Raw genomic sequence first — 72,089 nt, forward strand, 5'->3', positions numbered from 1 at the left:
ATTGCCAAACCTTATTTCTTTCAAATTGATTGAGTTCTTCTTGCATTGCCAATAGCCAAGACTCATAATTTTCAGCTTCATGAATATTTTTAGGTTCAAGTTGTGAGACAAAGGCGACAAAATTGGATGTATTGCTCATTTGAGATCTAGTCCTTACTCTTTTGGATGGATCCCCAATAATTTGATTGATCGGATGATGAGACACATGCTTCCAAGTCTTAGGAAGAGTATCCTCATGATATTGACTTTCTTTTGGATCATCTTTGGTGAGATCTTTTAGAGATGAATCATTTAACTCAAGATTCTTAAGATCCTTTTCGATCTCAATCGCATCCTCATTTTCATCCGAAGAGCATCTAAGAGAGGGTAGAGGTGATTCATCAAATACAACATGTATAGATTCAACAACTACAAGTGTTCTTTTGTTAAATACTCTAAATGCTTTGCTGCGAGATGAATACCCTAAGAATATCCTTTCATCCAATTTAGGTTCAAATTTCCCTAAGTTATCTTTATCGTTTAACACAAAGCATTTGCACCCAAACACCTTAAAATAACCAATGTTTGGCTTTCTTTTGTTCCAAAGTTCATAAGGAGTTTTGTTGAGAAGTTTTCTAATAATGACTCTATTTATGACATAGCATATGGTACTAATGGCTTCGGTCCATAGAGTTCTAGGAGATTTATGTTCATTTAACATAGTCCTAGCCATTTTTTGGAGAGACCTATTTTTCCTTTCAACAACTCCGTTTCGTTGAGGAGATCTAGAAGCCGAAAGATTATGATAATAACCATTATTATCACAAAAGCTTTCAACATCTTGGTTTTCAAACTCTTTTCCTCTATCACTCCTAATGGTCTTAATCTTACACTCTTGTTCGTTCTCAACTCTTTTGCAAAATTTAGCAAAAACTGAATGGGTTTCATTTTTGTGTGTAAGGAAAAACACCCAAGTGAATCTAGAGTAATCATCAACAATGACAAATGCATAGAGTTTTCCACCAAGACTTGCAATTCTCTCCGAACCAAATAGATTTATATGAATCAACTCAAGTGGTCTTGAAGTAGTTAAGTCCTTTTTCCTTTTAAATGATGATTTAATTTGCTTCCCTATTTGGCATGCACTACAAATTTTATCCTTTAAAAAATTAGTCTTTGGGAGGCCTTTGACTAATTCATTTTTAGATAATTTCGAGATCAAATCCATGCTAGCATGACCCAACCTTCTATGCTATAACCAACTATTTTCATTTGAAGAAACAAAGCACTTAACATCTTGATTATGTAATTTACACAAAAGCAGAGTATATACATTACCATTTCTAAGAGCATGAGATACTTCATCATTATTCCTTTTAACAATGCATTTATCCGATTGAAACAACACATGATATCCTTTATCACATAGTTGGCTAATGCTAAACAAGTTATGTTTTAAGCCTTTAACAAGTAAGACATCATCAATAGATAAGGAAGAGGATATACCAATAGATCCGATCCCGATAACCTTGCCTTTTGAATTATCTCCAAATGTAACACTTCCTCCTTTGTGAGACTTGATAGAGAGAAATTTTGATCGATCTCCCGTCATGTGTCTTGAGCAATCACTATCAAGGAACTATTTGTCCTTGAATGAGTATGGAGACTTCAAGCAAACCTACAAAAGGAATTTGAGTAATTTTCTTTTGGAACCCACAATTTCTTGGGTCCATGAGAGTTAGGAAGAGGCTTATATGTTCTTTTAATAACCCAAATTTCTTTTGTCATACATGGCCTAATAGGACAATGATTGATCTTATGTCCTAACTTCTTACAATAGTTGTATTTTGGACTAAAAGAGGAATTTTTAACAAAGTAATTGTTCAAAGGTTTTCTCTTTTTCAATAAACAAGAATCTTTGTTATGAGGATCAAAACCAAGCCCATCTTTAGCATAAGCATTTCTTTGCTTTCCAAGTATGAGGTTCAAATTTTCTCTACCTTTTGTAAATTTGGCTAAGGTTTCAACTTGATCCTCAATAATGACTTTCAATGATTCATTTTCAGCAATTAACTCAATTGAGGCCACTTCTTTAGCTAATTCTTTTTCCTTTTTCAAAGTTTCATTTTCAAGTTGAGATTTTTCAAAGTTTTGAGAAATGAAAAGTTTTTCTCTTCTAAGGCTAGCACATTTTTGAACCATTTTACCTAATTCATCATGTAATTCTGTAAAAGCATCTAGCAAATAGTTATATGCATCAACCAATTCATCATAAGAAGTTTCTAAGTCAAATGAGTAATGATTAGAGTTTACCTCATCTTCATTGGCCATGAGACAAAGATTGACCAATTTGTTGAGTTCATCGTCACTTTCGGATCCATTTGAATCATCATCCTCCCATGTAACTCTCATGGCTTTGCCTTTCTTTTTCCTTTCCTTCTCATTTTTGTAGGCATAGCAATCGGATTTAAAATGCCCCGGTTTTCCACAATGAAAGCATGTAGGTGCTTCTCTTTTTCCTTGTTCACTAGATGAGCCACTTCTTTTAAAATTGTTGCTCTTTTGAAACTTCTTCATTTGAAGGACTCTTCTCACGGTTTTGGTAATGAGGGCAATTTCTTCTTCTTCTTTATCATTAGGAGCCTTATCAATTGTGACTTCTTTGGTAGTAGCTTGAAGAGCAATGTCCTTCTTTTGAGTCTTTTTTTCTTCATCTCTATCATTCATTTCAAGTTCATATGCCATCAATGAACCAATGAGTTCATCTATGGGAAGTGTGTTGAGATTCTTGGCTTCTTGGATGGCGGTCTTCTTTGCTTCCCAATTCTTAGGTAATGACCTAAGAATTTTTCTCACGTTCTCGGATGATGTGTATGACTTTCCAAGAGCCTTCAAAGGATTCACAATGTTAGTAAAACGAGAGTACATTTCACTAATAGTTTCTTTGCCATTCATGGTAAAAAGTTCATATTTATGTATAAGCATATTCATTTTGGATTCCTTAACATGACTACTACCTACATAAGTAACTTCAAGTTTATCCTAAATTTCTTTAGCCATTTCGCAATCCGAAATTCTATTGAATTCGTCTTTGCTTAAGGCACAATAGAGATTTGTAATGGCTTTGACATTGCATTGTACAAGCCTACGGTCATTTAGGGTCCATTCAATATCAGGTGTTGGAACATTTTCACCATTTACTACCTTGGTTGGAACATGGTCTCCTTGTTCGGTGGCTTTCCAAACATCTATATCTATTCTTCTTAGGAATGCTCTCATTTTGATTTTCCAATAATTGTAGTCACTTCCATCAAACCATGGAGGTCTATTGTTAGATTGACCTTCTTGGTGAAACATTGTATTTGCCATGATCTTTCTCTAAGATGGTTAAATCTTTTTCTAGAGATTAGGCTCTGATACCAATTGTTAGTCACTAATTGACTCGCCGCCGGGGGGGGGGGGGTGAATAGAGTCAATGGCCAATGTTTGTAATTTAAAAATTTATCTTCAACAACATAGAATGCAATACACAATAAAAATATTCAAGCAATATAAGTGCAATCAAAGAGGATAGAGATAGAGAATTGCAAACAGTGACTCGGCGATTTAGCGAGGTTCGGAAGCTCCTACTCCTCGGCTCAAAGTCCTCCCTTGAGACTTTCCAAAATCACTAAAGCTCCTCCTTAATGGTGGAGAACAAACCGTTAATTGAAGCACAACTATGCTTCTCTTCCTTGCTTGGAGAACACCTTTCTCCTAAGCTTTGGTTTTGGGTCACACCAACCCTTACAAGATGGTAGAGATATGAAAATGAGGATTACAATATTGTTTCTCTCTCTCTCTCTCTCTCTCTAGAAGATATTACAAGAATAATTCTCACACTAGGGTGAGTAGATGAAATAAATGAAGCTCTAGTCTCTCAACTGATATGAGAGAGAAAATGAGAAGTAAATGCTCAGATCAGAATGTCAGGCTCTTTGAATGCTCTTGAATGATAATCTTGAATTCTCTCATAAAGAAGTTCGTTTGTTTGTAGACTATCTATCTGTATTTGAAGAGATTTCGAGTTCAATAGAGCTGTTGTAGGTGGTTGGAAGCATTAAATGAAATTCTAGCCGTTTGAATTTTGAATCTACAGAGCTGTGACCAAACCGGTCGACGTGTGTCATAAACCGGTCGACATATCCTTTATCAAGCCGGTCGACATATGCTACTTACCGGTCGACATATATGTTGATTTCCTGAGATTTTCGTACTGCCTAGATACCGGTCGACGTATATGAGCACTTCATTAAATTTTGCTTCTGTATAGATACCGGTCGACGTATGTGTCAAACCGGTCGACGTATGTGAGCTGTTCTTTGAGTTTTGCCTCTACAGAGATACCGGTCGATGTATGGCACAAACCAGTCGACGTATATTGCTGATAATGCTGTTTTGAGCTCCTTTTTGTTGTACTTTGTCAATCACCATAATTTGACATTTTAAACTTTGTTAAGTGCACCTTGTATGAGTGTTTATATCCTCTTATCTTTGCATCCTCTTGTTGCTTTAGTTGACCATATTCTTTGTAGAATGTTTGCAGCCTTTTGACGTTTCAAAAATGTGCATCTGATTCCATATAATGACATGAAAATCATTTCTTTTCTTCAATAAATAAACATTCATTTTTCCTTGCATTTAAACTCAGTTGAAATATTAGAATATAAAACATCTTTAACTGATTTGTTATCATCAAAACAAATGGATTAGGGCTTTTGATCAACAATATATATATATATATATATATATATATGGTGAGGGGTAGTAAAGGAATATAAGAAGGGCAATTCCGGAATAAAGGCTTTAAAATGGTCATGTGCATGGCACATAACCAATTGGCGTCCAATTTCCACCATAATTCTCACCGAAGGTGGCTTAATTGCACATTTTTATATCTAATATGGATTTATATAAATATATTTAACTAAATGGGTGTAATTCACACAAATTTAAAATTACATGGGTGTTTTTCAGACTTTTCCCCTTTAATTTATGCAATACAATTTTTAAATATATAAAAATATTATACTCCATGCGTCTCAATTTAAGTGTCGTTTATGGGGGAGTAGCAATTTTTAAGAGGACATGTGGGACATGCATTGTCTCTGTAAAGTTATTAACTTGTCCTTTTATTTTTTTGAATATTCAAGTTTTAAATTTTAAACTTTAAGGATATATATGAAAAGATGTGCAATATTTTATTTAAAAAGTGAAAGATTACAATTATTTTGTGACAGAGAAAAAAAAAAACATAGATGACACAAAGTATTTTTTTTTCTTGAAGTCTTTTTATCATTGAATTTTTTCTAGCAAGGTTTTAAGGAGATATATTCCGTGTAGACTCCAATGATAGTGTTGCAGGATCCACGTCACTATTATACTCCATGAATTTTTTTTTTTTCTCAATTTTTAATTTACCAAAAAGAAAAAACCTGTGGCTCTATGCAAATATTTGCCTCGACGATAGCGCGAGTCCTGAGTTGTGACCAGTTCCTGACATCAACGGAGTGATAACGTGGTTGATCTCCGCCACCTGGCTCTGGGTCAACTATCAAACATCTTCCGTCTTATCAAATAATTCTTCTACTCTAGAATGATTTGCTGAGGGAGACATTAAACCAATTATTTATTTATTCTGAAGCAAATTATAGGTAAGGAAAGAGATAAGAGAGAGTTATAGAGAGATAAGAGAGTTATAGACTGTCCGAGAGAGGAGTTGAAGATACAGATTTCTACAGACAGAAGAGAAATTCTTCTGCAGATATAAAGAAAGGAGGCTGAAAGAGAAATTTCTGTGGAACAGAAGTTACAGAACAGAGATTTCTGCATATATATATATATATATATTATATGTAGAGAGAGAGAGGATAATAAGAGATTTTGAGAGGAAGAAAAACAGCTATCAGCAGCGAGAGAGAGATTTTCGTCAACATATAAAAACCAAACCTAGGGTTTCGAAATTCTGGTTTGTTTACGGCTTTGATTCTGCGACTGAAATGACAACGCCATTATCTGGGCGAGATGGAGGAGGAGGAGGCGTAGCTGTATTGTCTAGCGCTTTAAATCCCGTCGATTCATCATCATCTAAAGCATGTTTCGATGGTTCTGAGCAAAAATCTCCAATCCTTTTCTTTCTGTTTTTCCACAAAGCTATACGTTCAGAGCTAGATACGCTTCACCGATCTGCCATGGCGTTTGTGATTGGCCAAAGAGTCGACATACAGCCATTGTTTGACCGGTATCACTTTCTTAGATCAATTTACAAGCATCACTCCAACGCCGAGGATGAGGTCTGCCTTTAACATCTTCAATCTTTCTTTTCCTTGAACTGTAAATGTTCAATTCCCTAAAATTTGATTATCTTTTTCTAAAATACAGTAATTCGTAATTACTTATCAAAAAAAAATTACAGTAATTCGTATTTGACTTTGGTTTTTTTTTTTTTTTTTTTTAAACTTTTTTCTTTACTTCCAGTTGTGCTGTATTTGATTTAACCAATGACTTTGGATTTATAAGGTAGATTGTGCTGTTAGCTTTGAATGTTATTTTACTGATATATACACACACACCTTGTTACTTTATTGCTGTAGCCATTTTGTCTCTAAATAACCAAAGAAATGAAGCATAAAAAATTTCCATTACGGCCCTCCAATTTCACTTGAAGGCTTGGTTTTAATGATGTAGGAACGATTTAAAAAAATTAAATCTAAGAAAGAATGGAAAAAGAGAATTCTTGTAGCCAACCCCATTAAAACCAAGTCTTTAAGTGAAAGTATGGGATAAAGGCAAGGATGATGAAGACGTCGATGATTTAATGATGTAATCTGCCTTCAAAATCATAGGTGTTTTAGTGGGTCTGGTAGCAAATACCAAGCCAGTCAGTTTAGAGAAGAGAAGAATGGTGCTCCCTCAGCGTCTCTGCCCATGCCTAATACTGATGTGACAACACCCCCTTCCTTTCCCCTTCCTTTTCCAAGAGATCATCCATCAAAATCATACTTGACTATCCCTATGGGTGATGGCTCCTAGAAATCAGAAGTTAACTACTATAGGGATGAAAGAACGACGCTCAATAGTTTATACATTGTCACTTTGAATTAGAATATTTTACTAGGTCCATTTTTTGTGATACATGCTTTTGTTGCAACTGGAAGAGACAAGAGAGAGACTCCCAAATCCATGATACATTGTTCTTGGATAAAATCATTATATACTTGAAAGAAAAGATAAAACTCATAATTAGACGCGACGAACAAACTGCTAACATTGTTCAGCTTACCTACTTAGTTTGGATAAACCATTGCTGATAAGCATTATATGGCCAAGTGGAAACTTGTGTTTACAGATTCTGTTTGCAGAAGGGAATGACTGTTATTTCCCAACTTTTGATGCAAATGCAAAGTCATGTCATGTGAAGGTGTCAATCCAGTGGATATACATGATGGTAATCCACCACATAATATTCAGTTATTCACAACTAAATAGATCAAGCTTCCCGCCGTCATGATTTTATGATTTTGTCATCTAAGTTTGATTAATTTAATTAGTCATGTGAAAAGAATCCACTTGTGATTTGATGATGTTTATGATCAACATTCAATGTGCTGATTTCTTCTTCCTACCATATTTTAATTCCACTGTTAACATAACCACTAAATTTGTGATTATCTTTTTGGTATGGAGAGGTGAAACAAGTTATCTTATAGTTGTTGGAGTATGGCTGAAGTCTGAACTATGTAGAAGGGGTGGGTGAAGCAATTAAAACATAAGGGGAATGGTTTTAGGATTCATAAAATCATGGTTTAAAGTCTTGAATTTAGATTCGGTAAAATAAAGGCTTGTTTGGTTCAATTATTTGAAACAGTTTTGAAGAACTCCAAAAACATAAAAACAATTTTTAAAGAACTATAAAAGAAAGTTTTCTGAGTTCAGGCCTTTCTTTTTCATAAATTTGTTTCTAGGAAACTGACAACCAAATGAAATCTTGAGATGTTCCCTATTTTTTAGATTACAGTTATAAAACTTAATCAAATAGAGACCACTAAGCTTTGAATAGTACCGGTGAATATTCACTTGCAGCAAACATTGCCTTCAGAAGAATATAATAATAGAGAAAATGTGAGAAATTACATGAGAAAAAGAGTAAGAGAGACACCCCACTCCATGAAGATTTGCTTCAGGTTTATGCCCATAAAGTAGTTTGGGAGTTCCATTCCCACTCAAACCAGAAAGTAGCCGTAGAATTATATTATTGGCCTGTTTCTTATATTTTTGATAGTCATAGAATTTGTCTTTTTGATAAGTAAGATTTCATTAAAAGTGCTCAAGAGGGGAGCACACCCAACGATATTCAAAAGGAACAGATTTTTTTTCTTTTTTTCTTTTAAGTTAAAGCAAACACACACACACACACCCATTACCACATCATGCCTACAATGGGACTCGAACTCTCAACCTCCCATTTGGGAAGGAGAGATCATACCATATGGGCTAGAGGCCCAGTGGTTAAACTTTTTAAAATTGGTTTACTCCATATTGCAAGTAATACTTAAAGCTCCTTTAAAAAAAGTTTCTAAGCTACTAATAAGCTGGATTACTTTTACAACTAAGAAAAAGTCTTTTAAGCAAGATTTTCTCCACAAATTTTTGCATTTGATGTAGTGAGATTCCATTTATCTTAGTTAGAGTCCCAAAGACCTTACTGTGATTATAAGGTTATCTTCTCTTTCTTCTTCCTTTTTTCTTCTTTAATTTAATTTTCAGCACAGTGTGCATGATTAAAATCCTCAACCAAAGCACTCTAATATATTCAACCAAACCCGAACCTTTTGATCATAAACCCTTAGCATTCTAGTCCTAACTTCTAATACCCCTTGATTATTTATTGAGGTTCGGAAATTCCAGCAAGCTTTTCCTTCTAATACCCCTTGATTATTTATTGGTGTGAATAGAACTCTTTCAAAGTGTGCGCAGTAAATATAAAGTTGGATAGATTGCTTCTCAATAATATGGATGAGCTTGTGTGCAATAAATTCTTTGTTTGAGTGCTTTTTTTTTGTGTCTCTAAGACTACTGATGGAGCAGTGGCAGGAGCTTCTTTTATATTGGTGGATTTGATTCTTTCTACTTGAGTTGCAGCCGCCACAACCAACTAGCAGAATACGAAGAACCAGAGCAAAGAAAAAGAAAAGATGAGATTCCTTTTTGACCTCGGAAGGGGCATAGGACCTTAATGACGCCCGGTCTTCCTGATTGAGATGTTTAACTGCCCATTCCTAAAGCATAGAACCCACTTACTTCTCCCAAGCACAGTAAGGGAAGCTCCAGCTTACTCTGAAGAACCTACTCCAGCTAACATGGAATGAGAAAATAGCACTTTCTTGAGTGTCAGCTTGCATGTTTTATAACCTTTGGTCAGTTGATTTCTTTTCTCTCTTTGCCCAAGGTAAGGTGGTAGTTGTGGGCGAAAGGACGAGTACTTTAATAATGATTCTAAGGGGTCTTTACTTAATAAGTATTTTGTTTTGACTCGCCTGGAAAAGATTAGACACCTTAATCATTAGTATTTCTCTAAGCTTGTTTTTACTTTTTTGAAGTAATCTTAAAACCCATTCAAATTAGAGTTGTTTGTATCTTAAACCTCTTCAATTCTACCTTCTCAATCATAGCCCCTCAAACTAAAGCCTAATCAACTAAAGCTCCATCTAGCATCAGAATTTATCCCGTCTAACATCAGTTATTTCAGACCTTACACCGAGCTATTCTGTCAATTATTGTCATTGGATGGCATAACAGAACTTGCATTTACTATATATATATATATTTTTCCCTCAAGTAATACTTTTTATTTTTATTTTTTATAAGTAAGTTATCTTAATACTTTTTAAATAAAAAATCATGAAACTGGTATTGCAAGGGGAAATGCGTATTTTAAAATTTTAATTTGTTGCTGTCAAAAAAAAAAAAAAAAAAAAAAAATTTGTGTTACTCTTAACGGAGGGGTTATGACAAATCTTAGTGGTGGTCAATTTGTCTGACAGGGGAGGTCAATTTAATTTTTCAAAGAGGAGGGAAGTCTGTATATAATTATGACAAATCTTAGTGGAGGTCACTATAATTTACCACAATGATTTTATTTTTCTTCATTTAAGAACCATATGTCAAATAGAATGTTTTCGAGGAGATGGATTGAGTTATGCATTTCTTCTGTGAGATGTTCGGTTCTGGTAAACAGGTCTCCTTTTGGTTTCTTTGGTAGCTTGTAGGGTTTGAGTCAGGGGGATCACTATCTTCCTTCTTGTTCATCATTGTTTTTTTTTATAAGTAAAATTGTATTAGAAAGCGTTCAAAAGGGGAACGCATCCCAAGAGAAGTACAATAAACAAGAATGAAACAAATACAAGAAAAAAGTCTTATGGCCCCAAAGACCCCAAAAAATCCATGATATCCTCAACAGAAGAACAATCTCTCCCCGTACCCCAACTAAAAAGAGAACAAATGATCGAGTATTTTAACACCCCTATGGGTAACTCCTCCCATCAAAGGATCTTCTATTACGTTCTTTCCACAGGCACCACCAAATACAAAGAGGAGTCGCCCTCTAGAAATCACAAGCACAAAACCCCACCCTTTGCCCCTTCCAGATATCCATAATACCCCTAGTGGTCCGAGGCATAACCCATTGGACGCCAAAAAGACTCAACATAAGACTCCAACAGTTATGGGCCACTGGGCAATGCAAGAGAAGATGGTCCACAGGCTCTCCATCGACCATACACAAACAACAACACCGATTAACAATGATATGACGTCTCTTCCTTAAATTGTCCAGAGTCAAAATCTTACCCCAAACAGCAGTCCAAGCAAAGAAAGCCACCCTAAGGGGAGCCTTCGACTGCCAAATTGTTTTCCACGGATAAGAATAAGTCTGAAAGCCGGAAATATAGAAGAAGAAAGACGGACCTGAAAAATCCCTTTTGAAGAAGGCACCCAAGTCAAGAGGTCCGCCCCAGTACCATCCACCTTCTGTCGATACAAAAGATCCAACAAACCAACAATATCATCTAGCTCTAAATCCTGAAAGGCACACCAGAACTGTACATCCCAAGAAAACCTACCGCTATCAAGGTGATAACAGTCGGCAACCAAAGCATGACGATCCACAGCAATCCTATACAACCTTGGAAACCGTCTACACAATGGACGTTCATCGCACCAAAGATCCTCCCAAAACCGGACATTTCGACCTTCCCGAACCCTGAATCTAATATGCTTAGAAAACTCATCCCAACCCTTCCTAATGGAATGCCACACACCCACACCGATAGTAGATCTAACCGGTCTAGCAGACCATCCCCCTCTCTCCTCCCCAAACTGACAAGCAATAAGCTTCCTCCATAGTCTATGTCTTTCACTTCCAAATCTCCAAAGCCACTTACCAAGAAGAGTCCTATTGAAAGGCGCCAATCTCCGAATCCCAAGACCTCTCGCCTTAAGAGGCCTGCAAACCTGCTCCCACCTAACAAGATGATATTTAAACTCCTTCCCCCTACTGCCCCAAAGAAAATTATGTTGAATCATCTCGAGTCTCCTGACAACGGAAGAGGGAATCTAGAACAGAGAAAGAAAATAAGTTGGAAGACTGGACAGAACACTTTTTAGCAATGTCACCTTTCCTCCCTTCAAAAGATATTGTTTTTTCCACCCAGCCAATCTTCTCTTGAAGCACTCAATAACCGGGTCCCAACTACCCGCCCTTCTAGAAGAGACACCCAAAGGCATACCCAAATAAGAAATAGGGAAGGAGTTCGTCCTACAACCAAGAACAGCTGCAAGAGAAGCCACCTCCTGAACCTCCCCCACAGGAACAATCACACTCTTACCTACATTAATTTTCAAGCCAAAAATAGCCTGAAAACAAATCAAAACACATCTCAAATATCTTAATTGGGACACCTCTGCCTCACAAAAAACCAAAGTGTCATCTGCAAGCAGCAAGTGAGAAATCTCCAATTGATGAACTACCTCTGAACCAATCTTGAAACCCCGTAAAAATCCCAAGTTCACAGCCCTCCTCATTAGCCTACTAAAAGCCTCCATAACAATAATAAACAAAAAAGGGGAGAGGGGGTCCACTTGCCTCAACCCACGAGAACTGCCAAAAAAACCCGGATGGAGAACCATTAACCAAAACTGAAAATCTGACAGACGAAATGCAAGTAGCAATCCAAATCCTCCATCTCTCTCCGAACCCCATCCTCTCCAGCAAATAGAACAAGAAATTCCAGCAAACATGATCATAAGCTTTCTCAATATTTGAGGTGCTGGCTCATAGAATGAGAGAAGTTATGGATGGGATTATTTCAGATTCCCAGAATGCCTTTGTTGGAGGACGGCAAATTCTTGATTCAGTTCTTATTGCTGGTGAATGTGTGGATTCAAGGTTGCGTAGTGGTGTTCCTGGAGTTCTTTGCAAACTTGAAATTGAGAAAGCTTATGATCATGTCAATTGGAATTTCCTTCTCTACTTGCTTAAAAGAATGGGGTTTGGAAGTAGATGGATGACATGGATTGAGACCTGTCTTTCGTCTGTCAAGTTCTCAATTCTTGTGAGTGGTTCTCCAGCTGGCTTTTTCGGGTGTTCTCGAGGTTTAAGACAAGGTGATCCATTGTCATCTTTTCTTTTTCTAATTGTTATGGAGGGTTTAAGCAGGCTCATGCGACGGGCAGAGAATCTTGGTCTTATCAAGGGATTCCGGGTGGGAAGAGATATTGACAATTAGGTGGAGATTTCACATCTACTTTTTGCAGATGACACTCTGGTTTTCTGTGATGCTGATGTGTCTCAACTTAGATACTTGAGATGCATTATGGCTTGCTTTTAGGCAGTTTCCGGGTTAAAGGTGAATGTGGCCAAGAGTGTGCTTGTCCCGGTCGGGAATGTTGAGGATATCTTTTCTTTAACTGCAGTTCTTGGGTGCAGGGTGAACTCCTTTCCCATCCCTTATTTGGGATTGCCCCTAGGGGTTTCTTCCAGGTTAGTGGGGAGTTGGGATTCTGTGCTTGATAGGTATGCAAAGAGGTTGGCTGGTTGGAAGAAGCAATATTTATCTAAGGGGGGTAAAGTAACTCTTATCAAGAGCATTTTATCAAGCCTTCCCACTTATTTGCTTTCTTTGTTCCAAATTCCATGCTCCGTTGCTGATAGAATCGAACAAATTCAAAGGAATTTCCTTTGGGGAGGTAGGGGAGATGAGTTCAAGTATCAGCTTGTTAGATGGGAGCAAGTTTGCAAGCCTATAAAGTTGGGGGGTCTTGGTATTAGATGATTGATCCCTTTTGATAAAGCTCTTTTGGGTAAGTGGTTGTGGAGATACGGGAAGGAAAGAAATCGTCCTTGGCGCAGATTAGTGTCTTGCAGGTATGGGGAAGATGTTGGTGGTTGGACTACACGTCCGGTTTCTATTGCGGGAGGAGTTGGGGCGTGGAAATCCATTCGACAAGGATGCGATGCCTTTTCCTCTCATATCAGATTCAGAGTTCGGGATGGTAGTTGCGTCCGCTTTTGGGATGATCTTTGGTGTGGGAACCAGCCTTTATGTCGTACATTTCCCAGGTTATATAGTATTACAGTTGATAAACATGCCATAGTTGCTAACTGTTATCATCTTGATAATACTGGGATTACGTGGAATGTTCATTTTCGGCGTTCATTTCAGGATTGGGAGTTGGAAGAGGTGAGCATTTTCTTGGATCAATTGTATCGGCAAGAAGGAATTGGTAGGGGTTTTGACAGTTTGAATTGGATTCCCTCTCTCACGGGCGTTTTACAGTTAGGTCCTTGTTTTTCTGTCTGTCTAATTTTGCATCCTATGATTTTCCTTGGAAGACTATTTAGTGCTCCATGGTCCCTACTAGGGTGGCATTCTTTGTATGGACTGCTGTTTGGGGAAAGATTCTGACGATCGATAATCTGAGGAAAAGGGGAAATTTTCTTGTTAATTGGTGCTGTTTATGTAAGCAGAATGGGGAGTCAGTCGATCATCTCCTGATGCATTGCTCTGTAGCGCGCGATTGCTGGAATCTCATTCTTGGCCTATTTGGCATGTGTTGGGTAATGCCACGTTCTACTAGGGAGCTAATTCACACTTGGAGAGGTTGTTGTGTGAGTAGGAGCGTTCGTGCTTATTGGAGATCTGTACCACATTGTATTTGGTGGTGTATCTGGAAGGAGAGAAATAGTAGAATGTTTGAAGGGAAGGAGTCGTCTACAGCGACACTGAAACTTTTTATCATTCACTCTCTGTTTTGTTATGTGAACAGAAGTTCGTGTTCCTCTTCTGTTGATTTAATTTCTTTTCTGGATTCTTTGGGGCCTTGAACCCCGGTTCCTTTGTCCACGGGACGCATTCCCCTATTGAACGCCCTTTTTAATTTATTATTACCTATAAAAAAAAAAAAAAAGCTTTCTCAATATTTAACTTACACAGAACACCGGAAAGCCCGCTATGAGTCCTAAAATCCACACATTCACTGGCAATAAGTACGGAATCCAGAATTTGTCTACCCCCAATAAACGCATTCTGAGACTTTGAAATAACTCCATCCAGAACCCCCCTCAACCTCGATACCAGGACTTTAGCTATAAGCTTATATAAACACTCAATGAAGCTAATAGGTCTAATAGACTGATGGGGAGGGCTGTGAATTTGGGTTTCATTAGGGGCTTCAGGGTGGGCAGAGATGTGGCTCATCAGTTGTAGATTTCCCACTTGCTGTTCGCGGATGATACTTTGGTTTTCTGCGACACTGATGTGTCCAAGTTAAGATATTTGAGGTGTGTTTTGGTTTGCTTTCAGGGAGTCTTTGGTCTGAAAGTAAATGTTGGGGTGAGTTCTTTGGTGGTACTGTAGGAGGTCCAGAACATTGCTTCTCTAGCTTCGGTCCTTAGTTGTGCGGTAGGCACATTCTCCATTTGTTATCTAGTCTTGCCCGTGGGATCTCCCTCTAGGAGAGTGGGGGGTTGGGATCTCGCAATTGAGCGGTTTGAGGGAAGATTTGCAAGGTGGAAGAAGCAGTATATCTCAAAGGGCGGGAAAGTTACACTTATGAAAAGTACCTTGTCGAGTCTTCCAACATATTTCCTTTCTCTCTTTCAGATTCCCTCCTTGGTGGCTGAAAAGATAGAGAGACTTCAACGGAACTTCCTATGGGGTGGCGTGGGAGAGGAGTTCAAGTATCATCTTGTTTGCTGGGAGTAGGTGCGTAGAGCCCTTTAATAGGGTTCTCCTTGTTAAGTGGTGGTGGAGATTTGGCAGTGAGCGACACAGATTATGGAGGAGAGTTATTTCGTGTTGCTATGGAGAGGAGAGAGGCGGGTGGTGTTGTTGTCCAATTTCTTATGCCGGAGGTGTTGGCATTTGGAAATTCATTAGAAAGGGTTGGGATGAATTTTCTAAGCGTTTTAGATTCAAAGTTTGAGATGGTAGGAGTATCTGCTTGTGGGAGGATTTTCGGTGTGGAGACCGTCCTTTGGCTTGTTCCTTTCCTAGGCTTTTTAGGATTACCGACTGTTATCGTCTTGATAATGGGAGGATTACTTGGGATGTGCGATTTTTGCGACATTTTTAGGATTGGAAGCGGGTGTTGTTTCAGCTTTCTTGGAGCTCTTATACAGCCTGGATGGTGGAGGTTCGGATTCTCTCATTTAGGTTCCCTCTTCCAAGGGAAGATTTGATGTCCGATCTCTTTTTTATTGCCTCCAAGGCTTTTCAGGGACTGACTTCCCCTGGTAGGCGGTGTGATGTTTGAAGGCACCTCTCAAAGTGGCCTTTTTTGGATGGACAGCAGTTTGGGGCAAAATCTTGACGCTTGATAACCTGAGAATGAGAAGACAGGTTACTGTGAATTGGTGCTGTATGTGCAAACAGAATGGAGAGTTGATCACCTTTTATTGCATTGCCCCGTGGCTCACGATTGTTGGATTCTTATTTTTGGCTTGTTCGGTGTTCAATGGATTATACCTAGGTCTACAAGAGGATTGATTGATGCTTGGAGAGGTTGCCATGTGGGCCCCCACGACCAAGTTTTTTTGAGTGGCCCCCTCTTGTGTTTGGTGGTGCATTTGGAAGGAACGGAATAGGAGATCCTTTGACGGATAGGAATCTCCTTCTGGGGTTTTAAAGTATTCGACTGTTTGCTCTCTTTTTTGTTAGGTTATGGGGAGAAATTGTAAATCTTTAGAGGAGATGGTTGATTTTTTTGGGCTCTTTGAGCTTTTCGTGCCTTTTGTCTTTTGCCCTTGTGTAGTTCCTTTGGATACACTCCCCTTTTGAGCGCTTTCTAATTCATTCTTACTTCTCAAAAAAAAAAAAAAAAAAAAAGAGAAAAAAAGAAAGAAAGATAGGTGCATGCTCTTTAAGCTTCGAAGTCCTATCCTGATATTCTGGTTTTTTCAATTTTTTTTTTGATACTATAAATTAAAATCTCATTTGAGCACTTAAATAACATTCAACCCAATTTAATAATGGTTGTTCCATTTACAATGCCCTCATATTTGGTTAGATTAATTAGGAAACTATTCGAACTCCCACTCTCTACCACTTGATAGTCTCATTTATGGTTTCTCAAATCCCTCTCTACACTCGAGCACTCTTACCAGACCGGCTAATTTTCCAGTCTCTTCAATCCCGAGTTTGATAATAATCATATGCCTCTCGATTAATCATTCACGCAGTTTTTCTATTTTTTATTTTAATCTCCTAGTCTCCCACTCTCTTTCTAACTCACTATGTTATGGGGCATTGACTGGTGCAAATGCTTGGACTGTCAAGCATGAAAGCTTTGGTTTGAATCCTAGAGCAGCCACTTTTTTAATAATGCCAGAGTTTAGGTTTACATCTAGTCCACCCATGCTAAACACCCTTGATAAACGGGGCAAGAACTAATAATAAATCTTGACTATCTAATATACTGAGTTTATTAAGAAAATATTTTAAATAATCAGCCTAGCAACATCTTTTAGCTTATTTGAGTTTATGAATTTATAGGCATAATTCATTTACAGAACATAGCGACCAATTTATTTATTTAGTTGTTATTATGGAAATTGTCTAACTCCTTTCACCCAAAGCTAAAGCCTAGTTGTACATGCCCTACCCATTCCATTCTTCAATATGAATTTTCCTATTGTTATCCTTACCATTGTTCAAAATATTTTGATATTTTAAAATTGTCATTGGTGAGCACTCTCTTTTTTTTATTAGGAGTTCTATTTTTCCTTCCTTTTTAACGGTGTGTACCAAAATGGTCCCTAGTTTACTTATTTAATTTTTTTTTTTATAATCATTACAGAAAAAAATACTTTTTCATAAGAAATAAGGAAATGTTCTAATGTGTATAATAGTATTTTGATTAATAGTTTAATTGTTATTAACAGCTCTATACTTTCTCCCTCTCAAGTGACACATACCAATTATACACATTATTAAATGACTTTTATTTTTGAGATGATAAAAGTTGAATCTTTAACTTCACTCTTCTCTATAAGAAGCTATGCTTGAATATTTATCATTGTATCATGCAATAGCATTGGATATATATATATATATATATTATATTATATTACATGATTGAATATCAAATAAACAAAATTATATGTGGACAATTGGACAAACATAAAAAGCCAAATCCAAAAAACTGTGGAAGACAAGAAATGAAGGCAAAAATGAATGGAAAAGTGACGAGTGCTTGCGAAAAAGTAGCCGACCATTAGGACTCATTTGGATTTAGATAATTATACACAAATTTTTAAGTTTAAATTGTGCTTTACCTTAAAATATGCTCTTTTTGAAGGTAGTACACAGGGAATAGTGGAACACTTGTAGGATGAAAGTTAATTAAATTATGTGGAAAGGGGAAATCTAATCCATCATTTATTTGGATTAAGGTTTTATTTATAACCAACTTTTGATTTTCTGTTGAAAACAAAAAAAGGAAAAAAGAAAAGGTATTCTGGTTATATATATATATATATATAACGCTTTTGCGTACCTACTTCATCTTGGATATAGATTAGCATTGTATCCTTCTTATATAGACAAAATTGCCTTTATGCTTCTTTTTGTTTACTCATTTTAAGTGAGGTAGCACTGTAACCTTAAATCTTCTTGTTCCATTCCCTTCTGCCAATCTTGTGGCCTGCTGCAATTTCTCTTGCCATATTTACTGCCTGTCACTTTTAGTGCTACAATCAACCGATGACATCCTCATGCTTGCCAATTTTGCAGCAACCATCACACCACGAACTATACCATTCACCACTAAGTGGCATTTTCATACTCATAAATTTCTACCATTATCAACAAACCAACCACATCCACTTACTGTAAAATTTAAGACACTCTGGACTACTTACTGTAAAACCTTAGAATAGTCCTTATCAGCAGCTATATGTTGCTGTAGTCAGTTATTCAGGGAAGTGGCTGTGGAGAGAGAGACGGGGGCTGGCCATTGTACTCTAAATAAATTTTCCACTGAACTGCTGCAGTGTACTTCACTAAGGGTTTTGTTGCATTCTCTTATCTTTTTAATCTATATTTACTAATTGTCCTTGATATTAATAAGTTGGTGTTAAATCTTTTGCTCACTGAAAGCTGGGTATGGTACCAAGGGCTTTGTGGCCTAGTGGTATCTCCTCTACCTCCCAAAGTGGATGGTGAGGGTTTGAGTCCCCAAAGGGACAAAGTGGGGGTGTGTGTGTTTCTTGTCAATAAAAAAAAAAAGAAAAAAAGAAGCCTGGGTATGTTGCTCTCCTACTTTAAATGTGAAGTTGGATAACTTTACCGATATATATAGTAGAAGGGGTTGCAATCTTGTAGTGAGTGCAAATGGAAGAGAAAAATGTGAATACATGGGGAGAGATTTGAGAATTGTTGTCAAATTTTTGGAGACGTGTCATAGTTTCGAAGATTTTTCATTCCTTTTATCGAAATATCTATGATATTCATTAAAGGATAGTTTAGTCGCTCAATTTGAGAGACAAGTTGGGGACGGAGCAATTTTCCTGCTTAATATAATACTATAGATTTATAATGATTATATTTCGATGATAAAAGAATATGTGTTAAGGCCTGTTTTAGATCCATTAAGATTAGGTCATTATCATTTATGACATTTATAAAAAGATTAATCTTAAGAAGCATAAAGTCTTTTGTTACTATAAATGACACATCCTTCTACTATTGATTCTTTTGTTTTATAAAACAAATTTTCAATCCTATCCGTTGCACGGGTTTACCTCTAGTACACTTGGAAAAGTTGCACGGGTTTACCTCTAGTACACTTGGAAAATAAACCTATTAAAATTTCGCGCATGAGTTAGAAATGAGTTGATCCTGTAAAGTATTAGGAACTAGTTTGTTCATCTTTGAAAGATTTGGACTTAAATGGGCCACAAGAGAATTCTTTGGGACAAATTAATAATTGTGAGATACGATTGGTTATGTAATTGTGGTTACTTATATGCTTTTTGTGCAACATATTTAGCTGGAGACATAAGAGGATCGTAATCATTGTTTTGATAAAGGTATTTGATGGAATTACGAATGGTGTTGGTGTTATATATATGTGTGTATATTTTGTAGGAGAAGGCATCAAATGTATAGCGGGCAGTTGCCTGTTTCTTAATTCTAATTCGTTTTAGATCCAACTGATTCATCACATATTTTGGTTATGATCACTTATCCAAAAAAAAGAAGAAGAAAATGTTTGGGTTATGAATTTATGATCCCTTGGACTAAAGGAGAAAGCGCTAGTGTTGAAGATCATCTATGAGAGACGACTAGTGTCATAAAAGAAAAAAAGTAGGCAGGGTAGGTATTTAATTAAGAGTATTTATATATTTATCCCTATATTTTGTAGGACAAGGCATCAAATATAGCGGGCTGTTGCCTATTTATTAATTCTAATTCATTTTAGATCCAACTGATCTCAAATGTTTGGGTTATGAAGAAGAAGAAGAAAGAAATTGTTTGGGTTATGATCTGTCGGACTAAAGGAGAAAGCGCAAATGTTGAAGATCATCTATGGGAGACAACTAGTTTCATAAAAGAAAAAATAGGCATGGTAGGTATTTCATTAAGATACAGCACATCAATTTTATATAAATATGCATAATTAATGATTGGATACGCGCAGCACCTGAATAGGGTACTTCTAGAAAGGCAATTTAGTAATGTTAGTTCTGTTTACGCAAGGTGTTGGAGGGAGTGGAGTGGAAATAGACTTTGAATTTTGGTGTACTTTTCGATAAGTTGGTGCTTGTAAAAGAGCAAAGCTTAAACAACTGAAGCATTTGAATTTAACTTCTGCTAATTTGTTTTCTTCTATGCCTCATTATAAAAATTGCAACAATCACATGCTTCTGGACAAATCACACTATAAAAAATTACTTATAAATTAAGATAGGCACATTGGTTTTGAGAAATAATGTAGATGCTGTGCCTAAAAGTGGGCATCACAGAACAATCTTCTCTTTTAATGATCAAAAAGGCGAAAAACAAACACACTGCACCAGCTTCTCTATATGGAAAAAGAAGTGGCTAACCAATCAAAATAGTAATGGCGACAAAGTTATTGTGCATATCATATGCCATAAGTAAAACACAAGTTAACACATTCAATAAATGACTCGTTATGTGGCAGAATTATCAGCATATACCACCATTTGAGAAGTCTCTTCACAACACATAGTGGATGCAGAAACATTATCAACATACACCACCATTTGAGATGTCTCTTCACAACACATAGTGGATGCAGAAACATTATCAATATACACCACCATTTGAGATGTCTCTTCACAACACATAGTGGATGCAGAAACATTATCAACTTACACCACCATTTTTTATTTTATTTTATTTTATTTTTGATAAGTGAACATACACCACCATTTGAGATGTCTCTTCACAGCACATAGTGGATGCAGAAACATTATGACACCTGTTATCGTCCTTTTCAAATATGCACTACCATTTCATTTATGTGCATCCATTAGCAATTCTGAAACTTCAATTTTAGCTCCTTTTCAATTGTTCAAGTAGTCTCTTTTTCCTCAATATAAAGGTTTGATTTGATATTTATTGACACCTGCCTTAATCAGAAACTTACTTTTTGTTTGCCTCACCTGAAAAGGGAAAATTAATCCCCTAAATCAAGGGATGAACCCCGCCAACTCTAAAGCATGTCATCGAACTTTTAATTTGTATAATGCATGTGAGGTAGCTTTAGGAATCATGATTATTTCACATTCTGAACAGATGACAGGCATTTCTAACACCACTGAGACACCCAAACAACTATGCACCAAGTGCTGCATGCAGTATTTGGCCTGGCCTGATAAATATTGATGATCGACTTTGCTGGATTTTCCCTAGTCCAAAATGACAAGTTGATTGCATTTCTTTCAACTTGAAATGCTAATGAACACGCATATTTGAGGAGATTTCCTTAAAGCTGTAACGATTTGGTGGAGGTGTCTCATTCTAGAGAGGTAGAAGCGATGTCTCTGGGGCCTAGAATGCATTGTATTGGGCACATATGTGTGCATTTGATACATTGCCATGTAGGAGCAACAACCTCCTGAATCACAGTGAGAAGGAGACCAAGTGTTGGATAAATTCTAGGCAAATAAAAAGTAAGGTGCAATAAGGTATATGACAAATATGCAAACAAAGCTGCAAACAAAAGACGCGATAAAGGAAAACAATGATAGCAAATGTAGTAATGTATTTATTACTATCTGTATGATTGAAATCTAATTATAATTTGTGATAAAGTTACCTTATTGCTAGAACTCTTGAGATGGTCTTTAGGGAGTGAATCCATTCTTCAGAAGACAATGTAGGAATGTATGTTTAATGCTATCTTTGCCACCCTGTTTCCAGAGGGCTTCCTTTTGGCTACATCCAGTTATTGTTATATGAAATATTTCTATTGCAGGTTATCTTTCCAACTCTTGATATACGTGTGAAGAATGTGGCACAAACGTACTCATTAGAGCACATGGGTGAAAGTGATCTTTTTGATCATCTATTTGAGCTGCTAAATTCTAACATGCATAATGATGAAAGCTTCCTGAGAGAGTTAGCATCTTGTACTGGAGCCCTTCAAACATCAGTTAGTCAGCACATGTCGAAGGAAGAGGAGCAGGTATCAAATCATTTTATTTGGATGTTCTTTGCATTCTTGTTTTGTGATCTTTGGAATATCTCCCAAGCATTTTTTTCTCACTACTATGTACCTGAAACAACGAACAACTAGATTCAAGAAAAATCAAGAACATAAAGTCATGTTATATTCTTTGGAAGATATGGGGATTATACATTAAAACAGATACAAGAATCATTTGTGCCTGAGTTATGATTGCTATATTAGAACAAATTGATATTTTATTTCATAGTTTCTCTAGATTATGACGGCTGTACTCCCTTCCAGCTTCTTTATCATCAGCTTGTCTTAGACCCAGGTTGTGTGTTGTCAGCTTAATTATTTATCACTGATAACTTGTCCAACATTGAACTTGCTTTTACTTCTGCTTCAGAACTTGTTGAAATTGCAATTCTCATTAAAAGAAAATTTTCTGTTATGATGAGTTTTTAAAACTTTGTAATTGTTGATACAGTTTTATAGAATACTTATTTTTAAGTTATTCTTGAATGTTGTCAAGTCTCATTCTCTTCATTTTTGTGGAATGATTTACAAGTCTTCAAATTTCTTATTGTTAAATCTTAATATAGCAACAACAAAGCAATTTTGTTTCTATGTGTAATGATGAAATATGAAAAATAGTTGCATGATATTCTTGCAACCACAACCAAATTTCTAATTCTCCTCCACTTTTGTGTTCTGAGGTCTCCAAATTTCTTGTTCTTCTAATCTTAATCGTGGTTTGGAGGCGTGGACGAGAAAGCAATGTAACGGGGGTAACAGTACAGAATTGGTTGCCGCAGTTGTGAATTTTTGTTGATCTTGCAGATGGCCCCAAGGAGTAGGAGAACTGTCTGTGTGTACAAGGGAGGGAGGAGCGTCACTTGTTCTCTTTTCTCTCTATCTTGCAGTGGTTCTCTGTATTATAGCTTGGATCAGTGCGTCTTTTGAGGAAATTCATTGAGAATTGAAACTTACAACATTTCTTAGTTTTTTTTTTTTTTTTTTGGTGTTTCCAACCTTTTAGTAATTTTTCTATATGTGAACCTTATTTGAGTTGTCTTCTTGGTGGGTTATAAATAGAGTAAAACTTGCATCTGATTGTCTTTCAGCATGAAAGATCAGAAAAATCCGAACATTAGTGGGAAAACATGTTCATCTCTCACAAGGGTTCCTTACTAGCATGTACACTTTTGTTGGTAGTACGTACTTGAATGGTAATGGACAATAACACGCATGAGGTTGCAGTTATGCATGCATGAAGCCATGTGAATCATTATATTGTTTGAAGACTTTCAGTAGAACATAATTTCTACATTGAAACTGTGGTCATAATATATTTATCATACACATGTAAGTTTGATTACCTGGACACATGTTGAACATGTCCCAGGTGTGTTTAGTGTATCATGATGAATCTATCTGCCATATTTACATTCTAAGAAGCACAAAAACGGATACGGGATACAGATACGACACGACATGGACACGGATACGACACGACGCGGACATGGACACAACGACACTGCAAATCCTAAAAAAATAGGACGGATATGGTGGGGACATGATGAATAATAAATATTTTATATATTTATATATATATGATGTTGTACTTTAAGAAAGATGGTTAAGAAAGAGGAAAAAAAAAAAAAAAAAACAAAGAAACAAAGAGGATTATGTGGTTAGAAAAAGAATTAGGGCTTAATTAAAATAAAGATAAGAATGCATAGAAGAGAAATTTCATGGAAACAAGCGGAAAAAGGGAAAAAGGACAGAAAAAAGAATTTTGTTGCGAAAGGAAAAAAAAGAAGTATCTAATTTCTGTGAAGAAGAAGAAGAAGAAAGAAAAGGGGGGGGGGGGGGGGGGGAGCATCGAATGAATGACAACGAAACTTGGTTTGTGGGAGAATAAGAGGGCCGAAGTTGTTCATGCAAGAGTTTGAACTAAAATATAAGTTTAAATATCTGATTATATTAATTTAAAATTGTTTTATAAAACAACTTTTAATTAATTTTGTGATGACCACCATATTATTGAAAGTTATTAGACAACTCCTCATATTTACACTTTGTTGAGATTAGGGCTAGAATAGAAGAGGCGGCGGCGGAGCCATTGTTGGGAATTCAGTGTCCACTATGTGTATATTTACAAGTGTACAAATAACGAAAGGACTAAATACCCCTTTGGGGTAGGTAAATTACAAGAGTGACCTAATTCAATTATTCTAACACTCCCTCCTCAAGCTAGAGAATATACATCATATAATCCTAGCTTCGAACAAATATCCTTCAACCTATTATGACTGAAAGCCTTGGTGAATATATTTGCGAATTGATCTTCAGACTTCACAAATGGAGTAGAGATGTTCCCACTCAATATTTTGTCTTGAATAAAGTTACAGTCAACTTCAATATGCTTTGTCCTCTCATGAAACATTAGATTAGAGGCAATATGGATAACTACTCTATTATAACAGAACAACGGAAGAGGAATCTGAACTTCTAGACCAAGTTCTTTAAGAAAATGTTGTAGCCATGTCAAGTCACTAGATGTATGAGCCATTACCCGTTACTCAGCTTCAGCGCTAGATTGTGCAACCACTATTTGCTTCTTACTCTTCCACGTAGCCAAATTACCTCCGAAGAAGTGCAGAATCCTGTAGTGGATTTTCTATCGGAAGGAGAGCCAGTCCAATCAGCAACTGTAAAACCTTCCACCCTAAGGTGACCATTGGATTTATACAACAACCCGAGGCCTGGGCTCGCTTGAGATATCAGATAATTCGAACAACAACATTCCAATGTGGCATCCTAGGAGCTCTCATGAAATTAGGGATGGCAAAATTTGACACGACCTGCTAACACGACTCGAACACAACACGAGTTAAGTGGGTTTGGGTTGACCTTAAACGGGTTTGGGTCGTAAATGGGTTGACACGATTAACCTGTTTAGTTAATCGTGTCGTGTTTGGGTTAAGGGGTTCAACTCGTGTAACTCGTTTAACTATACGTGTCATAAACAAATTTATATTCAAGTTCCAAAACAACTATCTAAACTCGTGTCTTATAATTTATTCTTTTGTAAATTAGAGATTCTTTAGTAATATGGTTGGATGGAAACTTATATTTTTCTAGTATTTATTGTTTGATCGAGTATTATTAATAATTTAAATAATATAATGATTTGTTTTAGTAAATAGGTTATTAAACGGGTTACACGTGTAACTTGTTTAATAAACAGGTCGGGCTAGTGTTGAGGGTTCCTGACACGATTATTAAACGAATCGTGTTCGGATTGAGCTGTTTAGTATAATAGTCTTAGAATGACATGACACGATTATGACCCGCGAACACGAATTGCCACCCCTACATGAAATGGCTCACTACAGTAACCGCATATGAGATATCAAGCCGAATAATATTGAGATAAATTAGTTTCCCAACTAGTCGTCCGTATTTGCCGGGGTCATCAAACAAATCACCTTCATTAGCCAAGAGTTTTGTGTTCGGATCCATAGGAACATCAATTGCACGACCACCTAACAGACCTTTTTCTTCAAATAAGTCCAACACATATTTTTTCTGGGACAAATTGATACCCTTCTTCGATCTAGCAACTTCAATTCTCAATAAATATCTGAGTTTACCCAAGTCTTTAGTATGAAACCGATGTTACAGATACTCCTTCAACTTAGCAATGCCCGTAGAGACATCACCTGTAATAACAATGTCATCCACATACACTACAAGGAAAATGAAATGAGCTCGAGTAACACTGAATGATCTGTCTGGCATTTGCGAAGACCAAATTCTAAGGTTGCCTCAGAAAATTAAGCTCTCGATGATTGTTTCATACCATAAAGGGCCTTCTTCAAGCGACAAACATTGTGTCGATACTCCACTTGAGCAACAAACCCATGTGGTTACTCCATGATGACCTCTTCAACTAAGTCCCCATGTAAGAAAGCATTCTTGATATCCAACTGAAATAAGGGCCAATGGGACACAAATAGATGAAATCTTGGCAACAGGAGAATATGTCTCATCATAATCAATACCATAAGTCTGAGTATATCCTTTAGCAACAAGATGTGCCTTTAAATGCTTAATAGAGCAATTAGGAAGGTATTTGATAGTGTAAACCCACTTACAACAAACAGGTTTAGTTCCAGGAGGCAAAGGAACAAGATCCCATGTCCCATTATGATGTAGGGCATCTATTTCATCTTCCATTGCTTTTCTCCAGCCTAGATCAGGAAGGGCATCCTGCAGAGTCTTAGGAACAAGGGTAGCAGACAATTGGGATGAAAAACATGAGAAAGAAGGTGATAGAGAATTATATAATACATAATTAGTAATGAGATGACGAGTAACACAAGACCGAGTACCTTTATGTAAAGCAATAGGTAAAGAGTCAGACATAGCAGACGGTGCTGGATCCAAAGACTCCGCAGAAGACGGAGGAAGCATAATAGGCAGAAAAAATATCGATTAGGGAGGATCAGGATTAAGAGACAAAGAGGGAAGAGGTGGAAAAGATGACTCAGGAGTAATATCGATAGGAGGACTATAACCAGAAAAAATATGGGACCGACTTGGAAAAGGAGACATCAACACTGTGAAATATCGCCGTAAGATAGGACTGTAACAATGATAACCCTTCTGAGTGCGACAATACCCAAGAAACACACATTTAGTGGCACGAGAGTCAAGTTTTCAGGACCAGGTCCAAGGTTATGGAATAACAAACACACCCAAAAACGCCAGGAGTAAGAGTGAACAGGGTTGAATCAAGAAATAGGATGGAATGGGGAGATTTCCCTTGCAACATAGATGATGGCATACGATTAATAAGATTACAAGCAGTAAGAACAACATCACTCCAAAACTGTTTGGGAACATGCATATGAAATAAGTACATGATGTTTGATGAATAATGCCTTTAGCACGAAAATAAGTAACAAAAGGATCAGAGGAATATTTTTTGGCATTGTCAGAACGTAAGACTTTAATGGGACATCCAAATTGAGTTTTTATTTCTTAACTAAAAAATTGAAATATGGAGAATAACTCAGAGCGATTTTTCATTAAAAGTAACCAAGTCATACGAGAATGATCATCCACAAATTTCATGAAATAATGAAATCCATTCATAGAAATATGCTTTATTGATCCCTATACATTTGAATGAATTAACTGAAAAGGACTAGACACACGATTATTAACTCGAGATTTGAAAGATACACGACAATGCTTACTAAGCTGACAAGCTTCACAATACAGACAAAACACGACTAAGACTGGGGACTTGACGCTGCAAAACAGATAGTAACGGGTGGCCAAGGCGAAAGTGCCACTGAAATGGAGACAAAGAGGACTGAAGAGCTCTGGGATGATGTTCAACATCGAAGTAATAAAAGCCACCTACTTTATGCCCGTACCAAGCTTCTTCTTTGTCTTGAGATCCTTAAAAACACATTATGTGGGATAAAATGTAACAGAGCTATGAAGACTTTTAGTGATTTTACTAATAGACATCAAACTAAAGGGAAATTGAGGAACATTTAAGACCGAAGAAATAGACAGAAGTTCTAAGTTGAGTTGTTCCTAAACCCGAAACCTTACTTGATGAGCCATTAGCAAGGGTAACACTTTGAGATGGAGCGACACAATGAAAATTAGATAAAAGATGAGAACTACCAGTCATATGATCAGATGCTCCAAAGTCAATAATCCAGGGAATGTGAAGGGAAGACAAGAGGCATGCATACGTACTACTTGATTGGGCAAAGGAAGCCATGGAAGATGAGGTGGATATCCGTTGCTGAGACATAAGTTGAGCATACTCATCTCGTGAGATAGTGATCATTTCGGACTCAACAACCTGATGAGAACTAGAAGGTGGAGCAGGGGAACTAGAACCATCCTCTTTGGAGAACACTTGATGTGCATAGGCAGAAAATTTTGGTTTCCCATAAAGGTCCCAACAATAATTGACTGTGTGATTAGTTAGACCGCATGGAGTACATTTTTTCGATTCTCTACCTCTGCCACAGCCCCCTCTTGAGTCATGGCCACCACGTGTAGAACGATTATCACGGCCTCCACGAGAATTTTTAAGTACACCATGGGAGACAACCTACACTGAATGCTCTTATCAGCATGTACCACCACTTGAAGCAACCCCAGAAGTGCCACTAGATAGAGTAGCTCGCTGGAGTATGGAAAATATATCAGGGAGAGAGGGAAGTGTAGGCCTGCCCAAAATTTGTGCCCGAACTGGTTCATTCTCCGGCGACAACCCTGTGAGAACTTGAACAACATTAAAATCCTCATGTTGTTGTTGCATACACTGCACATCAGAAGTGATGGGCTGATACAAGTTTATTTCTTCACAAATTCCCATCGCCTTTGAGAAATATTCTTCAAAACTTTGAGTACTCTGCTCAAGGCTAAAGTATTGTTTGCACACCTCGTAGATGCGTGTAATATTTCCAGTACCCGAATATAATTGTTTGAGACGGTTCCATATATCCTTGGCAGTGTCCAGATACAGTAAGTTGGAGCTAATACTGGGTTCAATACAATTCAACATTAAATAAATAATTGGAGCATTCCTCTATTTCCATGAACTGAATTCAGCATCATTGTCTTTAGGTTTATCCTTAACCAAATGAGTGCCAAGGCCTTTAGCTTTTAGAAAAATTTCTACTGACTTGGACCACAAGATGTAATTCTTGTTGGTCTCGTTTCGCATGCGCTTTGTTTTAGGCGTTTTGGTTTTGGCTAAAACAGAAATAGTGTTTTTTGCTGTAGGAGTGTTCTGGAAAAAAATCGGAAGCACATTTGGGAACGATGTTTTGCTGTGGAAATGTCGGGCCCGTGTTGCACTACTATTATGGTTTTGGGCCATGAACAATTGTCAAAACAAGAAAAAGCAACTTTTTGGTGTTTTAGTTTTGGGCTACTATTCACGAAGTGTTTTAGCATTGTGTAAACTAAAACAAGGCCGCACCAACATGCTTTTGTTGCCAAAATCGACACTGTAGCAGCCCAAAAACAAAAATAGTAGAAACAAAATGCGTGCCAAATGAGGCCTAAGCTTCACTGAAGTCATTGGAGGGTTGAAGGAAGCTGTGGAAGAAAATAAGCTGGAACTGGTCGCCGTACCGAATCAATAAAACACAAAAAACAAATGCCTTGAACTAGCCAGAACAGATCTGCAATCGGAATCTGGTCAACCGGAAACTAACTGACCGGAATTGAGAGCTTATCAGATTTGATCAATATTGGAATTGAGGCCAATGATTCTCACGAGAGAAGAAAAGAAGTTTGGAAAAAAAAAAAAAATTATCGAACCTCTAAATCTATCTAATCATATCGGGTTAGCACAATGGGTCGGGTCTGGTGGCTAGTGTTGGATCAACTGGACATGTACTTATTCTTCACAACCAAACATACCCTTTCTCCTTCAAAGCCTTATTTGACTTTTATAAACATACACTATATATATATCTCTCGACGGCAAAGATGGAGTGAGAAGCAGCGGCGATGACTGATGACGACGACGACGACTGAGAATGGTGGCAAGAACTGTGACGATAGAGAATGGCAGCGACGACGATGATTGACTGTGGTATGACTACGATAATGGCTATGGTGGTGACGAAGGCGACAATGGAAACGACGACGACCATACCAACAAACACAAATGCGATTACAACCTCGCACACTTGAGACTTCGATCACAGTTCGCTCTGATACCATATTGAGATTGGGGTTAGAATAGAAGAGGAGGCGGAGCCATTGTTGGGAATTGAGTCTCTATTTCTCATTTTGATGCTTTGTGTATGTGTACAAGTGTACAAGTAACGAAAGGACTAAAATACCCCTTTGGGGTAGGTAAATTACAAGAGTGCCCTAATTCAATTATTCTAACACACTTCAACCTAGCTTTCTTTCTAAAAGTTCTTAAAAATCCCCAAGAATATGACACACGTGTTGGACACGTATCCATGGCGATTGGTGTGTCTGTGCCATGTCCGCACTGTGTCCGAATATTCAAAAAAAATAAAAAAATCTAGACATGTTTTTTTGGCGTGTCTGACACGTGTCGGGTGTGTCAGTGTCTAACGCGTGTGGGGGGTGTCAGTGTCTAGCACGAATTCTTTGTCCTTTTAGGCGTGTCCGTGCTTCATATTTTACATCAATTGGATGTAGTAGTTGAAATTATTTATATATCTAGTTTGTCTTCTGTCTTATTTTAAGTACACATTTACTAATGTGACATTCACATTGGTTTTAACATTCGAGAGAACCTTTACTGACACAGATTTTTATTTTGGTCTCGGTATTTTTGAACAAATGTGATTTGAATCATACAGGTTTTACTGAAATTATGCAGGTTTTTCCATTGCTCATTGAGAAATTCTCATTTGAAGAGCAGGCATCATTGGTTTGGCAGTTTTTGTGCAGCATTCCTGTGAATATGATGGCTAAGTTCCTCCCCTGGCTTGCATCTTCTATTTCACCTGCTGATTATCAGGATATGCTGAAGTGCTTGCTTAAAATAGTTCCAAAAGAGAAGCTTCTTCAACAGGTGACGGTTCTTTCAGTGCATTAAATATATATATATATATTTTCCCCTTCCGAGTGCATTAACGGACTACTATTGTTGATTTAAGGTTATTTCCACCTGGATGAACGATAGAAACAGTACTAGTTCTGTTATAAGTTGTGAAGACAGTCCTCAAATTTGGTGTTCTACAGATTCTAATGCTAGTACATCAACATATGAAACAGAAGAAGTAAATTGTGCATGTGAGTCTTTGAAGACCGGGAAAAGGAAATACTTGGGGTTGAGGAGTGATGTTACTGATGCCACCGGGTTGCATCCAATAAATGAAATATTGCATTGGCATAATGCAATTAAAAGAGAGTTGAATGATATAGCGAAGGAGGCAAGGAAGATACAGCTTTCAGGAGATTTTTTCAATTTATCAGCATTCAATGTGAGGCTAGAATTTATAGCTGACGTTTGCATCTTTCACAGGTATGCTTTATTATTGTGCAGGTTATATAGCTCTTCTTTTCTATTTTTATTTGCTATTGGTTATTTTTATGAAAAGATACAAGTCCACTTTCATTTTTTTTTTTTACAAGTAAAAATTAATGAAATTCCTTCTATTTTAATACATGACTAGAGAGAGGAGACTTCATGTATTAACACCATATTGACTTTCATTTGAGGTAGGAGATCTGAGAAGGGGGCGGCCGCGGGGGGGGGGGGGGGGGGGGTGGGAATGTTAGAGAAATATAAATCAAAGAGCCTTTATCATGTATTTGGTCTCATTTAAGGAATGAGCATGTCTTTTCAAGGATCCAAGAGTTATTATTGTTAACCTTTCAACAGTTAATGTGCCTATGCTTCCTTAAAATTTGGACTTGCATATAAGTATTTGGTCTTATTGGCATCATGACCTCCTGAACGGTCCTGAGTTCACCATACTTTTTTTCACCATTGTTCCAAAGTTCTAATGATCATGTTGTTCTTCTTCATTATAAACTAATTCAATGAGCATTGTTTCTAAATCTGATGACAGTATCGCAGAGGACAAGGTCATATTCCCTGCAGTAGATGGAGAACTCTCTTTTTTCCAGGAGCATGCTGAAGAAGAAAGTCAATTTAATGAGTTCCGGAGTTTGATTGAAAGCATTCAAAGTGCAGGTGTGAATTCTAGTTCAACTGCTGAATTTTATGAAAAATTATGCTCGCATGCTGATCAAATAATGGAGACCACACAGAGACACTTCCACAATGAGGAAGTTCAGGTGAGCTTTTTCTTGAGTATGCAACAGCTATGTTTTGAGATGTTTTGTGTCTGGTTTCAAGTTATGAGCAGAAGCGTTTCCTGTATTCCTGCATGAATGAAATGGAAAATAAAGATTCTGTCGTAGTGAATGAGGATGAAAATTTATCGTTATGAAAAAGCTAACGTCTCTTGTAGGAAGTAGATAAATAAACAAATATCATCTGTATCTTTTCAATTAAATGTAGGATTAAAGATCTTATTGACTATATCCTCCGCAGTTCATTTTAATCAGCAATGCATGACTTAAAGCCTAGGTTATGGTATGTTACCTTCAATCCTTGAAATGAATCTGCTATGATTTCTGCACGTCTAGGTTCTTCCACTTGCGAGAAAGCATTTTAGCTTCAAAAGACAGCGGGAACTCTTGTACCAAAGCCTGTGCGTGATGCCACTGAAATTGATTGAACGTGTCTTGCCATGGCTGGTAGGATCATTAACCGAAGACGAAGCCAGAAATTTCCTTAATAATATGCATTTGGCAGGTTCTGTACGCATCTGTTATATTACCTTTTATAAATAATATTGATTTATTCATCAAAAAAATAAAATAATGATTGATTTGAAAACAGGAGTGGTTCTGTCTATTTCATTCTAAAATTCAACTGATATTGTTCTCTATCTATTTCATTTCTAATTGAGATTGTCTTGTGTTTCAGCTCCAGCAGCAGATAATGCTCTGGTAACTCTTTTTTCTGGTTGGGCTTGCAAAGGACGTACACAGGGTGTGTGTTTGTCTTCTGGAGCAATTGGTGGTTGTCCTGTCAAAAGGTTCACTGATATTGAAGAGGACTTTGTTCGACCATCTTGTCCATGTGAACTCTCAGTTCAGACAAAAGATGATAAAAGGCCAGTCAAACGAAATCTCTCTATGCCATGCCAAAACAGCCATGTATCTGATTCTTCCGTGACCATAAATGCCCAGAAAGTATCTTGTAAAGATCAGTCTTGTTGTGTCCCAGGTTTGGGTGTAAGCAGTAATAAATTGGGATTGAGTACTCTCTCCTCTGCAAAGTCTCTGCGGTCCTTGTCTTTTAACACTTCTGCTCCTTCTCTCAACTCCAGTCTTTTCATTTGGGAAACAGATAATAGTTCTTCTGATATGGGCTGTGCGGCGCGCCCAATTGATACTATATTCAAATTTCATAAAGCAATATGCAAGGACTTAGAATATTTAGATGTTGAATCTGGAAAGTTAAATGATCATGATGAAACATCCCTTCAACAGTTCATTGGTAGATTTCGTCTGCTGTGGGGTTTATATAAAGCTCACAGTAATGCTGAGGATGAAATAGTTTTTCCGGCATTGGAGTCCAAAGAGGCACTTCATAATGTGAGTCACTCATACACACTGGACCATAAGCAGGAGGAAAAATTATTTGAAGATATTTCATGTGTTCTTTCTGACCTTTCACGCCTTCATGAAGTTTTGAAGAGGACTCATATGACGGACGATTTATTTGGAAGTAACATTGAACTTTTTTCTGATCATAGTTGTGATGGAATGACAAAGTACAATGAGCTAGCTACAAAACTTCAAGGGATGTGCAGATCAATAAGAGTTACCCTGGATCAGCATATCTTCAGGGAAGAACGTGAGCTGTGGCCATTGTTTGGAAAACATTTTTCTGTAGAGGAGCAGGACAAAATTGTTGGCCGTATAATTGGGACTACAGGTGCTGAAGTGCTCCAATCAATGTTACCTTGGGTAACTTCTGCACTTACTCAGGACGAACAGAATAAAATGATGGACACGTGGAAGCAGGCAACCAAGAACACGCTATTCAATGAGTGGCTTGACGAATTCTGGAAAGGGACTCCTGAGTCATCTTTACAGACGGAACTATCAAAAAGTAAAAGTTCTGGAAAAGGTTTGTTCTATGCTTCTAGTTTTGCATGCGGAATAGAGTACTGCAGTTTTGCTGACTTTTATCTCAAAATCATACTCATTTTTCAAGTTGTTGTGATTATTTTAATGCATTACAAAATTATTTACTTCCAGGTGCTGATTCTCAAGAAAGCTTGGACCAAAGTGATCAGATGTTCAAGCCTGGCTGGAAAGACATTTTCCGTATGAATCAGAATGAACTTGAATCAGAGGTCAGAAAGCTCTACAGAGATTCAACTCTCGACCCAAGAAGAAGAGCATATCTTATTCAGAATCTTATGACGAGGTTTGTTCCAATGACAATTGTTGCTTCGACTTAGAAGAATGGTTTCTTTTCGTCATGATTATTAGTCCTATCTGTATATGGTTCCATTTTCTTAAAATAAGTTTGTTACCTGGCATATATTCATATTCCTTTACAAATAACTGATACATGGTTAGTTTAGTCGCTGGATAGCCGCTCAGCAGAAAACTCAAGCAATAGAAGGGGTGACTTCGAATGGTGAAGATATACCTGGATGCTCTCCGTCATTTAGAGACTCAGAAAAGCAAGTGTTTGGGTGTGAACACTACAAAAGAAATTGTAAACTCCGTGCTTCTTGCTGCGGCAAATTGTTTACATGCAGATTCTGCCATGACAAAGTGAGCGATCATTCAATGGATAGGTAATCTGTGATATCCTTGGCTAGATTTCAGTTTGGGTGTCTGTTTTCTATATGCTTTATTTGATCTTTGCAGGAAAGCAACTTCAGAGATGATGTGTATGCACTGCTTGAAAATTCAGGCAGTTGGGCCAGTTTGTACAACACCTTCATGCAATGGACTCCCAATGGCAAAATACTATTGTAGTATTTGCAAATTTTTTGATGATGAAAGGTAGGCATTTTAATATTACTGAAACGGTGAATTATATGTGCAAGTACAAATATATTTTAAATTTGGGTCTTCTCTTTCATATTTTAAAGTGTTTTTGATCACGGTCTGCTTCTCTAATATAGACGGTAACAGGATACTTGCCCGCCCTTTCCCCACGGCTTCCAAAATGGTGTTACTGGACAAAATTGTTAACATCAATTTGTTTTCTTGATCTTGATTGGACATAAACTCTCTGAACTTATTTCTGTAATTGAAAGGAAGAGCCTATACATACATATTTAATAATGTTTTCGTGTTAAATACAATTTTCTGTGATATATTGTGGTTTGACCGGAAATATTAGTTGGTACAAAGGTCATTGCAGCAAGTTTTACCTGCATTTTAGATTTGGATTGTTGATAATGGATTAAAATCAGTTATACTTTGTAGATTTGGATTGTTGTATTTTTAGTGTCAAGTTAGTTAAGTTAGTTGTGATTCCTTAGCAAGGGCAGATCAAGAATTTTACTAGTTCAAGGGCAAAATAGTAATCTTACAACTCAAATTGATATGCTCACTTATTTGAGTTTTACATATGAAATTAGGGTTTCATATTTTACTTATTTTATTTATCAAAATCCTAATTAATCAACATTAAAGGTGTTCCCGGGAGCAAATCAAAATCAGAATCCAAAACTAACTAAGACAGCAGACTTATCAAAAAAACGAAAAAAAAAAAGGGAAAAGGAAAAAACTAGGACAGCAGATTTCAATCGATTGAGGGATCCATCGAATGCTACTGGCCTTGTATTGGTAAGGCTGTAATTGGACTGAGCCGAGCTGAGTAATAGAATGTTCGAGCTCGGTTCATCAAGATGTGAGGAGTGTTGGAACTTGGAGCGAGCTCTCCATGACCAAGTTCGAGCTAGGTTCGCAATTCTCGTCACAAGCTCGAGCTTGGCTTGAAGCTAGTTTACAGAAACACATTCTTGCACAACTATAATTATATATATATATATATATATATATATATATATATATATATGTATGTATATAGGATATATTATAGAGATCTCAGAGCTTGACCAGAAGAAAGGTGTGTGGAGGGTTTGGGCAAAGAGGAGAGAGGTAGGAGGGAGATTTGTAGGCGGGTATTGGAGAGATTGCATCTATGGAGGAGACTTCATGGAGACAGAAGTCTAGGGCTTTATGGCTTATGGATAGGAACACGAGATTCTTTCAATGTGCGCATTGTTGAAGTAACCACATTAGGTAGATCAAGGTCAATGGCTTGATATTGAGCAAGGAGGAGGATGTGGACTGAGGAGTGATATTAGCAGCTTTACATAGAGACCTCTCACTCTAGACCTGTTTTATAGGGGTTGGAGTTTGATTCTATTTCCTTGGAGAGGCCCTTTGAGGAGGAGGAGGTGGTCTTGGCTTTGCGGAGTTTTAGTGGAGATAAAAACCCCAAAGATCGGATGGGTTCTCTATAGGTTTCCATCAGCATTAGGAGGTGGTGAAGAAGATCTTGGAGGTGATTAACTTCTTTTACCAACATGGGTAGTTTGAGAAATCTATGAATGCTTCCTTCATTGTGCTTGTTCCAAAGAAGGGTGGAGCTATTGACGTTAGGGGCTTAAGGCCTATTAGCTTGGTTGGTAGCATGTACAAGCTTATATAGCAAAAGTCCTAGCGGCTAGATTGAACACAATGCTTGATGGTGTTATCTCAGAGTCCTGTAATACATTTGTGGGGCTTCGCCAGATTCTGATTTCTGTTTTGGTGGCTAGTGTGTGTGTGGATGCTAGGGTCAACAATGGAGAGCTGGGGTGGTGTGTAAACTTGCTGTGGAGAAAGTTTATGACCATGTGAGCTGGGACTACCTGATTTATGTTTTGGGGAGGATGGGATTTGGGGAGAGGTGGAGAGGATGGATTCGGTTCTGTATCTCCATGGTGAAATTCTCAGTTTTAGTAAGCAGAGTTCCTTCTGGTTGCTTTGGCAGTTCGAGAGGTCTTAGGAAAAGGGATCCCCTATCTATGTTTCCCTTTATCTTTGTGATGGAGGCCTTTAGTAGATTGATGAGTACAGCTGAGAAGTTGGGCTATTTCAGAGGCTTCAGGGTGTGCAGGGATCTCTTTTACCAGATGGAGGGTACTTATTTGCTATTTGCAGACAACACTATTGTTTTTAGTGATGTGGTGGAGAGTTGGACAATGTATTTGAGAGCGGTTTTGGTGTGTTTCCAAGCGAGATTGTGTTGGTGGGGGAGGTGGAGGAGATTGCTCATTTGGCTAGCATTCTAGGCTGTAGTGTTGGATCATTTCGTTGGTCTACTTGGGCTTGCCATTGGGAGTTTAGTCAAGGAGAGCTTCGTCGTGGGCTCCAGTGGTTCATCGTTTTGAGAGGTGGCTCGCTGGCTGGAAGCAGCAGTACTTGTTGAAAGGGGATGTCTTACCCTGTTGAAGAGCAACCTTTTGAGTCTCCCTACCTACTTTATGTCAACCATTCCTATTCTGTCTACGTTAGTGAGGAGGCTGAGATGGGAGCAGATCTGCAGGCATATGCGAGTTGGTGGGTTGGGGGGTGAAGATGTTAAGACTTGTTCAACAAAGCTTTGTTGGACAAGTGGTTGTGGAGGTTTGGGGTTGAGAGGCACAGGTTATGGAGGAGACTCGTTTGCCGTAGAGGCTGTTGGTGCTCTATGGTGGTGCGTTCCCCAGCAGGGATGGGCTTGTGGAAGAACATCCGGAATGGGCGGATGAATTCTCCAAGCATATTCATTTCAAGGTGAGGGATTGGCATTTCATTAGCTTTGGGAGGATCTTTGGTGTGGCGAGAGGCTGTTGGAATATGTGGGAATATTCTTATAATAAGCATAATTAGTGGGCGTAATGAGTGGGGTTTTACCACGTGGGTATTATTGTAAATTATAATCCTGACTAATATAAATACATGGGCATAGAGATGTCAATGGCATGCTATAACCTTTCGTTACATTCTCTGTTCTCCTATTTTCTTCTTTTCTCCTCAAACCCTAATAATCCAAACCATAAAAATATAATTCCAACTTGATATCAGAGCGACGTTTCAACATCGAAAAGGACAACACAACATTTGAAAGAGTCAGAAAAGGTCTAGAGGTGTGCTGATGTCGGCGTCAGTATGCTTGCAACAACATGTTAGGGTTCAAAATCCATACCATCTAGATTGCCTCTTCCTACTGAAGATTATGTGTTTTTTTTCAGAATTTTTTGAAGCCATCTTATAGGTTTTGCTATTTTTGAAACTATTTTCTGGCGAAGGGGCTGTTTGGTATGATCTTTTTGCTGGGCCTTTTTTGGTTGGTGTTTTTTTTTGGCTTCAATCCACCACAGAAGGATGCCCCTAGGCTGTATACAGGATTGTGCTGAGTTTGGTTCCATGATTTGAAGGTTTGAATGGTTTTTTTCTTCATTTGTCTTGTGGTTCTCTTGAAAAACATTGTAGGTCTGTTTTTACTGCAAGATGTTTGATATCCAGGTTCTGTTAGGTTGTTTTTTGATATGTTATGGCATGCAACTCAAGTCTGGTAGTTGTGTGATTGTCCTGTTGCTTGCTTGGTGAGTTCATTCTTCAGATTTCTTGGTCTGTTTTTTTTATGTATTGTATGTATTATTGAGATAAGATGTTGGACATCGGTGGAAGCTCTACAAGTACTAAGATAGGTGGATTAGGCCATGTGTCAGCCCTTGTTGATAACCCACCACTCCAGAGGTTAATTGGATCATCGACAGAAGATATAATTTCAACTGAAGTGACAAATATTAGTCCTGTAAAATTGTCTTGGTCATGCCTTTTGAAGTAACAAAAATTGTCTCGGTCATGCCTTTTACCAAAGAATCATTCTCAGCTTTGGAGAGAATTACCTGTTCATTTGCAGGAGTGGTAGTAGTCTCCTCCTGAATGGAAGCCTGTTTAGCCCAAGCTGGCTTGCCATGAAGTGCCCAACCCGGTCACAATGCGTACACTTCTTGCTTCCGCGATCCCCTCTTCTGCCACGAGTACCGCGGCTTGGGTTAGAAGGACCTCTGCCCCCTCGTCCTCCACGGGAAGTATGATGTCATTCAGTAGGAACAACAAGAGCAGAGTGTTTTTTCTCTCTCAATCACAATGGCATGAATTGGATGCTCTTTGAACTCGAGCGAAAGTGTCTCTGGTTGTGGGTATCTCATTGCCAGACAAAGTCTGTAAACTGATTGGAGCAAGTTGCGGTTTAAGTCCAGATAAAAATTTCACCACCCGAAACTCCTCCCTGTGCTGTTTTTGTTGTTCTATGTCTTTACGTAATGGTTCGTAGACATTCAATTCTTCCCACATACCCTTTAGTTTTGAGTGATAATCTTCAACAAAACGATCTACTTGGTGAAATTAAATATGTCTTGGTTCAACTGATAAATATGAGAAATATTCTTCTCCAAAGAATACCTATCTTTGAGATTTTCTTAGATATCTTTGGAAAATTCTACGAATGACAAGTTGTTGAAGATCTCAGGTTCCAAGCTATTCTATAAACAAGTCATAATCTTAGCATCTTCTTTCTCCCAAGCCTCTTATTATCTTTTCATTGGTGGTGGGTTTGGTTTATCGAACATAGGGCAGTTTAACTTGAGCTCGTAAGAATACCTCTATGGTTTGAGCCCATTGAAGGTAGTTTGAGCCTTTCAGTTTGGTGCTGGTGATTGACCCAAGAAGATGAGGGTCCTTGGTATCCATAGGGGGGTTGCCGAACAAGAGAGAGATAGGAGCGAGCGGGAGCCGAGATGAGAGAACAAAGATCAAGCCGAGGGGAGAGCCGAGAGAGGTTGCCGAGAGTCCGAGACGAGGACCGAGATCACCGAGGAGAGATCTCCGAGAAGAGATTGCTGAATAAGACTATAAGCAAAAAATACATATTTAAAGAGGGATCGATTTCCTCTTTGATACCATGTTGAGACAGAGAGAATATTTGAAAATGTATATATTATTGAGTTAATAATACAATAATACAATAATTCAATGGAGTTTATATAGGAGAAGTTACAGGAGTAGGTGAGCGGAGAACAAGTAAACCCTATACATGGCAATGCTATGCATGGTAATGAGGGGTAGGTGAAGGTGGCTACAAAATACATAAAACTTTAGTAAACCCCAGTAAACCATGTAATCTTACTTTACACGTGTGACAACTCATACTGTATTGTACAACATTATTATTATCATTATTTTCACCTGGTTTGTGGTATATTCAATGAATGATTTAGCTCACACATATATGCACATGTCTATGTAAACTTAAACTTGAATAAAGATCAACTCATTGAGATAGAAGTGTTTTGATGTGTGTTGAGTTGAAAAGAAATATAAAAAAACATGTGTAATATGGAGCAGCCACAATGAAAAGGAAAGAATATATTGTTCATGCCGGCATGCCCTGTTTAGTTTTTTCACGTAAAAATCTTTGTGTCCATTGTTTTATTGCTTAATCTATTTATTGCATGCATGGAGGATGGATTGAGTGATTTTTTAGTTTTCTGTTATGGATTGACTTTAAATTTCTGAAACTACCTACATATTGTCTTGATCATGGGCCTTGCCCGACTCTCTATTTGAGCATCGGGTTTTGGTCTGACGAACTTTCAGGTTGTAAAAGACAAATTGAATTTTTTATTCTTTTTATTTATTTATTTTTTTTTCAGATAGAGAATAAAATGAAAAATTTCATGACATTTTTGTTACTTATCAGCAAAATGGTGTATTGTTTTTCACTTGTCAAATATTTCTATCAGTTTTTGTTTTAACAAATTTTCAACCTTCAGATTGTCCTCCTTTATATTGGTGTGCAGTATAATATTTATTTATTCAATTAGAGAAAGATGTTAACAAGGATTGAGGCTCAAGCAATGATCAACAGAAGTGCACACCCTTAACACTGAGTATGAGAACTGATGACTGCATGTTGCCCATTTTTTTTTTTTTTGGTGTCACCTTTTGTTTTTGGTGTCACCTTGAAGTATATATTATTTGACTTTTTCAATTTTAATTATTGGAAGATTGTACTTTTTTTTCTTAGTAAATTTCACAGTAGAACTTCACAGTAGAACCAGCACTCCTTGGGTTTTAGTTTTGGTTGACTGGGATTAGTCCAACAACAAAAAGAAAAGAAAAGATCATCTTCATTTGGTCTAAGGTGATACTGAATGTGACTGTTTTAACTTTATTTTCTTCGTTTTATCATCTCATCTACCCTTGTACATGTTGCTTTCATTACAATTTTCTTGATGCATTCACACGAGTCTCAATTTGCTAGTTGCTTGACAAAGGTCAAATTATGAGTGTGGTTTAAGAAGCCTTCTCAGTCAAATTTAAATTTATAAAACCACCACTACTACTACTACTAATGTAGCATAGCGAGTAGGGATCGTCCCAAGAGATTGTAAGGATATTCGGAATAAAAGTCGGATTAGTAGGTCAATTGATCAAAAGATTGGTTTGGTTTGGTTTGGTTTAATTAAACTATAATTAGCTAAATTAAACAATGCAATAGCAAACAATCTAAATAGAGTAGGGTGTAGAGAACAGGAGAGAGGTCTTAGGGCATAGGAATCACCACTAAGCTCTTTCTCTAAACTTCTAGCCTTTAATAAATTGGGGGGAATTCAATGTTGTAACCAAGGTGTGTGCGCGCCTACAATTGAAACAATAAGCATGGGTGACATTAACAAGCATGAATTGTCTACTTAAGCTAGAGTGTAGTACAAATCATCAAATTAAAACACTAACCATTCAATAAACCCACAATTGTAGCACACTTTAATCTAGAGAAATATACATCTTGCAACCAAAAAGCATGGATTATCAAACACAAGCATGGATTGTCTACTTAATCTAGGAATTGAAATGCAATTACACTACAATTACACTAAGACAAGGAAATTAAACTAATTAACTAGGGGTGTAGAACAATCCATCAAGCATGAGCATAGTCCATCAAATCAATTCACAAGAGTATCCATTAAGAATAATCCTGCATAACCATTCACTAGATTCTCAATTTAACCACACATAGACATGCATCAAATCTAGAGAAACTAGTGTAGAGACATAATTCCCAATTTAATCACACATAGACATGTAAATAAATTAGAGAATTAATTGGAAGAATTGATCCATACAAATCATAGATAAAGTCAAGATTTATATATTCAAATGGTTAAAACATTTATTACAACATAGAATCCCCAAAAATGTAAAAGGTCTACGGTTTAGAGGACTAGCCTAGGGCTTTTCCAAGCCCTAAGAGGAGGATTTAGCCACTCATGGATGGTGTCTTGCAACCCTCAAGGGCTATCTTAATGGTTGAATTCATCTTCTTCCTCTTTTCTTGCTCAAGAACCCTAATCTCTAGAGAGAGAAACTATGCCTAGCTATGTAAAAAATGTGACTAAGTTGTCTAACAAAAAGTGGAACAAAAGTCGTCAAAAGTTTGAACAACTATTGTCAAAATTTGGAACAACAATTGTCAAAAGTTGGAACCATATATAATTGGTTCAATTTTGATTTATATACAAGCCCCTTTGTGTAGGCAACAAGTCAGAAAATGGCCTTCTAATTGGTGCAATCTCGCAGCCCCTTGGTAGGTGGAATTCGGGTGCGCTCGGGAATTAAATAGCTCACTGCCAGCAGGATTTCGATCGATCGCCGGGGTCTTCGATGGATCACCAATGGCTTCGATCGATCAAAGATGACGCGGCATGCTTATCTTGACAATTGGCAACCTTATCTGCTTAGCTGGCGCAGATGTGGCACTGCGAACGATCGCCAAAAGCTTCGATCGATCGCCACTTGGAACGAATGATGAGGTGGCAATCTTATCCCTTTGCTGACGTGGCTTCGATGGATCGCCAACCTTCGATCGATCGTGGATGAATCTTCGATCGATCGCTAATGCTTTAGGGCAAATTTTCATACTTTTTCTAGAATTTCTTATTGACTCCAAAAAGGGCTTAATAGGTTGTTTTTAGCCCATTTGAACCTTATTGACATGAAATAGACAAAGACAAGAATTAGAACTGAAACGGGAAAACGGAAAAGTAAGATAGATGAATGGACTAAAATACCCTAGCTTAGGTGCTAAAATGTGCAACATTTGAGCACTTATCATGCATCCTGGTCTTATTATGACTTTTTTCCTTTTTGCTAACCTAAATATACCTTTTTTTCTTACTACAGGACAGTGTATCATTGTCCATTTTGCAACTTATGCCGTCTTGGAAAGGGTCTTGGAATTGATTATTTCCATTGTATGAAATGCAATTGTTGCATGGGGATGAAGTTAAAGGACCACAAGTGCCTGGAGAAAAGTTTAGAAACAAACTGCCCTATCTGCTGTGATTTCTTATTCACATCAAGTGAAGTGGTCAGAGGTCTACCTTGTGGCCATTACATGCATTCAGCTTGCTTTCAGGTCTCATTTTTATCAATTTTTTGTTTTATTTTTACTTTTTTTTCTTCTTACATTTTTCCTTTTTGATTAAGAGAAGGAATTTCAGAAGTGCTTCAAGTCAATCTTACAACTCATTTTGTATTGCTAGGCATATGCTTGCACTCACTACATCTGTCCAATATGTAGCAAGTCCATGGGAGATATGTCGGTGAGGAAAATTTTATTTTATTTTATTTAGTTTATTTTAATGATTATCTATCTGGCGCTTAACCAAAAAATATTTTCTGTTGAGATATATATGCTGTTGATTACTTGTTGAAAATATGCTTTTTAGATGTTTAATATCTTCTGAAAGAAAAACAAGGAGCTTTCTACTTTCTAGTGCTAGACATTAGTTCCCCTCCCTTAAACCATAAAAAAGCTGATGGAGAAGGAAATGTTTTTGCTTCAACCATACTATTTTTACATGTTCTGAGGATTGTGTTGTTTTTAGAGTGGGCCTTGGCTTAACAGTAAGGTTGCTCCATTGTGACCGGAAACAAACTCTTCATGAGAAGGTAAGACTGCGTAGATTTGACCTTCCCCAGACCCCACAATGACTGGAGCCTTGTGCTTTGGGCTAGCCCTAGTATTGTGCTGTTCATTAATTGTGCACAGGTGATGTTCACAGTTGATGGCAACCCTTACAAATTGGGCTAAAGGCAAGTTTAAGATAATGGTTTTGTTCTGGCTTAAAATGCCTTCCATCAGTTGTCCTTCTACTCAAAGAGTATCCGTTAAAGGTTGGTTTCTACACATAATCAGTCAGCCATGGCTAACAACCTTGCATTTTGTGGGGTTCTATCTACAATTATTTGGTGTATAAGCACACAATTAAAAGAATCATAGCAACTCTGATTTCTTTCAAGTGGATGCCGCTGATAGAGACCATGGAAATTATATTCTCCATTGTAGCACACACCACCTCATATTTACCTTGAAATTTTCTCCATCTTTTTCCACTAATGTTTACTAGAGGGGAGTAGGCAGCTTACCTACTATGTCTTTTGTATGCTATTTGTTGTCAGGGGCTTATTTGTTATTACTTGTATAATGTTTGGTGCTTATGTGTAATTTATGAAACTTGTTAGTATAAATAGAATGTGGTGGAAGGATGAAAGTATTCTTTCATTCTCTCTCTTTGCCCATCTCTCTTTTTTTTCTCCTCTCATCTTCTTTTTTTCTTCATCTTCTTATACTTTACTCTTGATTTTATTATCTCTTAAAGTCAACATGGTATCAGAGCATGGTTTGTAAAGCTCTAGGTGGGTAGTTGAAACGCTAGGGAAAGTTTGTGTAAACCCTAGTGGGTGTTAAGGGTTTTGAAGAGATTTCAAGATGGGATTTGTGTGGACCTGTTTTTGATCAATTGCAGTCTCGGTCGGTGTGTTTTTTAATGTTTGCATAGTGATGCAGGAGCGGGTAGGGCTATTCGCAACCAGCATTAAAGTAGAATAAGAATGAGATTGAGAGAGAAATTGAATAAGAATAGAGGGAAAGAAATTAGGGGAGAAGAAGAAATCAGAGGGAGAAGAAATCACATACCAATTGATGCAGGAGCGGGTAGGGCTATTTGAAACCAGAATTAAAGTAGAATAAGAATGAGATTGAGAGAGAAATTGAATAAGAATAGAGGGAAAGAAATCAGGGGAGAAGAACAAATCAGAGGGAGAAGAAATCACGATAATCTCAAAATTCAATATCAATAATAATCATCAAAAGTTGCCCTTCACAATGTCTAAACCAACATATAAACAGGCATCGAAGAAAAACCCTAATCAACCTATTACCATAAATAAAATCCTAAATTGCTGAAATATCCCATAATAATAATAAATAAACAAAAATCTCTAATTCTATCTTTCTTTCCCACATCTCCAATAGTAGGTGTGGGCCATGTGGTCTTCAAGCTCTCGGGTCAGGCCCGATTCTCCATCATTCGCTCCTGGTTGAGAAGAACTCTCCTCTGGAGAGTAAATGCAAATGTATATCTTCAAAAAGTAAGAGTCAATATAATAAAGTTGTTTTGCTACAATCCATGTAAAAACTGAAGCTGAAAGGTAATCATGGACATCCCAAATACGATTAATCCAATCCATATACTGCAGTTGAGAAGACGGAAGTGCCGGTGCTGATGCTGAGAAGGATGGAATGATGCCTGTAGGAACACATGCCAACAAACTAGGAGGCTCAAAGGTGCCTCGGTTAGGTAACAGATACTCCACATCAAAAATTGAACTAGTACTCGTATCCATAGACTAGTCAAAGAAATATGCATTAAGTCCTGATTTTTGAATGATATGGAAAAGTCTATCAATTTTGGCATGTTTCACCTGGAAGGAGTTTTTATAACAAGGTTGAGGTAGTGCACAAATTATAGCATAATCTCCTTCATTAAATTCATGATTCCTATGATGAGCATATGCAATGAGTTCATAATTCTTTTTACTTAAGACAATTTCGTGTCGCATATCGGCATAAAAATCATGAACAAGCTGAACGAAGGAATCCACAAACTCAAGTGAATACATACATGGAGGTGGATGACAATAATCAATGGATTGGCATGGTAAAGAACTGTAGATGATCTCCAAAGAACAACTACCAGTACTTTGATTAGTAACACTTGTATAAACATAATCCATGATAGGTAACAACAAGTCCCAAGTGTCTAGGTGCATGCTAATAATAAAACTAACCATCTTTCCTAGACCTTGATTCACAACCTCAATTTTTGTATCATTCAAAGGACAAGATGCAAAAGGAAACATCAAATTTGTTCCTAAGAATGTCCAAAGTGTCTTCCAGAAATTACTATTGTACTTGACATCCTTGTTTGACACAATGGAGGTGGATGACTCATGAAATTTAATCACTTCGAGACAATCTTGAGTGACCTTATTTTGTGCAAATTCATCATTTGGTTGACTCAGTTCAACATGTTCCCAAGGATGCGGAGATTATGTGCGACAATAGACGAATGCGTTCCTGGGGCTAAGGCAATAGTGTTTTGCAGGATACTCGTGTGGCAATTTAGTTGGGTGTTCCTCAATTACCTCATTTTCTTCTTTTGCCAACACTGGAGAGATGTGACTATATTCAAAATTCTCTTTTTCAGATTCATTTTGACAAACATAACCGTCTATCTCAGCAAAATCAATTGACAAGAGGGCCATGAACTGTAGAGCTTTTGAAAGACAAGACTTAAGAATTGTAGCACAATTGTTCAAAACTTTTTCTCCTAACTTGTAAGATTCAGGTGAAATAGTCTGATTTTCCTTTCTAACACTAGCTAGAAGAGGACGAAGTAGCTCTACTGAGATATGGTCGCTTTCCTCCAATACAAGAGTCATAATTTGCTCCATATATCTGAAGATATTGTCCAAATGATGATCCTTTATTTCCTTTAAAAAGTACCAAAACATCTGAACAATTGACTCTTCACATTCCAAATCTAACATTATCAAACATGACTTTACACTTGCAAATGTGTTGAGGATTTTGACCCTTTTACCATAAGATGGACTAGATGTATCAGATAGATTTTCAAAAGATGATACAATCACGTGAAATACTTCTACCATTTGATCATCATTATAGGGAAAATCTGGTGCTGTAATCCTTGTTAACTCACTAAGGCATGAGGCTACTGCAACTCTAACATCACAATCTGAATGCTTTAAAAACTCTTTAGTAATTAAAATCTTCATTATTGGAGAGAGTGCAGCTTGCATTGAAGCACATGGGTCCTGGTTGACTTTGCAAAGCAAGTGATCAGTTTTGGTAAGCAACCAAAGGAGCTCATTGATTGAGGATGGAGGTTGGAAAAAGCATATTTCTAATTTTCAAAAGTTGTTCCAAATTTATTTTCAATGTTATTTTTGTTTCCCTTTCATGTTCACACCAAACATTTTTATTTTCGTGTGATAGAAAGCTTGGCCTACGCTCAACGCTCTTAGTCTTGATTGGCAAACACAACCATTGGGGACATAACACGACGTTCTCTTTTAACATCGTTATGCCTTAATAGAATGGTGCAAACATAAGAAGTTTTGAGAATAATGCCGAAATAGGACTCAAATTGAATTAAGTAAACTAAATTATAAACTAGAACAATGCACACAACTAAGAAATCTGAATGCAAATGAAATTAATTATGCTAGAAGTCATGCACTGGTGTGGGTATTTAGGTGTAAAAATAAAGTGGAAACAATGAAAAGAAATTTTTTATTTATTTATTTTTAAATATGCGACTGAGGCAATTCAAGGGGTCAAAATTTAGATGGGTTCAGTTAGGACCTTTTTGCAAATTTCTATACTAATGGAATGGATAAAAGTACCAATAACAATTCTTAATTGAAGTATATGTACCTTTTCCGAAGTCCAATGTAGATCCCAATTGAATGCTCCAAGTGTTGAAGATTATCCCAAAATAGCTGATACTTTGGGAGTGCCAATGTTACTTTTTTTGATTCACCTGCTTTCTTTTCATCATCTGGTGAGCGTTTGTTACTAGATCTTATATCTGCTCGTGAGGGGGAGCCTTATCTTCTCCTATTCTTCCAATGCCATTGGATCCACCTTCTAATCCTCCTTTGCATGTTTATCAGCGATCTCGATCTCATCCCATTGTCTCTTATAGTCCGGACACATCTTCTCAACCAGAGGCTCGTATTCCTCCATCTTCCACTTCTGCTACTGATGATTTACCACTTGCGTCATCTTCTCAACCAGAGGTTCTTGTTCCTCCATCTTCCACTTCTGCTATAGATGATTTACCACTTGCGCTTTGTCGAGGTAAACGTACTTGTACTAAACATCCCATTGCTAATTTTGTGTCGTATGATCGTGTTTCCTCCTCCTTGTACTCTTTTGCTTTTACCTTGTCTGGCTCTAATACCATGTTTGCATTCAAACCTCTAATTGAGATAATATTTTCTTACTCTTTTCTAAATAGAATTACAACATATAAATACATAATTTTACGTCTAAGAATAGCCTAGGACAATAGTACATACAATCTCCTAATCATGACAAAAAAAAGTCAACTAAACTAATATGGAAAAAAATCTTAGACAATCAATTTTACTACTGTACATTTTTGCCAGCCTATACAGGCTGGAGATCTTCCAGAATTTGTCGTCATAAAAGCTGGCAGATTTTCCAACAGATGGTTTGAAAGAATTAGGTGTAGAGCAGCACAAAGAAGACGATATTGGCATGGGATGTGGGGACACTTACTGCTACATAGACCCATATTTGAAGAGCAATGGTACTAATGAGATTGAAGAAGTTGAGATCATGATAACAAAGAGTAGGGGTGCTGCCATGGTATGCGCTTGGAACGAGGATGATGTCATTTATAGAGACCTAGTTGATTGTTGTTCTAATATGGATGTTCCCTGCGAAATTATACTAGCATGTCCCTCATGGACAAAATGGTTTGCTTGTCCACCTAAAGGTGGAGAAAAGGAGAACTTGATAGTAGCTGACACGCAAGATTTTGCTGAAGTCTTCAATGGGAAGGTTCCCGTAATACTCTGGTTGAATTTCTACACATATATCAAAACAATTTCTTTTCTTTTGAGTTGCCAAGGAAAATTGATTTGTCACACTTGGTGTTCTTTTGGGATTGGGCAACTAAGAAGCAAGTTTATGAATGAAGTGGAAATAGACAAGAAAAAAAGAGAATAAAATAATTCTCACTATATAAATTCAGAGGTATTACGTGAGTATATATATATATACACACAAAGTGTACAGCTAAAAAAAGAAATAATAAAATAGTCAACTACAGCTGTATGTATAAAATCTGTCAGCTCACGTGCAGATTTATTTGTACAAATCTTCCAGATCATATTGCATGATCTGTGAAATCAGATCTAAGGAGATTTGATTTGCCAACACTCCCCCTCATGCTGGTACGTAGATGTCATGCATTCCCAGCTTGGAAACTAGAGAACCGAAACTAGTTGTCTAAATTCCTTTGGTGAAGATGTGTGCTAGTTATTGTGTAGCATTACGGATGGTGTAGAAATTTGTCCACTCTCAATCTTTTCTTGGATGAAGTGTCAGTCCACCTCTACGTGTTTGGTGCGATCGTGTTGGACGGGATTGTGTGCAATACTGATTGCGGCCTTGTTATCATAGTAGACTTTCATTGGCCCTTTAGGTTCCAGCTTGAGTTCTTTGAGCAGCCCTTTTATCCATAGAACTTCACATATCCCTTGAGTCATTGCTCGGAATTCTGCCTCGGCGCTCGACCTAGCTACAACAGTTTGTTTCTTGCTTCTCCAAGTAACTAGGTTGCCTCCTACAAAGGTGTAATACCCAGACGTTGATCTTTTGTCTATCGGAGATCCAGCCCAATCTACATCAGTGAAGGCTTCAATATTTAGAGAACATAAGCCCTTTTCCTGGTGAAGACTTCAGATATCTCAAGATTCGTTGTACAGCATCCATATGATTTTCCATAGGAGAGTGCATAAACTGGCTTACCACGCTTACTGCATAACTATGTTCGGCCTAATTTGAGATAAATAGATCAATTTACCAACTAGCCGCTGATACCTCCCTTTTTCCACAAGGTTTCCTCCATTGTTTGCTTCAATCTTGTGATTGTGATCAATTGGGGTATCAGCAGGTTTGCAGCTCGTCATCCTTTAGTAAGTCTAGGATGTACTTCCTTTGAGTTAACAAAATGCTATCGTTGGTTCGGGCTACCTCAATGCCCAAGAAGTACCTTAGACTCCCCAAATCTTTTGTTTCAAATTCCTTTCTTAAGCGTTCCTTCAAGCTTTTGATTTCTTCCACATCATTACCTGTGACAATGATGTTATCAATACAGACGATGAGCACTGTGATCTTCATTTGTGGAGAGTTCTTAAATGATAAGGTATGATCTCCCTGTCTTTATAAATAACCGCCACCTTTCAAGAATCTTGTAAGCCTCTCGAACCATGCCCTGGGAGATTGCTTAAGACCATACAGGGATTTTCTCAACTTACACTCCTATTTTCCGATATTTCTTCAAAACCTGGTTGGAGATCCATATACACTTCCTCTTCCAAATTACCATGCAAAAAAAACATTTTTTTACATCAAATTGGTGTAAGGGCCAATCTCAATTAACAGCAACAAACAACAGAACTCTGATGGAATTCATCTTTGCTAAAGGGGTAAAGGTCTCTTGGTAATCAATTCCAAAAGTTTGAGTGCACCCCTTAGCTACGAGTCTAGCCTTGTATCTCTCAATTTCTCTATCAGCCTTATATTTTATAGTGAACACCCACTTGCAGCCCACTATTTTCTTTCCTCTTGGTAATTCAACAATCTCCCAAGTCTCATTTTTATGTAGTGCTCTCATTTCATTGAGTATGGCTGCCTTTCACTTTGGATCTTTAAATGCCTCTTGAACATTACTAGGAATGGTCTCAGAAGAAATTTTAGAGGTGAAGGGACTGGGACTATGATGCAAAATTGGCCAGGGAATGTTTAGTACAGCTTCTCACTCCCTTTCTAATAGCAATTGGAATATCAAGGTCAGCATCAAATAAAGGCTGAGAATTGGATGGATTACCTGCTACCGGAGTTGGGGATTGACCATGAGGGGGAGAGAGATGGATTCTGTTACTTGATCAGATTCAGGATCTCCACTTATTCTTGGTGTCCGTTGTTTCCTTCTTGAGTAGACCAGTGGACTTGGAGGGTTTTCTTCTTTATTTCTGCTTTCTTCTCCTTGTTCCGTAGCGGTTGTCTCCACACTTCCAGATTGGTCTGGGATCAACAAAGAGTAAGATTGATCTTCCATGTCAAGTTTCTCCCCCTGAAGATTAGTCTTAGAAAAATAGGACAGTTCTTCAAAAAATTTAACATCCATAGAGATATAAGTTTTTTTGGAAGGAGGATGATAATACTTAAAACCCTTTTGTGGGGGAGAGTATTCGAGAAAGATCACCTTAAGGCTCGAGGATCTAGTTTTGATCTTTCCCTCCCTGGTAAATGAACATAAGCTACACACCCAAATATTTTTGGAGAGAGTGACCCGAATAGCTTGATACTAGGGAAGAGCATTTGTAAGGTTTGAACAGGAGTTTTGGATTGAAGGGTTGGCATTTTGTTTATTAAGTATGCTGCGGTTAAAACAACTTCACTCCAATAAAGTTTTGGAATCTCCCGAGTAAACATAAGAGTTCTAGCAACTTCTAACAAGTGTCTATTCTTTCTCTCAGCAACTCCATTTTGTTGGGGTGTATCTATGCAAGAGGATTGATGAACTATTCATTTTTCAACAAAGTATGATCCCAATAGGTTATTAAAGTATTCCTTTCCGTTATCTGATATAAAGTTGTTTCTTGATTTGATTTTCAATCATTGCATGAAAAGATTTGAAGATCATAGCAGCTTCTGATTTTTCTTTCAAAAGGAAAATCCAAGTTATACGGGTGCAATCATCAATGAAACTTGTGAACCGTCTAAACCCTGAGTACGAATTGACACGGGATGGTCCCCACACATCACTATGAATAATAGAAAACGGAATCTCAAGACCTTTTATTATTTATTGGATAGGGTACTCGATGACTCTTAGCCATTTCACAAAACTCACACTGAAATCTTGAAGTTCCTATACCAACAAATAGTTCAGGATACAAGAACCTTAAATAGACAAAATTTGGATGACCAAGTCTGTAGTGAAGTATCCATGTCTCCCTTTCTTTACCATCAGCTTTAGAGACATAAGCTTGAGCATCTTTTCCCGTTTCTGGACACAAGTAATAGAGCCCTTCTCTCTATTTAGCACTGCCAATCCTCTTCCCCGAAGTAAGATCCTTTAAAATACATTGAGTGGGGAAAAAGGTTATGGAACAATTTAGCTCTTTAGTGACTTTACTCAAGGATAGTAAATTGCATACAATTTTTTGAACATGAAGAGCCGATGGTAAAACTAATGAAGATGTTACGGGAATAGACCCTTTCCCATGAATTGGAATAAAGGAACCATTGGCAACTTTGATTTTTCCTTTCCTGAACGAGGATTATAGGTTGTGAAGACATGTGAATCACTAGTCATGTGATCCGTTGCCCCAGAATCAATGATCCAAGGGTTAGAACAAACATTGTTTAAAGCACTCAAAGCTGTATGGATATTACCTGACTGAGCAAAGTTACTAGAGGCATTAGTGGTTTCAGTTGTTGATTTCAAACTCCCTGAGATTCTGGCTTGTCCCAAGAGTTTATACAGAGTTTCCAACTGACCTTTAGTGAAGGGCTGATTTCAAAGTCATGACCAACAGTATCATCTTTTGGAGCAGTTGCGGCGTGATAGACTCTCCTTGGTGGCTGTTTATTTCCTTTGTCTCCAAGAGGGGTTTTTCCATGTAACCTCCAACAGGTCTCTCAAGTGTGCCGTGGTCTATTGCAGAAATCACACCACCTATTGTCGGATTCTCCAGCTTTGATCATTGCTGGTTTAAATTGTCCAACAGCAAGATTGAAGGTTTTAGGCTTCTCTTGAAAAACCTTAAGTGCCAATATCTCTTGAGGAGTGGATTTTACCATAACAGTCTTCCAGTCCTCCTCATTACTAACGTGAAAACAATGTTTCTTGCATTGAGGGAAGTGGTTCTTTTCCCAGTACTCGTCCACCGACTTCATCAAAATCAGAATTAAGTCCAGCTAAGAACTCAAAACTCGATCGTGTTCAAGTATTTCAGCAAGTTGAGTTGCATCTTCCGAATCCTTCATCTCAAAGTGTTGATGCAGATCCAATTCTTGCCATAGGACCATGAGAATGTTGTAATACTCAATTATGGGCAGATTGCCTTGCTTTGTATTATGGATTTTTCTCTTTAGTGCAAAAATCCTTGGAGAAAAATTCCTCTCTGAGTAGGTTCTAGACACACTATCTGTTAGCATATATGATAGCCACGATTTATGGAATGACTTACCATATTAGCAGAGATTTGATTATGCTATAGAATATGTTGTGATTTGATTTAGATTTGATTTAGTTTCCTTTCTTGTAATATGAGCATGTGCTCTTTTTATCTATAAATACTAGAGCTGTAAATGGGTGATTCAGATCATTCAAGCCTTTACACAATTCTCTCATTTTTTCTTCTTTTTATATTTCTACTTGGTATCAGAGCTAGGGTGGTCCGACTGCAATGAGGGCATCGCGAGTTCGGCACCACCCATTCGGGAATGGTCTAAGGTGAGATCGCCGATCCATGAGGTGTCGGGTAGGCAGGGTGGTCCGACCTCAATGAGGGTGTTGCGAGTTTAACACCACCTATTCAGAAATGGTCTGAGGAGACATAGTTGTTTCTTTTTATGGTCTAAGGAGACATTGTTGATTCTTTCATCTACATTGTTTAAACATATGTATGAAGGGGAATGGTCTGAAGAGACATTGTTGATTCTTCCATCTACATGTTTTAAATATGTGTATGAAGGGAAATTGTTTGAGGAGACATTTTTGGTTGTTTACGGTCTGAGGAGACATTTTTGGTTGTTTACGGTCTGAGGAGACATTTTTGGTTGTTTACGGTCCGAGGAGACATTTTTGGTTGTTTACGGTCTGAGGAGACATTTTTGGTTGTTTACGGTCCGAGGAGACATTTTTGGTTGTTTATGGTTTGAGGAGACATAATTGGTTGTTTATGGTCTGAGGAGACATTCTTAATTGTTTATGGTCTGAGGAGACATTTTTGATTTGTTGATTGGCACTTCATCTGAAAGAAAATCATCGCTAGTCAAATTTGCACTCCATTTGTCACAAGCTCTCAGCAGCTTGCAGACATTCTTACAAAGGGCGTTAGCATGATTGTGTTTGAGAATGCATTATCCAATTTAGGCGTTTCAGATATCCATGCACCAACTTGAGGGGGGGTGTTAGCATATATGATAGCCACGATTTATGGAATAACTTACCATATTAGTCGAGATTTGATCATGCATATGTTAGCATATATGATAGCCACAATTTATGGAATGACTTACCATATTAGCAGAGATTTGATTATGCTATAAAATATGAGGTGATTTGATTTAGATTTGATTTAGTTTCCTTTCTTATAATATGAGCATGTGCTCTTTTATTCTATAAATACTAGAGCTGTGAATGGGTGATTCAGAGCATTCAAGTCTTTTACACAATCCTCTCCTTTTTTCTTCTTTTTATATTTCTACTCTATCCCATATCTCTTTTGCCTTGGAAAGGGAGAGAAAAGGCTTCTCGATTTCAGGTTGCATAGAATTTATCAACCATGTCATGATTTGTGAATTCTTTGCTTTCCACAACTCATAGGAAGGATCAGTTACCTTTGGTACTTTTACTGATCCATGAAGATGCCCCATTTTAAAGAAAAGTTGGATAGATTGGGACCACTCAAGGAAATTTTTGCTATTTAATTTTTTTGGGGTAATTTGGACTGTGGGATTTCAAAATGAATGAATGGTTTGGCTTGGATTGAGGTTTTTGTCATTGAAAGACTTAAAAACAGGGTACTGAAGGACTCGAATTGGAAGAGAAAAAAACGAAGAAGATGTATGGCAATGAAGGCCAAAGAGAGAGACGAACCAGGAAAGAATTAGAACTTCTTTTCTGGCTTTGATACCATGAAGCGGAAATAGGCAAGATAGATGAGAGAATAAAATGATTCTCACTAAATAAAATCAGAGGTATTATATGAGTATATATATATACACACAAAGTGTACAGCTAAAAAAAGAAATAATAAAATAGTCAACTACAGTTGTATAAATCTGACAGCTCACTTGCAGATTTGTTTGTACAAATCTTCCGGATCATATTGCATGAGATTTGATCTGCCAACGATGAAGCACTAAGGTCAAGTCGTCAATGGTACAAAATTTTGTTCATACTTATATATATGATGAACTATCAACGAAATACAAGGACGACCATTATTGAACTCGAGGGGGAGTTCTTTTAAAGAAGAAGGGGAGCGTGATATAGTACATGTGAACAACATTTTCTAGTTTCTATTTTCTGTTTTAAGAAAGTTTTCATTGTTTTAATTTCCTTATAGTTTAGTGTCTGTTTTAGGAAAGTTTTCATTGTTTTAATTTCCTAAATAGTTTTATGTTTGTTTTAGGAAAGTTTCCATTGATTTAATTTCTTATACAGTTTAGGATTTGATTAGGCCTATAAATACATGCTATTGTAATAGTTTAGAGATCAGTTATTACTTATTACTTTTATCAATATCAGAAAATCGAGAGTTTCTCTCAACCTCTTCTCATGGATTCGAGTGTTTAAAGAATATGTTGCTATTTTTATTTATTTTAATTGCTTTCATTGATCTACTGCGTCAAAATATTTGCACTGGTGCAAAATATTGTTTTCCCTTTAGCACTCTTTAGAACGATGAATATTAGACCTGACTTTTGGAGCTTAGTTGAGTGGCCAAACGAATTAGACAAATAATATGTCATTGAAAAGTTGATCAAACCTACAATTTGGAAAGTAAAGATGTTAACAAAATTCCATATATAAAAAGTCTTGCTTTGGTTTTTGGGTTGTGCACTCCTTTGAGCTCTCTTTTAATGAAATCTAACTTATATATATATATATATATATTAAATTCTGACTGAATTAAACACCCAATCTGGGTATTGTTCCAAGCCCACTCAAAACATCTCCTAAGGTTTTCATGCCAAATAGAACACTTTTTACATTTGGAAACATTTTAGAACTTCTTGAGAAGTCAACAAGTCCCACTCAGGCTGTGTGATAGTCAAGTTGACCAAACTTATTGTGTCCTAATATGTGTGATTTCAGTTGGTCTAGGCTATTGATCCCATACAAACTTGCAATCTCTCTGTCATACTCATATGTCTGCTGATCGAAGTCTTCAATCACATCTCAAGCAACTGCTAGCTAAGCCAACATGAATGTCATACTTGTGCAGGTCTACTTTGGCATGCTTGATGCTTTGTTGGCTGCTGAGGAGCTCCCAGAAGAGTACAGGGACCGTTGCCAGGTACATTGTGTTTGTACTTTTCCTTGTTATATTATTAGCCCTCTTTATTGCACATCGTAATGTTAGAATATGCCCTCTTTCTTGTTCATCGATTTGTTTAGAATGTTACTTTCCGAAAGAAAAGAAAAGAAAAAAATGTTAGAATATTCCTTCTCTAGAAATATATAGAAGTTATATCGAAAATTGTTTCTAAAAATTTCTTCAGTTTTTCTTGGGTTTTATCTGTTTCTTCTGAAATAAATTATGACTAGGTTTCCTAGTTATACAAGTTCCCTCTTACTTTTGTTTGGTTGCCGTCATTGTTTGGTTATAGCAATTTTCTGGTGATAGTAATGGTAGAAACAAACCCTTATTTTTTACATTATGTATGGTGAAGAACACTTTGATGAAAAGTAAATAAAAGAATGATAAAGAAAAGGAGAAAATACTCCGTCTCTATATTCTTTATTCCCCTCATGCTATACATACTGGCCTTATCATTAATAATGATTTAACCTCATGCTCTATGTACAATTCTTGTCAGAATAATGATTTAGATCCAATTCAGCACCATTGATTCTCATCCTTATTTCACCTAATCGGAAGAATTCTACTGTTATTATGGTGATCCAGGATATACTTTGCAACGACTGTGAGCGGAAAGGCATGGCAAACTTTCATTGGTTATATCACAAGTGTGGGCTTTGTGGATCTTACAATACCAGAGTGATCAAGAGGGAGAATGCGGATTCCAACTGCCCTACATCAAACTGATGAAAAGATGTACATATCCACTTGTACATACTTGTATAAAAATTCATTCAAGTTTTGCAAGTGTTACATTCCCATGAGATAACCATACCATAGCGTTGCTCTTCTCCTTTGCTTGTATCTATAATAAAGTTTGTAAATGATTACAGTTGTGATTTTGACTTCTGAAATTTTGTTTGAGAACACGGAAAGGCGATGCAGATCACACTAGGCCCCAAAAGGGTTCAACTTTTTTCGAACAGGTCCGGGTCAAATAGCAATGATTCGAAGTACTTTTTTTTACACTATATAAGAAACCAAAGGTCTCGATCGTTTGGATATGTAAAAAAAGATTTCCAATCCTAGCAGGAAAACGAGGGAAACGGATACTCAATTTAAAGTGAGTAAACAGAATTCCATACTTGACCTAGAAGTTTCGATTAGGACTGGGTTGGGTCTTCGGCCCAAAAACCACACATTGTTAATGATATCAATCTTTGGGCCAGTTTTATACAACAATGTTTATAGCACCTCTATTGGCCGTGCACATATCCCGAAAATTGGACTAACCGGTGTTCCGGTATATCGGAATCACTGCCAAAAAATGGACACAAATTGGCCGAAAATTGGACTAACAGGTGTTACACACCGGTATATCGGAATCACTGACTAATCGGTCATTTCAATACTAACCGGCCCACCCAATTACTGTAATGAGTTTACTGCACAAAAAGAACTTGTGTTGGCCTGCTAATAAAAATTTAAAGACTTTAGAATTGGGCCTCTTGGTTAGAGGGCCCAACTAGTAGCTTCGAAGTTACTTCAGTAATACTAGTATAATGCATTGCTTTTATAATTAAACTTGCACACCTCTCTTTTTAAAGTTTCCTGTGTGGGTGGGAGCTTTTTTTTAGTGTCACCCTTCATTTGCTTGTTATATATATGGAAGTTTACATCCTTTTTAAAATTTTCAATGTGGGATTTCTACAAAGTGTATCATGTGGAACTTTCTGTTTTCTATCTAACCTCTAAGTAATTTCTTAGGGCGGAGCGAATTAAGGCCCAGAGGGGGTACATGTCCTCCTCTCACTTTGCTCCAACCTACTATACATAGGTACATATTTTTGGTATATATATATACTTACATGGTAATTTTAAATAGTGCCCCCCTCAAATTTTCAAATTTTTTTAATTTCCTTTTGGAAAAAAAAAAAATTTACATATATCCCTTCTTCAAGTATCCAATATATTTTTCCTTTTCTAATTTTTGTTTCCTCTTTTAAAAAATTTCTTTTTTCACTTAGGTAAAATTATGTATTTTTCTATTTTTTTAAACTTATTTCTTTTTATCGATGACATTTGTGATTGTATTTAATTAAAATATTATTAATTAATATTTTGATTCTTATATTTGTAACTATATTTTTTTACAGTATTTATTTAGCATATTATTGTATAACTATTTTTTTCTTATTTGCCTTTTTGATTTAAAAAAATTATATTGTCATATTTATTAAAAAAGAATTATTTTTAAACAAGTGCATTGTGCCCCCTCTGAAATAAAATTCTGGCTCCGCCCGTCTCTACTCAAAGAAATATACGTGAGACTTGTACCAACTGTATTTTTTTTAATTTTCAATTTTACTTTTATCTTTTTCTTCTCATCTATTATATATGATATGATTTTTTTTTTCTTCATAATTGAGTTTATTTTTATTGATCCTTTATCTATAGAATAAAGTAGTTGATTTATAAACCAAACAAAAGCTACACCAGTCAGAGAATGGGGAAAAACTTCATCTTTTGGAATTCGACCAAAGCTAATTCCACAATCTGGTGTGTAAATTTACTTATGTGCTCAACGGTCGACTTCTTCTCTTCCCTGAAAAAGGTATGAATTATTGGAGGTTTATAATTTCTGGAAAAAGTTACTCAGTTGATAAACTCAGGATAAGGTTTTGAAAATTGTGGGCTATCCACCTGGGGAAAGTACATTCCTCACTATTCTTAGATTATCTTCACAATTTGCTCCTTTGTAGTGACCATTCCTGGCTATCTGAGATGCTGGATGTTCGCCGGTGGCGCTAGTTGAGGCACCAAAGGTGCATTCGGCCAGACGTTAATGTCCTTTGTATCTCCAAGATCATAATAGAATCATGTTGCATGGCCAATTAGGTTTGGGAATTGCTCGAGGTGCCGCAACCATTTGATAACGATATCCCCCCCTCCCCCGCACCGTGCGGGGCGGGTTGCAGTGGTTGACCTTACCCCCCACCTCCGGTACATTCCTCACTATTCTTGGATTATCTTCACAATTTGCTCCTTTGTAGTGACCATTCTTGGCTATCTGAGATGCTGGACGTTCGCCGGTGGCGCTAATTGAGGCACCAAAGGTGCATTCGGCTAGACGTTAATGTCCTTTGTATATCCAAGATCATAATAGAATCATGTTGCATGGCTAATTAGGTTTGGGAATTGCTCGAGGTGCCTCAACCATTTGATAACGATATCCCCCCCTCCCCCGTACCGTGCAGGGTAGGTTGCAGTGGTTGACCTTACCCCCCACCCCCGGTGGGGCGGGCATCTAATAACCATGGTTATTGGCATAACCATTATGGAGCTGAGGGTAAAGGCAAAACACAATTGTTAGTGTTGAAACATGTGGCGACTTTGTGGGCGGGTGTGTGTGAGCGTGTGCAGGTGACACTAGTAGGCTATCACATTGGGCGATGTACACGTGCACAACCCTATATCGTCTAGGTGTGGATGGGGTAAGGGCTATATGTAGATTCAATACCATTCTATGACACAACGCGTTTTAAAGTTGTGATGGCTATGAACCTACCAAAACTTCGGAGTTAAGCGTGTTTAACCTGAAGTAGTACCAGGATTGGTGACCCCTTGGAAGTCTCTGGTTTGGGTGAGCCAAAAGCATACAATTAGGAAATCAAAGAATCTGTCCATTCGTGCAGTCAATTAGGAAATCGCACTGACTACTGAAATCATAGAGTTGGACATTATGTCATCTAATTGTCCTAATTGTTGTTAGTTGTTAAACTTCTAAACAATAGTTTGGCCTTGCTGCTCAGGATAAGTAGAGGCATCAAACTCTAAATCAATCATATCTTTTGCGTTTAAAAGATCTCTTAGTACTGTCATTTGTGAATGAGTCACAGGCATATATTATCAGGCTGAACTAGATAAGGTGTAAGTAGTCTTTACCCACATATGGTCCCACCGGGCGTACCAAAAGATGTTTGGCTAGAAAGCCGCCTCAGCATAAGTGATCAGTTTATCCTGGGTCGTCGTTAACTTGATGTGCCTTGGCCTGAGGCGGTGTTCCGATTGTGGTGAGCGCGGGTATCCTATGACCATTCTAAAAGGACGATCCTGTTGCTGATGAGCGTTGAATGTTATACATTCAAGCCCTCTTACTTGCATATTTTAGCTCTTTAGTAGTTTCTATTTTATGCTTTTATGTTATTTTCGTTTTTTTTTTCTTCTTATTTTTAGGTTTTTATCCTCAAAAGCAATTAAGACTAGGAAATTCGAGCTTTGAAATGATGATTCTACTCAGGCTTCGATTCAATGAAGATCTCAAGTCACTTGACCCAAGATCATAGATAATTTTGGACTGGAAGGAAGATAGACGAAGAGGGCCTAAGGCCAATTGCAAGCTAAAGGCCAAAGTGGCCCATCAAAGGAGCTACGACCGGTTGTCGCCCCAAGGCATAATTTGGACAATCGATCGTCCATGTTAAAATTTGAAATATCAATTGTAATTTGAATTTCAATTGCAAAATAGAGAGTTGGCTTCTCAACGATTGGTTGTCCCATACCACCCCACAGCACCTTGGCAAGCACTCGCTTGCGCATAGCATACATCATGGCAAGCGATGACCGGTCGTCCATGTAACTTTTGGTGGTTGAAAAAGTTGGTGAAAAGCAAACCTTATCCCCTTGATTTATGGATCTTGTGGCCGACTTTTGGGGCACGAGATTCTTTCTCTTGGAGGAACACATAAGATATATATTGAGCTTGTCTTGTATATAAAAAGCTATCTTATCATCTAGAGAGAGAAAAAGAGAGTTCTAAAGAGAAAAAACTTGGGTTTTAAAGCTTGAAGATTATCCATGGAGTCTAGCTTGGAGATGATGCTTTCTTCCACCAAGGAGGCCTCCATTATGACCATAAGCATCTAAAGCTCTACCTAGGGAGTTGATGTAGCTATCTTCAGGTAACTATAGTTTGATTTTGTGTATAGGTTGGGGAAAATTATGTATTCGTATGGCATAGTGTATAACTTTGTTGTTTATAAGTTTAATCTATCTTGTAATAGATTTTAATGTTGATAATATTTTATGATAAAATCTTATTTTATCTTAGAAAGCTTTTGTTATAAGGGAACCATGTTCATTTTCATAGTGATAATGAGAATGATGAGTTATCATTTGTTTGCATTACATACAAAGCAAGAACTTTGATATATCATATTTAGGGAAGACAAGTTGTACTACATTTTAGTTTAGCTTAGTTTGGTAGACAATTTGTGCTAACTAAAGATGAACCATGCTTAGTTCTTGACTTGTATGTGCATTTATCTTCTTGACGATTCCATTGTGAGCGTAAGCCATACGAATGATTGCTATGTATATCGTAGTTTTCCCCATGATAAACGCAATTGGCCATGGTTATGAGGGGTTGGTGAAGTCAATTCCCTACCCGTCTCTCTATTCACTTTATTTTAATCGCTTTTAATTGTCGTTATAGTAATCAAGTTCAATTACGTAGTTAGTAAACAACAACCAATCATTCAATTTTGAATTAAACAAGAATCAATCTTACAAGTTTAACGGTAATAAACTTTGCAATCTTCATAGTTCAACACCTTCTACGTAGCCGTATCCTATAAGGACTAGTGCTATTGCAAATGGTTTTTAATTGAAAAGAATACTACGTTTTGGAATACATTAGTTGTTTTTGCAGTAAGCGAGGTGTTGTTGATATTCCTGCTTATTTTGTAGCCAAGCAAAATTCCTGATGCCATATGGCCGCGAGGGCGTGCGGACTTGGTATTGCGCCTTATCTGATCGAGCGATTGTGGGGAGCAGGAAATGGCCCTCCTTGAGGTCCTTATTGCCCTGGTATATTAAGGCCTCTGCTGCCTAGCACTTGGTCTTGATATGTTTTTGTGTTACATTTTTCTGTTTACGTTTGCAAAGGACATGACCGAGCCTCACGCGACGTCAGTGGTTGAAGATCACCCACTGGAACAGAACTTTTTTGAGCGAACATCATTAGACCTTCAACTTATGCCTCGTGGGCACTGGTCCCGGTTTCAAATTTGGACTTTGTGAGGGAAGCGCTTGCGTGAAATGAAATAAAGAGGTAAATAATGATGTAAATAGTATGTGGTAAAGAAAGCAGTAAAGTGCGATCAAAGTAAAGAATGCAATAAAGAAATCAACAAAGAAAGCATTAAAGTGCTGAAAGGAAGTTCATAATTGAATGTGTAAAGAAGTTTATAATTGAATGCCCAAAGGAACACCTTGGAAAGGCATGGTTGCCAATAAAAGCAGTAATGATAACCACTTGGGGTTGAAATGACAAAGCGAGTATCATGTCTTTGGTCAGGGACTTCTAGAATGATCATAGAGGGTTCTTATTTATAGGCGAGGCTTAGTTGGAGGACCGTTGGATGAGTGCCTCGTTGGATGGCTTGGATGAGTGCTGAACGAACGGCTTGGATAGTTTCTGGTCGAATGACTTGGATGATCACAAGGACAAGCTAGCCTCTAAACTGGGATTAGTAGAGTGCTAAAAACACTAGCTTTGTGCACATGGCACATTAAATGCCAATAGTAGCTGGTTTCCTTTGAAGAGATTAGGCATTTAATGTGTTTGCACTGATTAGACGAGTGCAGTTCTAACGTAGTGGATCAATAAAAAGCAAGCAAAATAATTAAGAATAACAACATATTCTTTAAACAGTCGAACCCACAAGAAAAGGTTAAGAGAAACTCTCAATTTTCTGATATTGATAAAAGAAATAATTGATCCTAAAACTATTGCAATAACATGTAGTTATAGGTCTAAGCAAATCTTAAACTATTAGGGAAATTAAAGCAATGAAACCTTCCTAAACTAAGTCACATAAAGCAGGAGATGGAACGAGAGCAAATTCGAGAGCGGGAGCATGAGAGCGGTAGAATTAAGTCATAAGTAGTGAGATTTTGAGCGAGAGTGCGCTCAGAGCGTGAGAGCGACACCTATTGAGAAGGATTGTGTGACTTAGTTCCTAAAACACACTCTTAGCTATTAGGTAATTAAAATAATATGAAAAAATAATATGAAAAAGGAAACTAGAAAATACTTTGGAAAATAATGTTCACGCACTTTTCATTGCAGTAGTACCTCAGATTCATCTGGCTTCTTTGGATTGGACGAGGGTTTTTTTAGACAAGTGGATGGTTGGCAGAACTGAGTTCTTTTGGGTGAAGATACATTGTCGGACTTTTAGAAGGGGCGATGCTGCTGGAGCTTGGTCTGGTCGAGGATAGACTTCTAATGTGTTTTGAAGACATTCGCTCGTGGACGATCTCTGGATGAACTTAAACTGGTCGAAGGAGGGAGCAGTTAATCGGTCTGACTAGACTTATGATTTTAATGACACATGGCAAGGTAAGCTGAGTGTGGGTCCCTAATGTGGCCGAGATCTATTTGAGTGCAAATAGCAATGAAAACACGTTGTTAGAGATCGCTGACGCCGGTTCCGACATCATAGAAATGGGGTTACCACTAATTACCCTCTTGTTTTAGTTTTACCAGTCCTTGCTTCATTTTAACATTTTAACAATTTTATGTACATTGAAGTTGGAGGATGAAAGGGGATAAAATCCCACTGGGCCAAGTCCAGGCCGGCTCATCAGTCCAAAGGGAGGCTCAATGACCCTCCAGCCCGTTGACTCTTATTTAAGGCTTGTTTTAACTAATAACAAGGCCTGTTTTAACCGAGAGATTGGCCCAAGAAGAGACCAAGCTTGTTTAGAAGGAATGAAGCCCATATTCTCCTAAGGTTTAGAATGAACCAAAGGATTTTTAAGGTAAGGGTAGACTTCTACAAATAGAAGAAGGAAAGAAATGTAAAGGATTCAATTGAAGTGTAAAAAAATAACTGTCCTAATAGAGAGAGCAGTTTCTTGCATCTTCATCTAGCTCAGTCTGTGGGAATTCGTCGAGTGATTTTCTAATTTAATTGATGACACATCTACGTTTCGGGATGATGATCGGCGAAGCAAGCACGCAACACCAAGAGTTTGGCCGGAACGACCGACAAGAAGATCTCTAGCAGCTGATCCAGACCCTACGTAATGAGAACGCAGCGGTTATGAAGATGTTGCATCAAAAGAACGTAGAGCTCTGATCACGACTGGAGCATGGATAGGAGCCCCACTTTCCACCACTGCCGCCGAATCAAGCAGCAACGAATAAGATCGACCCTCAAAACGATCGCGTTGCTTCTATTCACCATAACCATGCTGGATCCATCCACCATGATCGTGCTGGATCCATCCACCATGATCATGCTGGATCTATCCACCAAGACCGTGTTGGGTCCATCCACTACGATCCACATCAAAAGGAGCTTGACAATAGAACTAGAGATCAATCGGTCAACCGAGAGAGTACTAGCAAAACGGTCGCTCAGAGATCAGGCACGCACCAGGTGTTCGAAAAAATGTCAAGTTCAGATATCTGAATGCAGGTTCAGTAAGAAGTTGGACGAACGACTTAAGGACCTGAAGGCACCCACACCGGTGGATATGGCTGCCCAGGCCTCCACCGGTATGGTTGACTCGCCCTTCACTGATTAGGTATTGAAGGCACCAAAGCAAAAGAAGTTCGTTATCCCACCCTTTGCATCATTTGATAGCTCAACAGACCCAATGGATTATGTTTACCATGTCTAGCTGAAAATAGCTTTGCACAACGATGATGATGCCCTGATGTACCGAGTGTTTCTGTAACGACCCACTCCACCACATGATATGATATTGTCTGCTTTGGGCTTGAGCCCACACAGTTTTGCTCTTGGGCTTTACCCACAAGGCCTCATACCAATTGAAATGACACACCTACATATAAGTATTTCACCTTTCCATTTCCCAGGCGATGTGAGATTGTGCACTCATAGCTCACCAGTGTGGTAGCCTGTCAATATCTCGTACCCACCCACAAGGTCATCACACTCCACCCCCTTTGGAGGCCCGACGTCCTCGTCCGTACACTTCCGGTTGGGTTAAGCTCTAATACCATTTGTAATGACCCACTCCACCGCATGGTATGATATTGTCAGCTTTGGGCCTGATCCCGCACGGTTTTGCTCTTGGGCTTTACCCAAAAGGCCTAATACCAATTGGAGTGACACACCTACATATAAGCACTTCACCTTTCCATTTCCCAGGCGATGTGGGATTGTGCACCCGTAATTTACCAGTATGGTAGCCTGTCAGTATCTCGCACCTGCCCATACGGTCATCACAGTTTCCAATAAGTTTGACCGGATTAGCTCTTAAATGGTTCAAGCACTTGCTAATGGGGTCCATCAAAGGTTTACACCGAGGTGTTCATGACACAGTATTTCGGCAATCAGCAGATTCAGAAAAGTGTGTCCAGCCTGTTCACTATGAGACATCATAAGGAAGAGAGGCTACAGGCTTTTCTCACCAGCTTTAACCTCGAGTTGAGCCTGGTCAAATGATGTGATCAACGAGCAGCAGTTAAGGCTTACAAGCTAGCTCTCGTCCCTGGTATTCTATTCCACGATGCGTTGGTGCGCAAGACGCCTAAGAATATAAAAGATATAGGGCAGAAAGCACAAGGCTACATCTAGATGGAGGAAGAGGAGGCCATGCGAGCGCATCAGGCCATTATGGTCACCATGGAGAGCCGTTTACGTGATAAGATCAAAGGGCAGAAGGTACCGGTCCAAGCACCGCCATAGGGTCCATGGAGACTACCAAAACGCTAAAGGTAAGACGAGACCATCATACCACTCAAATCCTCCTTGGCCAAGCTTTATCAGGATAACAAGACCAAGTTCACACCACCACAGCCAATAAGGCAACCGATCAAGCAAAGGGACCAGTCTAAGCATTGTGCCTTTCATTGTGACTTTGGCTATCAGACCAACGAATGCAGGATTCTCAGAAGGCAGGTGGAGATGATGATAGCTAAGGGAGAATTCTCCAACTATGTGTTGTCCAAGGGACAATTCAATCTCGTTCAACCTCCAAGACCGAACGCACAGGGCAGAGTGCATGATAAGGCAAACCCCTAGGAAGTCCAACCAGTAAGAGTCATCAACACCATCCATGGGCGTCCTAAAGGGGGCAAAGAAACTAAAGAACTACTCCGAACACGCCTTAGGTAAATACAGAAACTGAGAAGAGTGAATAATGTCAGCACCACAAGGCAAGTAGATCTGGACACCCAGATTCAGTTTGATGGATTAGACCTGCAGAGAGTACAGACTCCACACAAGGATCCCCTCGTTATCAGCCTCATGGTAGCATGCTGTTTGGTAAAGCGAGTTTTGATTGACCTTGGAAACAGTACGATTATAATCACCAAGTCTGCATTCGAGTAGTTACGGATCGATGATAAGCACTGAAAAGTGTGCATTTAAACCCTTTAATCTTGAATGTTCTAAGACCTTATTTTATCTTATTTTTTTGTTTTAGTCTAATTTCATGTTATTTTCCTTTTCAGGCACTTATCCCCAAAATAAGTCAATTCAGCTGAATTAGAGCATTTAAAGAAGCAATCTCAAGTCTAGTGGAAGAAAGGAGAAAAGTGGAAACAAAGTAGTGAAAAATCCTTCTACGATCGATCGGACCAAGTTATGATTGATCACACTGTGATCGTTCCAACCCTGCCATGATGGATCGAGCCTTTTATCCTTATCCTCAGGAAAATTTCCTATTCAATCGATCGAACCTTTCATTCGATCGATCGAACCTTTTGATCTTATCCTCACCTACCACTTTTGTCCTTTTCCCAAAAATATCTCAGCCTTGTCCTTATCCAAAAAGTGCGCCGCCATACTTTGATCGATCAGAGTAACCATGTGATCGATCGAACTGCCTCAAATTGCGTGAAAAATAGATTTCAAGCCGAATTGAAGGTGTACTTGTGGTGCAATCATTTGGAGGTCCTAGCGCACGAGGTCTGACCATGGGTGTGACATTTGAGCTACATATATAAGAATTTTGGCTAATTTTAGCAAGGAGGTTGGTTAGTTAGAGAGAGAATTGGCTAGAGATTAGAGAGAGAAACATATATTTTGGGAAAGTTCTTCCACTCATCTAGGGTTTCTACTAAGAACACCAATGGAGGAGGATGAATTCTACCATGAAGATAGGCCTTGAGGGTTGGATGACAATATCAATGAGTGGCTAAATTACTCTCTTGGTGCCTCCTAGACCTTGATGATTTGTAATTAGTGGGATTTGTGTTGTAATTCTTATTTTGACCTTATATTTATAAATCTTATTTCTACATGATTTGTGTAGTTTTATACTTTCAATTGATCTTTTACTTCTATTCATATGTCTATGTATGTTAGAATGAATGGTCATGTGCTTATTCCTAGATTTTGTGACATTGATGCATGTTTATGTGTGTTGATATTATGAATTTAGTGATGGTCAAAGCATGGTACTTAATAGATTACTCTAGTTGTTTATTTGATGGTTCATACTTATTTCTTGATGGATTGTACCACCTCCTTAGTTTAATTAGTTTAATTTTCATGTCATTAGCATAGTTGTAGTGTAATTGCTTTAATTTCCTAGATAAGTGGACAATCCATTATTGTTGTTTGATGATCCATGCTTATGAGTACAAGTAGTATATTTCTCTAATCTCTTAAGTGTGCATTAATTGTGGGCTTATGGAAGGATTAATGGCTTAATTTGATATGTTGTGCTATTCACTATATTGATTAGACAATGTATGCTTACTTGGCCATCCAAGTTTAATGTTTGAATTAATGACACACACACTCTTTTTGTAACATATAATCCCCCTAATTTATTAAATGTTGAATGACAAGAAGGCAATGCTTAGTGGTGAACTCTATGTCCCAAGAATCCTCTCTCATTCTCTACACCTTATTTGTTCTAGTTGTTTTACATTGCATTGCTGTAGCTTAAATTGTAGTATAATTCAAACAACAAACCCATCTTTTGATCGTTTGACCTACTAATCCAACGTTGATTTCGAAGTACCGTTCCTTTTCCTTGGGATGATCCCTACTCACTCTTGCTACATTAGTAGTTAGTAGTGGCTGTGGCATTTTACAAATTTAAACTTGGCCACACTACACCACTTTGCGCAACTCAGTATTAGTCGACCACCAAGTTTTGGCGTTGTTGCCGTGGATTGGCAACGCCGTATTCAGAATTAATTAGGAATTAGTACTCCTTTGATCTTATTTTTACTTTATTTTACTTTGTTTACTTATTGTGTTTGCTCTTGATTGACTAGGTACTTGGAGCCAAGGAAGTGAAGCAAAGGAATTATAAAGCAAAGAAGCAAGCTAAGCTAAGAAAAGCATAAAAAGCTAAAAATAATTAAAAAAAAAATTACAAAGCAATGCAGGGCAAAAAGTTAAAAATATTTTAAAGTTGCTTAAGAACCATTTGTGAGCTTTTCTAACTCTCTTGCTTAGTTAAATCGTGAGCCCGCGTGAAGGCAAGTTTTATTTTCATTAGATAAATTGTCGGCCCGCGTGGTGGCACTTTATTTCTTTTATTTGTTGAAAGCATGGGAGTATGGGATCAAAGTATGCGAAGGTTTGTTGTTGATTGACTTGTTGCGGAGGAGAAGTGTGTGCTACTTGCTATTTGCTGAGTTATTGCTTGTTTTGATTGTGTATGCATAGTCGTAGGTCGTTGAATCCTACTCTTGTCCCATTGAATTTTAATTTAGAATCAATTGTTCGTAATCCAAGGGGAAGGGGTAATTCAAGTGACTCCAATTCATTAATGGAGGAACATAATGAGGACTATGTTGAGGACCTTAATTACATCGACCAACAAGGCATTATTCATCCTAATGTGCATTAACAACATGATAACATGCAAGTACCATTAGGCATGCCTAGACCCTTTATTCCACAACAACAAGGCTAAGTTCCAATGGGAATGCCAAGGCCATTCTTTGTACCACCACCCCCACCTCCCGTTATTCAAACAAATCATGGGGCTTATGTAGAGCCTTTGGTTGTGAATCATCTTCTTGCTTTAAGAGACCATTATGTGCCAAATGAGCATAATGCACCAATATGCATTCAACTCTTTCCATTTATAGCACACCATTATAAGATTAAACTACAAACAATCCAAATGCTTCCCAATTACCATGGGCTACCAAGTGAAGAACCTTATAAGCATTTGGATGAATATCTTGAAGTATGTTCCACTGTGAAATACACGGACACGCCGGAAGAGGTTTTGAGGTTAAAACTTTTCCCTTTCACCCTAAAAGACAAAGCAAAATACTAGTTTAACAATTTGAGACCTTTTTCTATAACTTCTTGGGCAGAGATGCAACAAGAGTTTTTGAAGAAGTACTATCCGGTGTCTAAGACCAATGCTATGAGAATTTTTATTCGTGAATTCTCACAAGGGGATGGGGAAATGTTTCATGAGGAATGGGAGTGATTGAACGATTTGCTTAGGAAATGTCCACACCATGACATCCCTAAATGGCAATTAGTACAATACTTCTTTGAAAGTTTGTCGGACAACCATAAAGGTATGGTTTATGCTTCTATGGGTGGTTCTTATCTTGATAAACATGAAGATGATGTGTGACGCTTATATGAGAGCATGAGTAAGAACTCAATGCATCGATCTTTGTCATCAAAAAATGATAGAAATGTAGGTGGAAGGAAGAATATAAGCTTATATCAAGTGTCTTCTTCCTTTAATCCTACTCATCATCCTTCTAATGAATCATGCATGACTTGTTCGAGTGTTTTGCATTCTATTTCCAATTGTCCCTATGGACATATGCAAAGTGAACACTATGAATAAGTGAATGCCGCTTTTGTCAACCAAGGGAATAATCCCTATGGCACTCACTATAATGCCGGGTGGAGGAACCATCCAAACTTCTCTTGGAAAAGCCAAGGGAAAGGCTCAAACCCTCCCCAAAGTGGTTTCCAAAGAAAGTATGTTCCACCCCCTGTGCAAGGCCAAGGTTCCCAAGGTTATCATTCATCTTACCAAGCAGCAAATGGAAACTAATTTTCAAACTCTCATTTTCCAAACCAATCATCATATTCTTAAGGTAATTCAAAAAGACCCGCATTTGAAGAGAAAGTTTTATCCGCTTTGGGTACTTTGGAGGAAAATACTCAATTACTTCATTCTCATTCCCAATCGATTGCAAAGATAGAAACCCAAGTCGGGCAAATAGCTAGCACGTTGAATGCAAGGGAAAAAGGGAAATACCTTTGAATCCCCCACCAAAGCAACAATTTGTTGTAGAGACAAATTCCTCTTCGGAAGGTCCTATTCTTGAACATGTGAATGCGGTGACCACTTTAAAAAGTAGAAGAGTTGTTGACAACCAAGTTGGTGTTCCCAATGAATAAAGTGAACCGGTGCAACTTAAAGTTAACACCCGTTTTGTCTCACATCCCATTCCTCCATTGCATGTAAAAAATCCTATTGTTGAAAATGTTTCAAAGAATGATTTTGAAAAAGCTTTTGAGCCTAAGGTTCAATTTCTGGATGCCTTAAAAACATCCACCTCTCTTGAAAAGCAACAAAGTAGGGCAAATGAAATCATTGATGTGTTTAGGCAAGTGAAAATCAACCTCCCTCTATTGGATGGAATTTGACAAATTCTGGCTTATGCCAAATTTTTGAAAGATCTTTGTACCCTTAAGAGTAAAAACAAAAACCAAGCACCAAGAAAAGTTGTTTTAAGCAAACAAGTAAGCTCAGTCTTGCAACACAACACCCTCTTAAAATTTAAGGACCCCGGTTCACTGACTACTTCATGCACTATTGGTGATCATGTTATCAATCAGGCTCTTCTTGATTTAGGAACGAGTGTGAATCTTCTCCCCTATTCGGTTTATGTTTAATTAGGCTTAGGTGATTTGAAACCAACGTCAGTAGTTTTGCAACTAGCCGACTGATCAATTAAGAAGCCCTGGGGTGTCATCAAAGATGTTTTGGTTAAAATAGACAAGTTTTTCTTCCCGGTCAATTTCGTTGTCACTGACACAGAATTGGTCCCAAATCCTAAGAGCCAAATTCTTGTTATCCTTGGCCGTCCTTTCTTGGCGACCACTAATGCCAACATTAATTGTAGGACGGGGATAATGAAAATCTCATTTGGCCACATGAAAGTGAAATTGAACATTTTTAATCTAACCCCTAATTCTATGGCCAAACATGAAGAGATATGTGTTGTTGAAAAGTGTTTTGAAAATGAATTTGACAAGAATGAGTCCTTGCTTGGTGTTGAAGCATCAAATGGTTTGCCTTCAAAAGAAATTTCAAAAGGTATTGCTTTTAAGCCTAGTGTTGAACGGGCATGGAAGCCCAAAAGTTGTGTTAACCAAAGGCCTTCAATTTTACTTGAACCAAATCCAACAAGTTCCGTAGGGAATAGTTTGTTAGGTGGGGTTCAAAGTTCCATTCACCCCATCAAGAAGGGGGTGCCTACCAAGATATTTGATCCGAGCTAAAAGAGCCTAACATTTTGCTAAAGACGTTAAACACTAGTGCTTCATAGGGTTTCCAACCCTATTCCTCCCTCATTTCTCTTTTATTCTCTTTTCTTGCGTCGTCTAGATACAACTTATTATCATTCATTTTTGTTTTAAGGTTTTGATGGGGAATATGTGCACTTTCATCTCCAAATTAGGCATCTAGTGCCTATTCGATTGATCATAAAAGCACCCTCGATCGATTGA

At 37.7% G+C, this 72,089-nt stretch overlaps 1 protein-coding gene across 2 annotated transcripts; it reads left to right on the plus strand.

Moving 5' to 3' along the window:
* The first annotated feature begins 5,499 nt into the window (after positions 1 to 5,499).
* LOC132280782 (zinc finger protein BRUTUS-like) lies at positions 5,500 to 57,293 on the plus strand. 2 transcript variants are annotated; one of them, XM_059782525.1, is made up of 14 exons: positions 5,502 to 6,311; positions 22,024 to 22,233; positions 30,635 to 30,829; positions 30,915 to 31,282; positions 31,833 to 32,061; positions 32,416 to 32,584; positions 32,759 to 33,970; positions 34,102 to 34,273; positions 34,434 to 34,652; positions 34,726 to 34,863; positions 43,096 to 43,330; positions 43,458 to 43,517; positions 56,287 to 56,358; positions 56,971 to 57,293. In XM_059782525.1, the coding sequence occupies exons 1-14, from the start codon at positions 6,018 to 6,020 to the stop codon at positions 57,109 to 57,111; spliced, it is 3,714 nt and encodes a 1,237-aa protein (XP_059638508.1). In that variant the 5' UTR covers positions 5,502 to 6,017; the 3' UTR covers positions 57,112 to 57,293. The 2 variants fall into 2 exon arrangements, with proteins under 2 accessions (XP_059638509.1, XP_059638508.1); XM_059782526.1 differs by lacking the exons at positions 43,096 to 43,330; positions 43,458 to 43,517 and having other exon boundaries at positions 5,500 to 6,311.
* The last annotated feature ends 14,796 nt before the right edge of the window (positions 57,294 to 72,089 follow it).

Source organism: Cornus florida, unplaced genomic scaffold, assembly GCF_030987335.1.
Source record: "Cornus florida cultivar Cherokee Brave unplaced genomic scaffold, ASM3098733v1 CherokeeBrave_3.0.0_Hap2_Chr11, whole genome shotgun sequence".
Taxonomy (NCBI): Eukaryota; Viridiplantae; Streptophyta; class Magnoliopsida; order Cornales; family Cornaceae; genus Cornus; species Cornus florida.

Coding starts and splice junctions, on each gene's coding strand:
- LOC132280782 (XM_059782525.1), top strand. CDS start 6,018: ATGACAACGCCATTATCTGGGCGAGATGGAGGAGGAGGAGGCGTAGCT. Junction 6,312..22,023: donor ACTCCAACGCCGAGGATGAG/GTCTGCCTTTAA, acceptor TTTCTATTGCAG/GTTATCTTTCCAACTCTTGA. Junction 56,359..56,970: donor AGTACAGGGACCGTTGCCAG/GTACATTGTGTT, acceptor ATGGTGATCCAG/GATATACTTTGCAACGACTG.